Source organism: Poromitra crassiceps (assembly GCF_964638095.1).
Source record: "Poromitra crassiceps genome assembly, chromosome: 26".
In the NCBI taxonomy this organism is placed as follows: Eukaryota; Metazoa; Chordata; class Actinopteri; order Beryciformes; family Melamphaidae; genus Poromitra; species Poromitra crassiceps.
The window spans coordinates 11,333,050-11,405,138 of NC_139640.1; the positions used below are offsets into that span (position 1 = coordinate 11,333,050).

A 72,089-nucleotide genomic window follows, 5' to 3' on the forward strand; every position below is an offset into this window, starting at 1 on the left:
CCAGAGACACACCTACGGAGGGAGGAGTTTGAAGGAGAGGGGGGTGGGGTGCTATATGTTCAGAAATATATTGTTTAGATGTCTGATGTCTCACTGATGCCAAAAATAAATGGTTAAAGTGACTGTTCTGCCTGTTCTATCGAATCACGCACGCACGCACGCACGCACGCACACACACACACACACACACACACACACACACACACACACACACACACACACACACTTGCCCAAGGGCACCCATAATCACAGGCACGTGAGGTGGTTCTAAAAATCCATTTATCTCAAAACTCTCTGAAAATCTCTGAAACCATGCTGTATTCAACTGCTAATGCCTACATAACTACTAACTCTACAAACTAACTCTTTTAGACAGAGAAAGCACACATTCTATTAGTTCTTTTGAGATATTTTGTGTTCACAAAATCCTAGCAGAAAATAATCCTCGGCTCTTGAAAGATGAGCCAGAATCCTCAAAAAAAACCTTGGCAGAAGCTACCTACTGATTGGAAAAAAGTGTTGGCAGTGAATGTGTTAACTACCATTGACCATATATTGTGTAAGTGAATTGTACTTTTTGCTCTGATTTATTTAACTATTTTGAATAAACCAGCCCTTCATGAAGTGTTCATAGTTTTATAAGTTTAATTTGCTTAATTTCTAATGAGCAGTTGATTCATGTGGCACTGCTTTAGGCTACTATTTTAAATGTTTACTGTTTATATGACCGCAGCCTGACCAGTCAGTGGACAGTAGGTCACCTGTTCACATAGGAGTTGTAGGATCACATGACAGTAAAATTGACCAATCATATCATCCCTAACAGTAAATGGGTGGGCCAAATCAGCTACGCACGGAAGCACACCGGTCCGGTTTGCGATACTTTTTTTCCGGATGATGGCGAAGGCTGGAGGCACCCTCTCTGCCTGTGATTGGCCTAGCGTCAAACGTTCATCCAATCACATTTGCTTGGCTATCCTGCATCTCTTTCTACAGTCTGTGGTCAGACAGACAGCAGTTTCACTTGCTAGCATGCATGAAAGACGCCACTGTGTGTTTATGTTTTTGATATAGTCTGGTCTCTGGTTTAGAATGCTGCCGCTACTTTGGCAGTGCACGTATGTAGCCTACAGACACATAAAAAAGAAAAGATAAAAGATTAATGAGAATTGATCAATGGTTATTTAAAAACAGTGTCAATGCCCATTTACTCATTCTAACACAAGAGTGACATACATGTATTTGAATTGAAATATGTATATCAGTATGTGGTGTTTGCCCAGCCCTTCATTGGAAAATGCAGCTTTATGGAGTGGGATCACGTGGAGATGGTCTTCAGAAACGTTGATGAGATTGACAGTAAGTAAACATTGTTTCAGATACATGGTGTAGTTGTGGAAAAGTGTGTGTGTGAGTTTGGAAGAGGAGTGCACCACTAGGTGGAGACATGCATCCATAGCAGTGTTGATTTCGTAGATGAAAACTATGAGGAAAAATGTTAGTCAACTACCTATTTTCACTGGTGAAAACTAGACTAAAAATGTTAGGGAGGGACGAATTGGGAAGAGATCCAATGAGAAGAGAAGAAGAAGTTAAACATCTGTGTCTGTATTGCACACACTTAAAACAATTCCAGAATAACAGATTAATATATCTTTACAATAAGTTTGGAAATTCTAATGAATAGTTACAGTTTTCTTTGACTAAGATGAGATGAAAATACTTGATATTTAGTTGACGAAAACTTGACTAAATAAAATCAGGATGACGTTGACTAAATATGGTAAGAGCTTAAGTGGATTATAGCTCACTCAGATAAACATGTGAATGTTGTGTGATATGCAAAGGTTGTTGGTTCAATCCCAGCCTCAGGCAATTTCTTAAAAAGTACTCACATTATAAGCTGCAGCAGTGATCCTTCTTTATCATCACCAGTAGTTTGAACACTGATAGAAATAAGCTGATGAAGGAGACTAGTCAGTCCCTGACTCTAGCTCAACTCACTGGTACAAATCTCACCTGTCTCACTCTATGCTGTGTTATGTGTGTTATGTCAGTGTGAATACAGTGTTTAGAAATCAGAAGCTTAACTCCCAACAGCTCATAGCTCAGTCGGCTGAGTCACTGTCTCTGTCTGACAGGTAGACTGTTGGTTTGATTCCCGATGGAGGAGACATATTACAGCACTGCCCTTTCTTTAACATCACCAGCGTAGCGCCTCCTACAGGCAGATACACAGAGCCACAGAAATGGACACTGTGGACAGACTGCAAAGAGATCCAGACATGTCATATACTGAGTCTAGAGCAGTTTTTCAAAAAGTTATTTTTTCAAGGCGACACAACCAGAACAGTTAGATAAAACATATTTCCGATGTGTCATGACCCGGCTCGTGAGCCATGACAAAAAGGGAGACACACAGCATTTCAAGTATAAATAAGAGTTTTATTACTCCAAAAGTAACAAATGTGCAACAAAGAGTCAAAATATACTATGGAGTGTGTAAGTCAGTGATATCAGTGTGTCAGCTGTTGGATGAGTGGAATGTAGTGAGTGCAAAGTGTTGTAAAGTGCAAACTAGAAACTAAAGAACAAAACAAAACATGGTGCTGGCATGGAGAGGGAGAGAGACAGACTGAGGTCTGTCAGCCAGCTTTAAAGGCTCCTGAGGACTGATCAGGTGCACCCAGTTGCCCTGATTAACTCCACCACTACTGGACCTGCAGGTAATGGGCTACATGCACAACTCCACTACTTCCTGAAATTAGTACAGCTTCTTTATTTCCTGTCATCACTATTGGATGAACTGATTAATGTCAGGTGTGCTGCAGTCACAACAATGATCAGGCACACCTGATTAATCAGTTCATCCAATAGTGTAGGACAGGAAATAAAGAAGCTGTACTAATTTCAGGAAGTAAAGAAGTTGTGCATGTAGCCTATTGACAAGGGGAAACACACACACACACATAGAGCAGGCCCTGCTAGGCAGAGGGCCGTCACACCCCCCCCCCATAGAAGCGGGATCCCAACCCCGGAACCAGAATCCATAACTCAAATAAGAATTAAATCAAAAGTTATGGTAGATTAAACCAAAATGTTACATTCGAACAGTAAACTTAATTCAAACGTGCATTTTTTTTATTTTATACAACCAAAATTCAAATGTTGCTTCTTTTTTTTCTCTTTTTAACTAGCAACTTTAAATAAATCAGGACAAACAAAACAATCAACACTGTTTTTAAAGTTTGGTGTAAACTAGATATATTTTTTACTAACAATTTCTTTTTCTAAACAGTCATAATCGTAAATGCTTAACTTCAGTTAGTAGCATAATGATAAGTCAAATATTTGCTAAACCAACCTGACTACTGTCACCCACCAACACCTTCTACTCACCCTCCCCATCAGCAACCTGGTACCAGTAAGAAGCAATTTAAGATGGGAGGAGAAAAAAGAATGAAGTGGGATGAACAGAAAACAGGCATGGTTAAAACAAACACGCTATTTATTCATAAGGAGCTCTGGACAAAGCGTCCACAACATTGTCAGAACCCTTGATGTAACGGATCTCTAGCCAGTACGACTAACAAAAGCGACCATCTGATCAGTCTCTGATTTGGACACTGCAGAGAATTGAGAAAGGTTAAGGGGTTATGGTCGGTGTAGACCACGACAGGCACAACACCAGAACCCACATAGACATCAAAATGGATCTTACCTTAAGATTGCACCAAGTCTGAAATTACAAAAAAGCACCATTAATTCAGATAAATAAACCAAATCAAGGCCATGTATCTCCACAGTAGCCAACAGACTACAAAAATAACCAATCAAGGTTTCAAGCTCCGTAGAGACAAAATTGATCTGCCAAATTCAACGATCTACCAGTTTTAAACCGGACCGGACATAGCCCCCAATTTGTCATGACCCGGCTCGTGAGCCATGACAAAAAGGGAGACACACAGCATTTCAAGTATAAATAAGAGTTTTATTACTCCAAAAGTAACAAATGTGCAACAAAGAGTCAAAATATACTATGGAGTGTGTAAGTCAGTGATATCAGTGTGTCAGCTGTTGGATGAGTGGAATGTAGTGAGTGCAAAGTGTTGTAAAGTGCAAACTAGAAACTAAAGAACAAAACAAAACATGGTGCTGGCATGGAGAGGGAGAGAGACAGACTGAGGTCTGCCAGCCAGCTTTAAAGGCTCCTGAGGACTGATCAGGTGCACCCAGTTGCCCTGATTAACTCCACCACTACTGGACCTGCAGGTAATTGACAAGGGGAAACACACACACACACACATACAGCAGGCCCTGCAAGGCAGAGGGCCGTCACAGATGTCAGTAAAATTTCAGCTCTCTGTGGTTTTCTGTCTCATAACCCTCTGCTCATGTCTCTGCAGAGGTCAGGGGGGGCGAACAGCCCCCCCCTTAGATCCAGGCAGTGCCAGCTGAACGGGATTAGAACCCACAACCTCTGGCCCCAGTGTCACTGTGTGTATTATTCCTTCACACCACCAGCTAGCTGCCCTTCACACTCACAGCTCTTCTCCGGGCGCTCTTGTCTCTTCCCTCTGCCTGTCATTATTCAAAACTGACTGAGGCTCGAACCCACGACCGCAAAAGTGGCCAAGGTCTCAATATTGCCGGGCAGCAAGCCTACTCTCTGTGCCACCAAGTCAGACAGATTGACTGAGGTTTTCTCAGGGCTTTAAATGACTCTTTCCTCTGGCTGTCGACATTCAAAACTGACTGAGGATCGAACCCACAACCTCAAAAGTCACTGTGGCTCAAACCCACAAGCACCAAACTGCTAGACAGCAACCCAACTCTCTGAGCTAGCGGGCCATAGTGATTAAGACTAGACGATTAAAGTATAGTCTTTATGCATCTTAAAATATGTTTTGAAGAGCCCCTTTAAGTTGAATAGTATTTGAATTATATTAATATGACGTGAGTTTCTATTCGCCTTGCACAGAAAACCTTTTACTTTTATACTTGAGTACATTTCAGAGCCTGTACTTTTTTCCTTTTACTTGAGTAATTAAGTTGAATCAGTACTTCTGCTTTACCAGTCTTTTTTTACACAAATAACTGTACTTCTACTTAATCAGAGCAACAACGTGATTAAATTTGGAATGACAAGAAAAAATGACACGTCTGTGCAATAGGCTAAGTAGGCCTAAATAACTCAGATTTGCAATTGTAGTGTTCCATAAATGAAGTATCTCATGCTTGTTGATTTAATGATTGTTTTGCAGCTGCTGCTCACGTTTGAGATACTTCTGGCCTGGAAAGAAGGTGGGAGCAGCCGAGTACAGTCAGCCAATCAGAGGCAGAGAGGGGCGGGTCATGCCTTCGCCTAGCCTTCACCATCATGGGAAAAAAAATATCGCTTCCAGGTAGTGGTGGTGGAGCAGGAATCGACCCGGCCACCCGCTGGCTTTTTCACTCTTTCCTCTGGCTGTCTCTGTTCAAAACTGACTGAGGCTTGACCCGACAACCTCAAAACTGACCGAGGCTTGACCCCACAACCTCAAAACTGACCGAGGCTTGACCCCACAACCTCAAAACTGACCGAGGCTTGACCCCACAACCTCAAAACTGACCGAGGCTTGTGTAATGAATCTCTGTTTTTCGCTTTCTGACCAAACCGCAAAGAGAAAAATAGCTATATCTCAAAACAATATGATTAGTTAAAGTCAGAGTAAGGGATAAGGAATTTTGGGTGAAGTTTGGTTTATACTCAACTTTGCAAATATAAATCAAGCTAATAGTGGAGCATAGCCTCTGTCCAGTAGGATATTTAAAGCTCTGCTGTAGGCCTTGTAGTGATGAAGGCATGTGGGTGAACCATGAGTCCAGCTATACTTATCCCTGCATGGAGGGGAAGGGGGGGCTCCCTGCAGTGCCCTGCCGACATGCACGTACGCTTCTGACATTTGTGCCGATGCAGTGGGCAAAGTGATAATTACAGCGCTCTGCTCTTTATCTCCTTGACATAATTGCTGTATCTGCAAAAACTTAACTGAGCAGGGAAGAGGAAGAGGTGCTCGGTTTTGTCGAAACTCATCGGAGCGGTTTGTCGTCGTCTTCCTGCACTGTGGACCTGGAGCTATCCACTGATCTGTGTCATCCCTGCTGGTATGTTGTGATTCTTATGTTTCCTTCTATAGAGGTGACGTCTTTTTGTAGGCTTACCCAGAAGTCCCTGCACTTCTTGGTTCCTATGGAACAGTGAACTTTGTGTGCTCAGCAAGATAATCTTCACAAAATGAGGGCCAATTTATGAATTTTGAAGCGTTCACAAGTGCTCCTTGTGAAGATTATCTTGCTGAAGACAAAATTAGCTGTTTCATAAACTTTTGCTAACCACAGACCACCTTATTTCAAACATTTAACCAAAATCCCCATACAAAAATCCCATTGGCTTTTACTAAGTGTTAGTAAAAGCCAAGTGCTAACATCCAGGTCTTCCGGACTCATTCCTGCGGTACTAAGGTGTGTGTGTGTGCGTGCAGTGTGTGAGTGTGTGTGTGTATTGAAAGTCCTTATAGGCTGTATAGGGTGTTTATGTTTGTGTCTGCATTGCCTGGCCTCATGAAGTTCAACCAGATGCTGGATCATCCATCCTATTGTTGTTCAGAAGAATCACCTGCCACAATTCTGATTCCTATCGATGATGAATATTATGTATTTATAATATGAATATTATATGTATTTATAATATGAATATTATATGTATTTATAATATGAATATTTATGTATTTATAATGTAGCCACTGAATATTATATGTATAATATAGCCACTGAATAATCTCCCATCCTTTTATCAGCCATCAGTGGAGACACAGTGCTATAGGCTACAGCAAAGAGAGGCCAGTCTTTATTGTCATGTGCACTTTATATGAGTGAAGTTGCTGTATAGGATCTGTGCTGACGTGTTTCTCAGTCTACGTTGAAGGTTGAAAGTTAGACATAAAAGTGACCCCCCAAAAAGCACCATCTGGATTATGAGATATGTACACTATAGAGAGAATATGCACAATGTAAAAAGCAATAAAACCCATATGTTGCCTTTTGCTAATTTTGATCAAAAAAACTCTCTACTGCATACTGCCCTCTTTTTCTTCTTCCATTCTTGGCTCATATAGGCCTTTGTGTATTTTTAGTCGCTCGTACATCTGTTTCCTATACATTCATCTTATTTCATTATTTATTTTCTGCTGACAGTGTTTGCTGAAACGCACGCCTTAACGAAAATATCTTTTGGGCACTTTCTTTCCCTGCGGTTCAATCAACATCTGACTGTGAAGTGTTACTTTCCTCTCAAATACTTTGTAGCTGTGTTTTTGTTTTGTTTGTTTGTTGTTTTAGTGTGGTTTTTAGTGTGGGGATGATACCCGTTGCTGCTGCAGTTTCAGTATGAGTTCTGCTTCTATTGTGCAGTGCTAATTTACATGCTTTTGATGGTAAACTTGCTGATTCTCCACAGCCTTTAAAACAAGAGAAAAAAGGGTCTTTGCTGCTTTATAGGGATAAGATGTCTGCACCTATCTTTGGAATACTGAATTTTGCTATCGGAATTGTTTTATGAAGCCTCGGAGGATATTAAACCGCATTGAAAAGACTTGAAGTTGTTGAACTCTCACAATGAGTCCTCAAGTTTCCCTCGTTTATATAAAAGATAATGTCACTGAGGAAGTCAGTTAAATGATCTGATGATTTGAAAAAGCAGATGGATATTAAACACTAAACAGGAAAGGATTTACTCAGTTGAATCAACAAAACATTAGGAAAATAAATACAGCTTTATACCTTGGTACTGTGTTTTCGGTAGTTTGGCATCTTTAGCCTGGGACAACAGAGGATTTCCTTTTTGTTGGACACAGCAGAATAGTTGATTCTCTGTTATTTGTCTGCTGGACTGCAGACAAGAATAACTTTGCCCGTGGCTTGTATTTCAATTTCAGAAAGCCACCAAAGCTGCACAGATGGTTACGGCCTTAAGGGGGGGGGGGGGCTGGGGGGGAGCGTGATCAATAGACAACATCAAAAATCCTCTCGCTTGGCTCCCTCTTGTGGGATGATAAAGCATGGGAACCTCTGGCTGTTCCACTTGTTCCTTTCATTTGAGACACTCCAATCTGGAGCGACTTGCAGTTGAGTGTGCAGGTGGGGATTCAGCGTCTTGCTCAAGGGCGTTTTTGGGCAGAATAGATGGCTGTCTGTCGCGCTGATCGAAGCTGCAAACACAAGGTCATGCCGACACACTTTAAAATGTTGTGTGGTCCACTTCAGCTGCCACACACACTGTCGTGGATCTGTTGTGTGGCATTTCTCTAAAGGGGTCAGTGCACAGACTCAGACATGGAGCAGGTTCCATGACAGACAGACGACCTTCAAATGACCCTCTGGTGGTGGGAGAAAGAATTGTAGCAGTGCACTTGACTGAAATGGCCTGGAATGACCCCTCTTCAATTTAGCCACTTGGGAATGTTGCAGAGTTCGATTCAATTCTATCTGGATTTTTTTGTAACACTTTTATCAAAACAATGTTTACAAAGTGGTTTAAAAACAATAAAACCCAAAGAGATAGTGAAAGTAGGCTACCACAGTTAAAAATTGAATAAATGGTAAATGGACTGTATTTATATAGCGCTTTTATCCAAAGCGCTTTACAATGTGCCTACATTCACCCATTCACACACCGAAGGCGGCCAGCTGCCACGCAGGGTGCGAGCCATCGCGAGCAATTTGGGGTTCAGTATCTTGCCCATGGACACTCCGACATGCGGACTAGAGGAGCCGGGGATCGAACCACCGACCTTCTGATTAGTGGATGACCCGCTCTACCTCCTGAGCCACAGCCGCCCATATAAATGAATACAAATTTTGAATTATAGGTAATACAAAGAGATAAACAGAACAAAGAAAACAAAGATACAAGAAACGGATCCAATCATCCATCTTCAACCGCTTATCCGGGATGGGGTCGTGGAGGTAGCAGGGGACCGGGATCCTAAACTTCCCTTTCCCTGGCCACATTAGCCAGCTCTGATGGGGGATCCCGAGGCGTTCCCAGGCCAGCGTGGAGATGGGCTCCATTCTCCCCCTGGCCTTAGGCGCTAAACTGGCGTTACACGGGGAAAAAAACACGCTTTGCGCCTGCCTACCCGTGACTCGGGAAGATAGTGTGACCGGGGTGGTTTCTGCTACGTTGTTCTACTGGGGAGCACAACACACTGCTTGGAGGGTTTACACAAATAATTGATTAAAAACAATGAATAAAAAGGTTCAAAGTCCAGGCCTAGCCATTAAAATCCATCCAAGCATGAGGTGGAAGTCCTGGTCTTTAAAAGAGCCTCTGCTTGTGATGATCCACCCAGCTCCGTCAGTGAGGGGTCCATAGAGCCTGCATGTGCAAAGGATGAAGAGGAGGGGGCCGAGTACTGAACCTTGGGAGACACCATGAGTGACTGGGGCGGTGGAGGATTGGCAGTGGTTAATGGAGATGTATTGATGTCTGTCAGAGAGGTAGGAGGTGAGCCAGGAGAGGACGGCCCCGGAGATACCAAGGGAGTGAAGGCGTCAAAGGAGGATGGAGTGGTTGATGGTGTCAAAGGCGGCGGTGAGGTCGAGGAGGATGAGGATGGTGAGAGAGCCGGAGTCAGCAGAGAGGAGGATGTCATTGGTGATTTTCAGTAGTGCTGTTTCTGTGCTGTGTTTGGTGCGGAAGCCGGATTGGAAGGGTTCGTAGAGGTTATTGTTTTCAAGTTGGGACTTGAGTTGAGTGGCGACGGCTCGTTCAAGGACTTTGGACAGGAAGGGGAGGTTGGATATGGGCCGGAAGTTGTTGGGGATGTCGGGGTCGAGACCAGGTTTCTTTAGTATACCCATACCACGAACATCGGACGGACGGACAACCTGAATCCATAATGCCTCCGGCCTGGCTATCGCCGGTGGAGGCATAAAAACTAAAATGAGCAAGTATGGAGCAATTCATATAAAAGCCTGTCTATAAAGGGAAGGGATATAAAAGGTAAAACTGATCATGTTATTTCTAATTATAAAACGGCTCTCTCAAATCAAGCAATCTGATTGGTTCACAGCCATTGTATAAATCCAATAACCCACTCCAATAACCCATGGCCATGGGTTATTGGTTGCCATGGCAACTCTCTTACTAAAAGCCTTTGGTTACCTAAAAAAAAACAAATGATCAAGATCAAGATCAAGATTTTTATTGTCACTCCATGGTACAAGTATCACGTGTGAAATTCTTGTGCTGTGGACTCCGTTTACAACATAGTGCAAATAGTACAAATATAACAAATATAACAGGGCATATGGGTGCAAAAACACAAGAGACACAACAAGCATAAGGCAGTATAGTGATAAGACAAGTCAGAGACAGTGGCATATTCACTGCACATAGGTGCACATGTCGGGTGCATACTTTAGACGTGCTTAAACATTTTAAATTCTGCGTATTTGACATACAGGTGCAAATAACATATTCCTTATTAAACATACAATTAAACTCGGCATTTTAAATTCGGCGTATTTGACATACAGGTGCAAATAGCATATTCCTTATTAAACATACAATTAAACGTTAGACATACGTAATGGTAGCAGCTACAGTACGGTACAGTGCGGCTACTACACTATTTGTGTATGTTAAGGAGTCTCGTGGCCTGCGGGAAGAAACTGTTCCTCAAGCGATTTGTGCGTGCTTTCGGAACCCTGTATCTTCTCCCTGAGGGTAGCAGGGAGAACAGGCTGTTGTGGGGATGGTTTGTGTCTTTGATGATCTTCAGGGACCTCCTGAGGCACCGCTGTTTATACAGTTCATGCAGATCTGGCAACTCACATTCTGTTACGTGCTGTGCCGCGCGTCTCACTCTCCGTAGCGCCCTGCGGTCCATGGTGGTACAGTTCCCGTACCAGGTGGTGAAGCCGCCAGTCAGCAGGCTTTCAATGGTGCCTCTGTAGAAGTCCCTGAGGATTTCTTTCCTTAGCCCAAATTTCTTCAGGCGCTTGAGTCCGTGTATTCGCTGTTGGGCCTTTTTGACGACAGTGGCGGTGTGGCCGGCCCATGTCAGGTCCTGGTGGATATTGACTCCCAGGTACTTGAAGCTGTCCACCCTTTCCACCACTGTGCCGTTGATGGTGATTGGGGGGTGTGCGCCCCCCCCCCTCCTGTAGTCTACAATGATCTCCTTGGTCTTGGAGACGTTCAGAGAGAGGTGGTTGTCCTGGCACCATTGTTCCAGGGCCCCCACCTCCTCTCTGTAGGCCGTCTCGTCGCTCCCCGAGATCAGCCCCACGACTGCTGTGTCGTCTGCAAACTTCACGATGGTGTTAGAGGTTTGAGTCGCCACGCAGTCGTGGGTGTAGAGGTCATACCAGAAGGGGCTGGAGACGCACCCCTGGGGCGCTCCTATGCTGATGGTCAGTGGGGAGGAGGTGAGGTTGCCCACCCTCACCACCTGGCGGCGGTCTGTCAGGAAATCCAGGATCCAGTCGCACATTGCTGTGTTAAGTCCCAGGTCCTTGAGCTTGCATACCAGCCTGGAGGGTACTATGGTGTTGAATGCTGAGCTGTAGTCCACGAACAGCATTCTTACGTAGGTGTCCTTCCCCTCCAGGTGGGACAGGGCGGTGTGGAGCACGTGTGCTACTGCATCCGCTGTGCTCCTGTTGGGCCGGTATGCGAATTGTAGCGGGTCGTGGTCCGGGGGGAGTGTGGGGCGGATCTTTGATATGACCAGCTTTTCAAAGCACTTGCTGGCTATTGGTGTGAGGGCTATTGGGCGCCAGTCGTTGAGGCTGGTCGCTTTCTGCTGCTTGGGAATGGGGATGATTGTCGCTGCTTTGAAGCAGGAGGGAACTCGTCGGAGGGAGAGAGACTGGTTGAAAATGGCGGAGACAGCTGTCAGATCCTTGTGAATCGATCTTCGCTTATAACTTTACTAATACTTCGCAGAAAATTATGTTTTGTACAAGAATAAATGCGGGCTAATGTCTTCTTTGCAAAAAAAAGGCTGTTAACCCCGCATTTAACCCTGTAACGTTAGTTGGTGTCGGGCTTTGCAGAAAGCACTCAGCTTCTCAGCAAGCGCCAGGATTGGCCAATGTCAACTTCAGTCTCCAGAACGATCCAATCAAATCACCCGCAGTCTATCTTCTTGCTAGAGGTCCCGCCTTACAGTAGTGTTTCAACTGACTATCAGAATGCCATGCCAGTCGGACTTATAGTATTATTATTACATTACATTACATTACGTCATTTGGCAGACGCTTTTATCCAAAGCGACTTACAATAACACATTTTTTGTCAGCAATAGAGCAATCAACTATGGAGCACAGTCTATGACAACTACAACTTCTGAAGGAACAGTGGTACAAGTTTAGGTTAGTGGTACAAGGTTGGTTATTTTATTTATTTATTTTTTTAATAAGGAAAGAGAGAGAACGAAGTTAGATCAAGAAGGGCCCAGATGGAGCCTGCAAAGGTGAGTCTTTAGTCTTTTCCGAAAGATCGGCAGTGATTCAGCAGTCCTGACCGAAGGTGGAAGCTCGTTCCACCACTGAGGTGCCAGGGACGAGAAGAGTCGAGATCGGGATGAGCGACTTTTGAGCCCCCGTAGTGGAGGAGGGGCGAGGCGACCTGCACTGGTGGAGGAGCGAAGGGAGCGCTGAGAGGTTTGGAACCTGACCATGGATTGCAGGTACAGGGGAGCTGACTGGTGTACTGCCCTGTAGGCCAGTACCAGTGTCTTGAATTTGATGCGGGCCGAGATGGGAAGCCAGTGGAGCTCCTGGAAGAGGGGAGTGACGTGAGAGAATTTGGGTTGGTTGAATACCAGACGGGCTGCAGCGTTCTGAATGAGCTGAAGCGGTCGGATGTCGGTGGCAGGTAGGCCGGCCAGGAGCACATTGCAGTAGTCCAGGCGGGAGGAGACAAGAGACTGGACCAGGAGTTGAGTCGCTTCTCTTGTGAGAAAGGGACGGATTTTGCGGATGTTGTAGAGAGAGAACCTACAGGAGCGTGCTGTAGCAGCTATGTTGGCAGAGCAAGACAGCTGGTTGTCAAGGATCACCCCAAGGTTCTTAGCTGTTTGGGAGGGAAGTACAGTGGTGTTGTCAATGGAGATGGAGAGATCTGCGAGAGGGCAGTCTTTTCCTGGGAGGAAGAGTAGCTCTGTCTTACCAAGGTTGAGCTTGAGGTGGTGGGCAGACATCCAGTCGCCAATGTCTTTGAGGCATGCAGAGATGCGAGCCTCGATTTGAGTGTCGGAGGGGGGGAAGGAAAGGAAAAGCTGGGTGTCATCAGCATAGCAGTGATAAGAAAAGCCATGAGAAGAGATCACATAGGCAAGAGATCTGATATAGAGAAGGAAAAGTAAGGGGCCCAGGACTGAGCCCTGGGGGACACCGGTGGTAAGAGGACAGGATCTGGAGAGGGACCCTCTCCATGAGACCTGGTATGAGCGGTTCGAGAGGTAGGAAGCAAACCAGGAGAGTGCAGAACCTGAAATGCCGAGGTCAGACAGAGTGGAAAGAAGGATTTGGTGGTTGACTGTATCGAAGGCAGCAGACAGGTCAAGGAGGACAAGAACAGAAGAGAGGGATGAGGCCTTAGCAGTGTGAAGGGCCTCTGTGACAGCAAGAAGAGCTGTCTCAGTGGAGTGAGAGGCCTTGAAACCGGACTGCAGAGGGTCCAGGAGGTCATTTTGGGAGAGATAGAGAGAAAGTTGTTCGGACGCTGCTCGTTCGAGGGTTTTGGAAAGGAATGAGAGAAGAGAGACAGGTCTGTAGTTGTGAATAGCAGTAGGGTCAAGGGAGGGTTTCTTAAGCAGAGGCTTGACTCTTGCAGTCTTTAGAGCAGGCGGAACATTATTATATTTATTATACTTATACTTATAATATATAATATATTAATATTATTATACTTGGAAACCGTTTTATAAAAGCAATATAGCACTCGAGCAGCGTGTGTTGTGGCATACTGTATATCCCGCTGATCAGTTGTTATCCCACGAGGCCGCAGGCCGAGTGGGATAACAACTGATCAGCGGGATATATTTGCCACAACACACTAGCTCTCATGCTATATTGCTTAAATGTAAAATGGCTACACAAATGTGTAGAATCAGAATTGAAGTTACTTAGGACTATACTGGACATCTGGTGGTACCTATTACATCTACCTGTGTGGGTTTACTGCAGACCCTAGAGTAAAATCAACACTGGCTCCACATTTGAGTCAGAAGGCTGGTACTGTGATTCAGCACACACGCACGCACGCACGCACGCACACACACACACACACACACACACACACACACACACACACACACACACACACACACACACACACACACACACACACACACACACACACACACACACACACACACACATCAATACAAAAAAATACATATTTGCACACACCACGGTTGAATTATGTTTGCCTTTAATTTATGCCTCCAAAGGGATGCGTAAACAATTACAATTACTTGCAGCAGTCACAGTAAATCATGGTAAATTGGTATACTAAAACAACACGGTTAGATTTACATGCAAATTGGCCCAGGGAAGGTAGCCACCTCAGCGCTCGAGGTTCACGGTGTCTTGTAATTTGTGCCGTTACGCTGGCATACTATAAACAATATACTCCACTACAATACACAGTAGCCTACGCACATACAGTATAGTACGCATACAGCACTGCTAGTTGCAAAAATACACCAAACTTTTCATAAATCACCGCGTTCACCTGGAACCAGCGGGCAACGCCAGAACCTTTTCTAGTACCGGGTTCTCAAATGCACTCCATCTCCACTCATTACAGCACTAGACCACCGTGAAGTGCCTCCAATAGTGAGCAGCCGGCTTGTTCATCAGAGGTGACGTGCGAGTGGGAGCTGGGGATGGGGAGACTGATGGAGATGTGATCCAAACACACACTCTGCACCTCCACAACAAGCTGCAGGAACAGATTTAGCTGAGGAGAATCAACAGCAGCACTCTGTAGACACAGGCGCTATGCATAATTAGCACTCTATAGATGGAAATATGTTCAGACTGCGTCACCGCAAACAACTCTGATTGTGATTCTGAGACACACCAACGTAAATAGCTGTTGTGGTTCGACTTGCCAAGAGTCAACATGCGCAGAGAACTGTTCTGTACTATACACCAAAAGATGCTCGGGCTCACTTTTGGAGGATTGTATTCATTTTGAGAGTAGAGAGATGCATTCCTGGCTGTGTGAATTTAGGCATTTGATTTCCACTAGAAGGAAATGGAATAGCCTACACCAGGGGTTCCCAAACTTCCATGCCGCGGGCCCCCCAAATAGCATTAGCCTTTGGCCGTGGCCCCCTTATTGCAAGAAGAAAGAAAGCCATTGACAATACTATTGAAAATGTCAAAAATCATATCCATATAACCTCAGAATACGTTTATTAATGAATGTTTTGACTGGCAGGCAATTAGACAGATGGTCATGGCAAATACGATTTTTATGTGGAAGGAAAGGATTCAATTCTATAAATATAATTATAACATTTAATAAAAAAAGTAAAAATGTATTATACTGTAGTATTAACAAATATAACAGAATAATTTCCTTCCCCATAAAGTTGTTTTTTAAGCATTTCCATTAATTTGCTGAGGCCCCCCTAGTGCCTCCTGGTGGCCCCCCAGGGGGCACCGGCCCTCACTTTGAAAACCACTGGCCTAACACTACATACATTACATATAAACCACTGGCCTAACACTACATACATTACATATATTGGAATAAAAAATATATATATATATTCTGTCCACAGTAGGATCAAACCAGTTGATAGGCTATAGAAAAACACTTAATCATAATAAAAAATACTTTATTATCATTGATAAAATGGGTCCATGGAGCAGTTCTTATATTAAAGCACAAGCAATATACAGACTCCCTGAGAAGCAAAGATAAAAATACAAAATGTGGCAGTGGGCATGGACATGGAAATTCTGCATCAATATGAGTGGCATTTTACCAATACAATATTGATTTTTCTAAGATTCCCAACAATTTGGGGGGGGGGGGGGGGGGGGGGCACAAATTCCTAGAAGTACATGGTTGGTTGGATGGTGTCAAAATGTTGCTACCACTTATGGTCTTTCATAATTTAACAACACTGGGATGGCACTGCTAATCACCCAACCAATAATGTCAAGGTCCTGTACTAGTAAATAAGTAAATACATAACATCTTTCAAAATTGGAGTTGCATCACAAAGCCGACATGAAAAAAAAGTTTTTAGACGTTTAAAACATCGAGGAATCAGTTGTGTTCCAATAACTCCATTGGAAGTTCATTCATTTCATTTTCATTCAATTCATTCCATACCCGATTATTCCTATGTCACAGGGGGGCTTGGAGCCTTTCCCAGAATGCACTGGGCAGAAGACAGGGAAACACGTTGCCAGTCCATCACGGGCGACCACACAGGCAGACAAAACCAATCTCATTCACACCTGTGGGCAATTCAGTGTCCAATATACCTGACTTGCATGTCTTTGGACTGTGGGAGAACATCAAAGCACACTGAGGAAACCCAGGTGAACGACATGCAAACTCCACACAGACAGGGCCAAGGTAAACAACATGCAAACTCCACACAGACAGGGCCAAGGTAAACAACATGCAAACTCCACACAGACAGGGTCAAGGTAAACAACATGCAAACTCCACAGACAGGGTCAAGGTAAACACAAACTCCACACAGACAGGGTCAAGGTAAACAACATGCAAACTCCACACAGACAGGGTCAAGGTAAACACAAACTCCACACAGACAGGGTCAAGGTAAACACAAACTCCACACAGACAGGGCCAAGGTAAACAACATGCAAACTCCACACAGACAGGGTCATGGTAAACACAAACTCCACACAGACAGGGTCAAGGTAAACAACATGCAAACTCCACACAGACAGGGCCAAGGTAAACAACATGCAAACTCCACACAGACAGGGTCAAGGTAAACAACATGCAAACTCCACACAGACAGGGCCAAGGTAAACAACATGCAAACTCCACACAGACAGGGTCAAGGTAAACAACATGCAAACTCCACACAGACAGGGTCAAGGTAAGCAACATGCAAACTCCACAGACAGGGTCAAGGTAAACAACATGCAAACTCCACACAGACAGGGTCAAGGTAAACACAAACTCCACACAGACAGGGTCAAGGTAAACAACATGCAAACTCCACACAGACAGGGCCAAGGTAAACAACATGCAAACTCCACACAGACAGGGTCAAGGTAAACATGCAAACTCCACACAGACAGGGCCAAGGTAAACAACATGCAAACTCCACACAGACAGGGTCAAGGTAAACAACATGCAAACTCCACACAGACAGGGTCAAGGTAAGCAACATGCAAACTCCACAGACAGGGTCAAGGTAAACAACATGCAAACTCCACACAGACAGGGTCAAGGTAAACACAAACTCCACACAGACAGGGCCAAGGTAAACAACATGCAAACTCCACACAGACAGGGTCAAGGTAAACACAAACTCCACACAGACAGGGCCAAGGTAAACAACATGCAAACTCCACACAGACAGGCTGAGATCCAAAGCAGGATTCCTGCTCTAAGGTGACTGTGCTGCCCCTGCTTTGGAAGTTGAATTGATATATTTTGATAATAGTTTCCATATGAACTTTGGTCATATCAATGCCCACCACTACAGTACAAGTACAGAACAATAAACCAATAAATACATAATCTGTACAAAGTAATGATGACACTCTAAATAGACATAGTGCTACACTAAGTCCCTCACTAAATGGAAAGCCTAGCAGCTCAGCTCATTGTACGGACCTCATTCATGCATGGGCGTGATTATTTTCCAAGTCATTTAAGCCACATAAAAGTGCTTAATTAATAAGCACCCATCCATCGGAGGGATCCCCTTCATCGTTAGCTGAGCATCACTTCCGAGCGCCACTGAGGCGAATCCCCTTAATTGAGAAGTGTCAAGAGAGGAATCTGTAAACAGAAGGCGCTAAATAAATAGTTCCATGTAAATAAAGACCAACCGCAACTGCTTCGTTTCTTCTTCAATAATTCCCAGAGTTCCCGGGGGCAAAATCTATCCAACCTCTCCGACTTCATACAGGGCCCCTCATTTCCTCTCATAGTTCGCTCTATTGATAGGAGCAACAGAGACATTCCTCTCATAGTTCGCTCTATTGATAGGAGCAACAGAGACATTCCCACAGACAGCTTTAGTGTGTGCTGTCAAGGTGCTGTTGCATAGTTACAATGATGGAAGGGATGAGGGGACGTCCCGGTAGGCTTTGGTCTGCAGCTATGGATCACTGAACTTGTTTGCTCCGAGGAGACTCTCGGCAGAGTCGGATAAATGACCCCGGTGCTTCAAGTCAAAATACTACCCACATGTGTGTATGTGGGTCTGCACTGGCGTCTGGCTCTGGGAAACCGCGTTTGCATGTGTGGGGTTTTGGGGACATGAGGGCTAACCTTGTTGGCTGAAAAAATGTTTGTCTATTTGGCCATAAGCGGGTCATTGCTGGTGTTTTTGCTACTGCACATCCCACAGATTATTTGGCCATCAAAAAGTGTGCTGCGATGTCATTTTCAGTTTTTCAGCCATGGTGGCTCTCACTGCTAAAAAACAAATAACTTTCATGAACTGTCTGGATATAGGTTGTGTCACTGTTGCGTTACAGTATACCAATCAACGAGTATTAAAGCAGATGTTTATATATATGATTACTACCTTTTCAAGCACATTTAATTGTGGTGAGTCAGAAAATCATATTTCTTGGCAAATAATATCGGTCAGTGGAGCTTCACTGTATTGCTGCAATGTTTGATGCATTTCAGGATTCACGGTTTAAAAAATGTGTTTTTATGCTGTTGTACCCTGCCTAGTCAAACTTTTAATAAATGCAACTTGAAACTTCACTAGTTCCAGTATAATTTAGCTGACTTTAAATTTCATCTTAGAATAGGGCAAACCAATTAACATATTTCAACATTTGTCACTTGTTTCCAGGAAAGCTAGATGGCGTTCAAAAATGTGAAATCATGCCGGCGTCGCCTCGGGCGATGATAAAGACTATGATGATGATAAAGACTAAGATGATAAAGACGTTATGATGGAGAGTTTTTTGAGCGGGGGAACCTTGTGCAGTCACTCTTGCTTGGTGTCCTACTGGATCATGTCTGTGTCGGCTGTTTGTTTGTCAGTGGGTTTGAGACATCTGTCATCATCTCGGTCTCTCTCTGTGAGCCTGTTTCGGAGAGACAGAACAAGACTTCATTGCCGACACGTCATGTATAAGAAGCCCTCCTGACACAGTCTTCCACAGTGTCACACACATCCTCCAGACTAAATGCATTTTTTATGAAGAAGCCCGTCAATCAAAAAAAAAAAAAGCAAGCTCCACTAAAAGCTGCTGTCAAGCATCAGCACAGCACAGATAAAAACACAAACTGTCAGGTAGCATCGACACTATATAACACCCTGCACATTTCCCCAGCAGGCAAGTGCACAGGAAACATGACAGGATATGACAGGACATAAACGCACATCTGAGAGAGGAGCCATGTGGTTGGAAATCTGCAACATCAATAAACATATGGCGTCTGTTGGCTGCTATATCAAACACCATCACGCCGTGGCTCACTCACCTGGTGTGGCTGATGGGTAAAGTGGGCAGGGGGCCCGTGGCCGTGGGCATGATGGGCCTGTCTGTGTGCGTTGGCATGTGGCGTGTGGTGCATGGTGGCAGGGTGGTGGTGCTGCTGGAGCAATGTGGGGCGCTGCTGCTGGACTTGGTGGTGCCGCTGAGCCATAGGTATGTTCACGGGCGGTTGAGGGGGTCGAGGGCCTCTAGCTGGGGATCTGTGCTCCTTGGGGAGGCTCTGGAACTGGGCTAAGGGGATGACGGCAGGAGGAGTCGGCGGACGGCGGGCCCCGGAAACGGCAGCTCGAGCCTGGGGTCCCGGGTGAAGCAGGGCGGCCTGGGTCTGCTGATTGCGATTCTGGAAGGTCTGGGCCCTTTGTGTGTGATGTTGAAGCGAGGCCTGCGTGAGGTTAGTGGGATTAGGCTGGGCAGAAGAAGGGGATGGTACTGGAGCCGTGCCTCCTTGGCGAGGCTGACTGGCTCTCTGCATGCCAGGCTGTCTCTGTGTAGCCGGGCCTTGTGGTGCGGCTCTGTGTTGCTGGCTCGTGTGTGCCTGCGGGAGGTGATTAGGATCAGCCAGAGCTCTTGTATCGGGGCCCTGTGGTGCAGCGGGTCCCTGTTGTGTCACAGGTCCTCGTGGCACGGCGACAGAGGCCGGGTGGCTCATGAAAGGCAGTGCCTGGGGGTTATTGCTGTGTACGGCTACCTGCCTGGGGGCAGCCTGACCGCCGGGCAGAGCTCTCATGTCTTGCCCGGCGCTCTCTCTTTGTGCACGGGGGCTTCTGTGTGTGTGGTGCGTTGCCCCGGGCTGTGTTACACCACGGGCGTTTTGGCCTTGGAGGTCGGGTCCAGGAGAGGACAAAAGGGTCTGAGACTGTCTGGCGACTGACGGCGCATCGTGTCTGGGTGCGGCAGCGCTCCGCGAGGCGCTTTGGCTCGGAGCTCCTGGCCGAGTTGTGTTTGTTGTTGTTGTGTTTGTTGTCCTCGCGTGATGACGCGTGGGAGGCTGGCTAGTGTAGCCTGTGCTGTCGGGGGCGGAGTCAGGTGGCTGACTCCGCCCTCTTTGCGCCGTGCCATTGGGATACGCCGGTGTCCCTCTGAGGTGATCCCACGGCATCTGTGGACGGTGGGAGTTGGCAGCCTCGGAGGCGGCACGTGGCACTGGGTTTCGCTCAGCTGGGACGTGGGCGTGGCCAGATCTGGCAGTGGGCAGCGGGTCCTGCTGGTAGGTCTGTGTGTCGGCGTTCCGCTGGGCAGTGTTGTTGTGACCGTTGTGGTGGGTGTATCCAGTGGGGATGAGTCCGGTAGGCGTTCGACGACTCGCGTCTCCGCTACCGGGATACGACGGTCCCGTTTGCATTCCGGGATTTCCGTGCGATTGCTCAGATCGTATCAGATTCTGTTGGTTTTGTGAAGCACTATTATTACCGGCTATATTGCTAAGAGGCAACGCTGAGCTGTCGTGTTGAGGTGGTTGATTATTGGTCGGGTAGGAGTTGAGATTGACATGAACGGTAGGCATTTGTGCGTTGTTGTTTTGCTGGGTGGCTGGTGGAGCAGAGTTCAGGTTCACGTGCACCGTAGGCTGGGCACCACCAGGCTGGGCAGCACCAGCCTGTATGAGAATGCTAGGAGGAGTCTGCTGCTGGGAGTGCGGGAGCACGTTTCCATTCTGAGGAACGGTGTGCGTGAAGGCAGGGTTGTCGATGCCGTTGTGCGGGAATGAATTGGTGTTGTGATGAATGGCGTTGTTATGCGGAAGGCCATTAGTGTGGGTGTGGCCATTGTGTAGGTGTGTGCTGGAGTTGTGCAGGCCGCTCCGTGGCGGCGCGTGGGGGTTCCCGTGGCCTTCGGGCGGGAGCGTGTAGAAGCGGTCAGTGTGGCGTGTGGATGTGTGGAAGTCATGGAGGGGCGGATGGAGACCTGGGCCCAGTTCCCTTGCAGCGTGAGGCGGCGGATCTGGTGGCTTTAATGGGAGCAGAGGGAGAATAAGAGAGAGACAGAGACAGACGAGGGTTAAGTTGTGAAAAAAAGCCCTTTAGCACCATCACATGGACAAGATAAAAAAGACCAAGATCAAGAACGGATCATAATGTGAACATTACAGTTTCTTACTATAAGCCTGGGATTTGGATCGGTCTTCTGCAGTCCCATAGAATCCCTCTGTCTCTGGTCCGCTGTAATAAGAGACACCAACAAATATCACTTGAGCGCAAGCAAACACCCCCCGAGTTATCAAGTATATAGACTCTCCAAAACATTGACTGATCATCAAAAGCAGGGGCGCCCAAACTTTTTTAGGATGAGAACTACTTACAAAAAATAAAACTAGTCACGAGCTACTTCTTTTCCCCTTGCCCCCCCCAGTACATATTTAGCACATGTTAACAGTATTAAATATTATTTTTTTAACATTATTTAATAAGGTTATAATGTTAAATACTGTAGATACTGAGTTAGCTATACATGAGTTATTAGTTTATGCATAAAAATAACAATAACACATTTTGGATTTCTTTGGCACCCCTGATCCAAAGGGATCTTACAGTGAGTGCCATAACAAAATAAAAAAGACCGAACGTGTAGAAACAAAGACACATGATCGCATCAACAGACACTCACCCCTCCTCCTTCGCACGAGCAGCACGAGGATCACGATGAGCGTGATGATGATGAACAGCAGAACCAAACAGCCGATCACGATCCCCGCCACCTCGCCGCCACTGAAACATGTGTCTGAGACAGAAAGAACGGGAGCAGGAGAATGAATAGAGATAAGAGTCTGGACCAAAGCAGTAAAATAACAAAACAAAAAAAGGGAAATTGGAGGAGAAGACTAGATCGATTCTTATAAAAAGAAAGACAGTGAAGTAATAGCAGAGTAAGGGACAGAGAGACAAAGAGATCTAAATAAAGAGGGGAGAGACTGGCTGAAAGTCACTGAATGACTTTGACTCTGACCACATTTTGACCAGATCACTCTCCCGGGAAATGTTGTGTCGCTCTCCTGTCGTGAAGACGGATACAGGGAGAGAGTCCAAAAACCCTCGTCATTATCAGCCACAGAGAGGTCAGCGTCCATAACTCACCTACGACGGCCAAGTCTGTGCCTTGCTCTGACGTGCCTCCCGTGATGCTGTTCTTGGCCGTGCAGGAGTATCGCCCGCTCTGATTGGCCGAGGAAGTCTGGACGCTGAGCACGCCGCTGTCCGGTTGGCCGGAGGCGACTGCCTGTCCGTCGTGCTGCCATGAGAAGAGGGCGGGGGGCAGCGAGTCCGACAGACAGGTGAACTGCACCGTCTGTCCCGACACAGCATCCCCTCCCCCCACACACTCTGTCGGGGTGGACTTGGTCAGCACGGGGGTGTCAGGGCCATCTGGTTTGGTGACAAAGAGAGGGCAACAGTATCAGCAACACAGCCTGGCATTTCATATCTTTTAACGCATACGTAGATCAGTGATTCGCAAACTGTGGCCCGCAGCCCACTAGTGGGCCGTGGAGGTACTGCGGGTGGGCCGTGGAGGTACTGCGGGTGGGCCGCGAGAGGTCTGCCACCACTCCCGATTTTCGGGGGCAATCAAATGGCTGTAGCAGGGTCCCTTGACCTCTCAGCTCAATTTATCTGAATGAAACTTGGTGCAATGGCTACCCACTAGTCTCCCCTATTACAGATAAGGTAGCATTTTTCACAGCCTAGCATTAATAGCTTGTAGGGGTGTCACAATATATCGTCCCACGAAATTTCGCGATAGTAAAACGTCACGATATGTGTCGTTGAGATGAAATCTCATATCGCGAAAAAAAAAAATAGACTAAGAAACGTCTTTGTTTGTTGAAGTTCAATGTGTGGAAAGTAGTTCAGTTGAACAAGTCTCTGAAGAGACACATGAGAAGTTATACAGGAGAGAAACCATTCAATTGAGTTTCTGGCAAAACTGTTTACTTGACAGGAAAAACTGAAGATGCATAAAAAATAGATTAAGAAAAGTCTTGTTGTTTGAGTTTGAAGAAAAACTGAAGATGCATAATGAGAATTTATACTGCTGAGAAACCTTTTAGTTCAAAGTAAATCTAAGTGACGGTGTAACTCATTCTATTTCAAGATAAGCCTTATCTCCAATCTCATGTTTTTTCTAGTTGTTATTGTAATAACAATTTCCCACAACAGCATGTTTTGTATTTGTGCATTTCAAATAAAATACTACTTTTCCAGTCATATATTGTCATTATTCAAGTTTAAAAAAATATTGTTAAAATCGTATCGTATCGTATCGTTATCGTGAACCCAGTATCGTGATACGTATCGTATCGTGACACCCCTAATAGCTTGTGGATTGATTTCTTCTGTTGTTGCTCATCACATTTTGTCTCAACCAAAGTGTTATGCATGCAAATACTTCTGATGAGTGAGGGGGGTGAAAATGTTGGCAATCTGCTTTTGGGTAATTTGCCTTTTTTTTTGTATGTACAGTAGATGGATTATTAATTTCCCCTATGCCAAAATTCACATGCTCTGTTAACCCATTGATAACTGATGCAGCATTTGCGTGTATATCCCTCATTTGTGTGCGTATCCCTTTAAGACCACGAACCGTGTTAACACGGTTCGCGGTCTTAAAGGGATGCACACACACACACACATACACACACAAATGCTGCATCAGGTATCAATGGGTTAATGAAATAAGAAATATATAATATAAAAAACATAATATAGGGAAATACATCATCTTAGTCTCGTGTGTTGATCACAGTTGTGATTAAAGTGTTGGGTGGGCCTCTGCTGTAGATGATCTATTCTGCAACTGTCATCATTTTGTCAATGCAGTGCTTAATTTACCTGCTATTCTTTACCTTGATTTTTATATCAAGCTACACTAAAGGCAAGATTGTTATGTTAAAATACTGTACACCCGTTCTATCCCGAATCACAAAAAGAGGGGCTGCTTCACTTTAATTGAGACACTGCAGATTCACTCTATTTCCCCAAATGAAATTCTGGTGGTGGGTAGAGACACACTTGTCTTCTGCAGCCAAAGGAAGTAAAGTGTCAAATCAACTGTCTCACACTACAATGACTGCATACATCTGTGTGGCTGCAGAGGAATTCTCCTATTCATAGGATATGGTGCAATAGACTACTTGCACAACTCCACTACTTCCTGAAATGAGTAGGGCATCTTGGTTTCCTGTCCTACACTATTGGATGAACTGATTAATGTCAGGTGTGCCTGATCACTGTTGTTGTGACTGCAGCAGTCAGGCACACCTGACATTAATCAGTTCATCCAATAGTGTAGGACAGGAAACCACTATGCCCTACTCATTTCAGGAAGTAGTGGAGTTGTGCAAGTAGTCTATTATCTTGATCTTAAAGCCATTTTCATGTAAATGATTATGCTTAAATGCTTGAATTTCCCCCCTACAGTATACTGTATATGTATAAATTGTTAAGATACTGTATGGCTATGTATGAATTTCTTTACCTTTCCATCAAGGCAAAGGGTAGCTAGTTCAAAGAATAATATGAGCTAGTTTTGATTTGTTATTTGATAGTTCTGAAGTCTTTACTATTATTCTAAAATGAGGAAAATACCAAAAATAAAGAAAACTAGTGGACTCGACAGTAGCGTTTGTGCTTTCATAGTATGAGTTGCCCCAGTGGAAATGGAGCTCTCAACCTATTAGCAGCGCAGGGTTAAAGCCATGCTGCAGCCACTGAGCTGGGAACTCAAAATGCCTCCTCGCGCCTGTCAGCATTGTAAACAATAAGGCCAGTAATGTTACCATAGTGTCATCATCATTGTAATTACAGGCTGCCTGTGGGGGGGGGCGCTACAGCAGAATCTGTGCTAGCCTACTGCAATACAGCACACTGTACGCAATGCAATATGCAGTGCTGGTTAAGCAGTTAAGCTATTGCAGTTTGCAGTAGGGCTGGGTTAAAATCGATATATTATCGATATTGAATCGATATTCATGTGAAGGAACAAGTATCGATACATAAATCCCAGGATCGATATTTTACACACACACAAAAAAAGAATAAACATAGGCTATAATATTATAGGCTGTGTGTGGTAGTTAAAACATAGTTTCAAGTTGAAGTTTATTTATGTTTGTAGTTGAAACAAAAACATAAATACTGTAGGCTACATGTGCATTGTGCATGCACCATGAGCCAATACAGACCTCAAATCTGTTTGCACTATAATGTTTGTGAACTGGAAATGTTCATGAGCTGTATTTAATTTTATTTAATTTTATTTACAAAGCATTTATACTTTATGAAACACTGTTTACAACATGCTGCTGTTCAATGATTCTGTTGTATAGTGGAAATCTAAATTTGTTTGGCTTCTCACAGAAGACTGGAAAGAAAGATAAGATGTTGAATGACTATGTTGGTCATGTTTAAATCAAAAAGAATTACATGATGTAACTGCTTGCTTTATGGTCAATTCTTAATGTAAATATTAATATTTTTTAATAATGCACCAGGTTAGAGGGTTCCTTGTACAATTTACAGCATTAGTTCTTTGAGAATCTCTTCCATTATCAAAGCAAAACTGGTATTGTAACTAAAATATCGATATCGAATCGTATCGGAAATCGTATCGACTTGGGACCTTGTGTATCGGAATCGTATCGTATCGGGAAGTCAGTGGCGATACCCAGCCCTAGTTTGCAGATGAGCTAACACTACTTGTTGTGATGCGTTGCTGACTCACAGTAGACAGTGAGGCTCTGGGTGGCGGTGTCCGCGCTGACAGGGTTGCTGACGGTACAGGTGTATGCCCCGGCATCAGAGCGCCTGGCCGGGTTCACCACCAGGGAGCCGGCTGAGACGGTGATCCTGGAGTCGCCGGCGATGGCCACGCCTCCTTTACCCCACTGGACTGTGATGTCTGTCCCAGACGTCCACGTACAACTCAGAGACACGTTCCTCCCCTCCACGGCCACCGAGGGGACAAACAGACTCACCCCTGACACTGCATCTAGAAGCAGAAACAGACATATTTTTGATTGAGGTAAATTGGGTAATGCTGCAGTTGCTCGCATTCAAGTAGGGAAATATCAGAATCAGAATCAGCTTTATTGGCCAAGTATGCAAACACATACAAGGAATTGGGCTCCGGTTAGCTTTGCTCTCAAGTACACACAGAGTACACAAGTACACACAGAGTACACAAGTACACACATATAGAGAAAAATAAAAAAGGAGAAAGAACGTTACACATAGTCAAGGCAAGAATACTTTGTTGGACATAAGCAAACATTTACAGTGACTGCTATATACAATGTAGTAAAGTGGCTATTTTTAAATATGAATATATTAGGGAGTGTACAGTCAAAGTGTACGGTAAGTGTGCAACAACGCTACATAGGTTTGTAAACAAGGCTTATACAGATATTGCATTTTTAAATATGAATATATAAGGGGATGTACAATAAATGTGTACAGTAAAATGTGCAACAACGGCACATAGTTTAGTAAACACAGTACACGGTACAGTTGTATGCCGTTCAATGTGAACGAGAAACATAAATTAAGTGAGTGGCTGGTTTAAGTGGTTTAGGCGTTCAACAGAGTAATGGCCTGTGGGTAGAAACTGTTTGTGCGTCTATTGGTTTTGGCGTGCAGAGCTCTGAAGCGTCTGCCCGAGGGGAGGAGTTCAAACGGGTCGTGGCCCGGGTGATATACGCATAGAGAAATTCTAAGCATAGAAATAAGACAATAAAATAAAAAATATATAAAATAAAGTGTCAAATATGTGCATTATCTTACAATCTTTATAAGTGCAATTGAATAATAAAGTGAGAAATATGTAAGATACATAATACTACAATATATACTGCAGTGTGAATTGTTTCTGAAGATGTAGAAGGAGTCTCATGTGCTACAGCCGCTCCACAAAGGGAGGTCGGTCCTCTCAGAACAGGACAGTATCACAACAGCAGCTCAATGGGTAATAATAGTGTCCTCTAGTAAGAGAGTGGCGTCAGCGGAGGACCAAAATGCGAGACTCATTAGCCAATGAACAGCCAGGAATGGGTCTCGCGCTACTTTTGCATGCTAAAATAAAGCTGATAATGTACAATTTGATTCATTTCAAAGGATGAAAAACCCTTTCAAAGTACAACACTGTCTATTTTGATGCAACTCGACAGTGCTGCTTTTTTTACTGAAGAGTTCCACTTTCTACTTCCTGGAAAAAAAACTGGTCCATTGGAGTGAATGGAGATGTCGGAACTCTTCTATTATACGGCTCTGGGTAATAATAATAATAATAATAATTTTAATAAGGTGCAGTGACTCCACACAGCGTCTTCATCAGAGTCACTCTGATGAAGACGCTGTGTGCGTTGAAACGTTAGTCACTGCACCTTATTTTTAAAAAGAAATCCAGCAAATCGAGTGCTTCAGGATCCTCTTTGGGTTTACCCAGAGCAATCTAGTAAGAGAGTGGCGTCAGCGGAGGTCCAAAATGCGTGACTCAGTAGCCAATGAACAGCCAGGAAGGGGGCTCGTGCTACTTATGAATGCTAAAATAAAGCAGATAATGTACAATTTGATTCTTTAAACGTCTGACCCTTTCAATGTACATCACAAACTGTCAATTTTGCTGCAATTCGACAGTGCTGCTTAATCCAGAACCTTACTTCCGGGAACTCTTCAGAGTAAAAAACTGGTCCATTGGAGTGAACGGAGATGTCGCGAATCTTCTATATACACGACTCTGGGTTTTACCCATTGAACTGTTGATGTTTCTGAAGGTGCCATTCTGTAGACATGATCTTGCAGCAGAGTGAGAGGGCACACTACAGACGCTGACAGTGCATAGAGGGCGGGTTTGTGTTTTCTGCTGAGGCCAATTTGGGAGTAATCAAAGCAAGTGAGGACTGAGAGAGGGATAGGACTCAGATACAGGCACAGATGGCGAATAAAGGGGCAGACGGTACGAGACGAGTGGTAGCACTTGGCGGGCAGCCTAAGTTAAATCATTGGAGAGGGAGGAGGGGCTGAGAGGGAGGAGGGGCTGAGAGGGAGGAGGGGCTGCGTGAGGTAGGAGGGGCTGGGAGGGAGGAGGGGCTGAGAGGGAGGAGGGGCTGAGAGGGAGGAAGGGCTGAGAGGGAGGAGGGGGTGAGAGGGAGGAGGGGATGCGTGAGGGAGGAGGGGCTGAGAGGGAGGAGGGGCTGCGTGATGGAGGAGGGGCTGAGAGGGAGGAGGGGCTGAGAGGGAGGAGGGGCTGCGTGAGGGAGGAGGGGCTGAGAGGGAGGAGGGGCTGCGTGTGAACGGAGGAGGGGCTGCGTGAGGGAGGAGGGGCTGAGAGGGAGGAGGGGCTGTGAGGGAGGAGGGGCTGAGAGGGAGGAGGGGCTGAGAGGGAGGCGGGGCTGCGTGTGAACGGAGGAGGCTGTGACTGTGACTCAAAAGAACAGCGGCAACAACCAAAAAGCAAAGAGCTCTCATCACGTCTCACTGTGCAGCATGTTGTCCTCTTGTTAATAATGTTGCAGCATGTTGTCCTCTTGTTAATAATGTTGCAGCATGTTGTCCTCTTGTTAATAATGTTGCAGCATGTTGTCCTCTTGTTAATAATGTTGCAGCATGTTGTCCTCTTGTTAATAATGTTGCAGCATGTTGTCCTCTTGTTAATAATGCCTGTGAGTCAGATACACTACATTTACATTTCAGGCTTTTAGCCCACTCTTGTCGAGCGTTATGAGTGAGTCGTTAAGGGGTTAAGAGTCTTGCTCAAGGGCACTTCCTAAAAGACCCTCGGCTGTTGTGGGATTGGAACGTGCGACCTTTGGGGCAACAGGACGGCTGCTAACAGCTATAGGCTCACCCTGTTATCCTGTTAGGCACCGAGGCGAATGGGGATGAGCAAGGCTGGACAAAAATCCTCCCTGCAGCGTGGGCTGACGACGGGTACGTGAAGACACTCAACTATCCAGGTTTCAGATCTAAGAGCATGAAATGAGGTTGAATTAGCATAAAGCCCAGAGTCACCAGCTCCATCCCCTCCTCCTTTTTCATTCGTTTTACGTCGCCTACTATGGGTCACTAATTTCATTAGACCTCCCTGACTCATTCTCTTACTCCTCCCTCTTCACTCCCTTCTGTTCCCCTTTTAATATCACATTATCGCCTCCCCCCAAAACCTGCCTCCCCCACAGACTCCCCCACAGACACCACCACCCCGCCTTCCTCCAACACTTTCCCTCCCACACTTCCTCCTTCTCAACCCGACACACAGCAGACATGTGTAACCTGCGTTGTGGAGTCCCCCTTCCCCCCGCAGTTGGGGATCAAACCGGAAACCTCTGGCACGGGAGGCGGACGCTCTAGCATCTTAAAGGGATAGTGCGGATTATTAGACATAACATTGTATGAACTCCATACCAGTTGTAGAGTGTATGGGGAGCTGACTTGCTGATCCATGATTGCCGTGGGCGGAGCTCTAGCTTGATCTGAATGGAGAAAAACGAGTCCTGACGGACACTCTATCTAGAGTCACTTAGTTATCAAGTTTGACTCCTAAAGAAAGCATGCATGTGTTATGACATCTCATTTCAACAATAAATACATAACCTAATAGAGGCTACTCGGCAGCAGTAGCTCTCCAGCTCTGTTGATCTGCGTCTTCTTGCTCCGCCTCTCTCTCTCTCCTCTCTCTCTCTCTCTCTCTCTCCCCCCATTCCAGGTCGATCTGACAAAGTTCCTCATCTGTGTATTCATGTTCATAAAGCCATCCTCTCAAATCTGGCATAAACGGCATATCTTCATCGCTTTCATAGTCAGACATGTTTAGTATGTTTTAGTAGCCTGTTTACAGAGCGCGCGGTGTCTGAAACACCTGTACACTGTTAGTGACTGCCACGGATGCAGTGCGCGGAGCCAGAAAGTAGTGCCAATAAATAGCGTGCTAAATATACATGCTTTCTTTAGGAGTAAAACTTGATAACTAAGTGACTCTAGATAGAATGTCCGTTGGGACTCGTTTTTCTCCACTCATATCAAGCTAGAGCTCCGCCCACGGGACTCATGGATCAGCAAGTCAGCTCCCCAGACACTCTACAACTGGTATGGAGTTCATAAAACATTATGTCCAATAATCCGCACTATCCCTTTAAGGCGTTGGGGCACGACCGCTGGCTACCGTGACACATGTCACATGCTTCTTTTTCTCTTACCAAACACCCTCAGCTGTGCCGCTCGGGAGTTCACGCTGAGGGCCGTGCCGAGGGGGTTCACCTCCACCGTGTAGTTCCCTGCGTCTCGGAGCTGGCCGCTGCCGATTCGGAGCTGGGTGGCGGTGATGCTGATCCTGCCCTGGAACTGGGGCACCGGGTTCACCACTGCAATTCCCCCGGTCCACTGGCCCAGGGTGTCCCCTCCGAACTTCCATGTGATGGAGAAGACCTCAGAGACCGTCAGTACCGTGAAGACTATGTCGGTGCCGGTCTGAACCAGCACCGGGTCGGTCTGAAACTGGATCTGAACCGGGTTCTGTGCCAGCACATCAGCAGGGAGGACTGAAGAGGTTTAAAGGAATGAGGAGACAGGGGGGGAAAAGCTTGTTATCAAGGTGGTATTAAGCAGAGAGAGGTAACGATATACATAATATACACAGAGACCGCCCGGGCTCAGGGGGAAAAACCCATTACCAAGGTACACAAGTCTTCCCTCACTTGTCGATTTGAAACCACGTTCTTCGGATTGTAAGTGATCAAAATCTAAACATCTGTGTTTTTGTTAGCCTGCCTCGTCAAAATCATATTTGTCAGCTCTCTCTACTCAAGAATCAGTGGAGCGTAGGCAATTTTACTTTACGTTGGAGAAACGTATAAAGCAAGACATCAACATTTGTGTCCATTTAGAGTTCTGTCAATGAGTTTGAAAATGGAAGAAATGTCTCCAGTGCAGTGTTTGGGTAGTCACTCTATTCTTTTGTTTGTGCTTGGATTACAGATTCAGGGCAGGCGCACCCTGGGTACAGCCGAGCACCAGGCTGAATTCTCAATAGCCTTTACAGGCGTATAAAGCTAGCAGGCAGGACTGCTCTGGCCAGTGAATGATAGTGAATGGAATCAATATGGGCCTGATCAGTCTCGCTGGACCGCCTTGACAAGATTTGCACCGCAGAGCAGAGTGTAAAATGACAAGAGCCAACAGTGAGATGGATGGCATTCAGTTCCCGCTTGGATCTGCGACAGTAAAGATAACAGAGGTGTTTCAGTCAGTTAATTTTGTTCAGTCCCCGATTCAAAATATCAATAGTCCAAGTTTGTCTTTTTTTTTCCAACACAGGTGGAGAGATAAAGAAAGCCATGAGTCAGACGTGAAGGAACACGCCTGTGCGCTGTTGCAAATATTGTAATTACATGCTCAGCAGACATGAACAATCAATACAGTCGTACATACTGTATGATTGGAAAAGTCTGAATTGTATATTAACAGAAATTTGAGTTGCTGAGATGTCTTTTGAAGGATAAATGGTGGTGAGCATGGAAGCCGTGTCGACAGCGATGGTAAAACCAATGCATTTCATTGTTTGGCGTTGCATGAAGAATTTGTATAGTTTTTGCACCAAAACTCTAGCCTGGGTAAACCCAGCCTCCACGTGACCTCTATCTAGATAGAGGTCACGTGGAGGCTGGGTTTACCCAGGCTACCAAAACTCCACTGCACTCCCAAAAGATCACCTGTCAATCAAACAGTGTGTCCAGTAGTGCCGTCTTACTTGGATTTTCTGTTAGTTTGAGTTGTTGGTGAGGCTCTTTATCTCTTTATATTGTGATATAATATTAATAATAATAACATTAATAATAATCATCATCATCATCATCATCCAATACTAGATATGTAATGCAATTCTTCTATTTATTCCAAACCCAACCCAGGGTGTTTAGAACAGGGGGGAAAATAAAAAATAAAAATTGTGAACTGGTATAAGAAACACCATTGTGGTGCATCAATAGCGAGGTAAATTAGCCTATTTATTTATATGAAAATGTTGCAGATTGACGTTATTACTTGAATCTTTTAGCTGTTGTGCATGGACAACAACCTTTCACTAATACTGTACAAATTAATATAAACTTGTCCACCCTGCTGCTGCACAAAGTAGCTCTGTGCTACTTGATCCACAAAATAAAATAAAAATAAACCACCACCACCACCACCACCAACAACAACAACAACAACAACAACGTTGAAGGCCAATTCTGTAATAGGTAGCCTACTGTACAACATCAGAGTTCAGAAGAGGAGTTTACGAGGGGCACTTGAAGGCAGCACAACACATCCGTGCACAGACGGGAATGCAGCCACGCAGGTTTAAGAGCGGTTAAGAAGCGACTCTGCTCGTTTTAAAAACGTGTCTGGAATACCACAGAGTCCCTCCCCTGTCATGTTGTTTTTGTTCCCACAGTAGACTCTACAGACACCACAGGGTTGAACCATTTTGACGCTGTTCTTGACCTGAGAACTGGAGTGGAAAGTTTTACCTGCCAATGACAGGACGGTAAGAAGCAGCAACGGTTGGCTCATCTCTTCAGTCGGGGCGGTCTGTGGACTGTGGAGAAATCAAAGTCCTAATCAAATGACAATTAAGACTGAATGTGATAGATACGTCTTTTCAAAGCCTTTAATTGTCATACACATAACTGACAAGCTATAACTAACGGGTGTTTAGCTACTATCGTGCCAGCGTGGCTATTGACTTAAGTTTACCACCTGACAACAAACAGACTCATTCATCTCAAAGCAGTGATTATTAAAAGGCTTTTAGGCTCTGCCGCTTACCAAAGCGTGTCCCCTCTGCCCTCATGTTCATTTTGTAGGGGAATGAAGCAGCCTGCCTCTCTGTTTGTTTTCATCAAACTGCTCACACTTCCTCTTCCTGCTCTCACCTGTAAGACAGGTACACCTGCTCTCTTAAAGTGACACAGCAATTTATCTGTAACGAATGAAGAGCGTCGAGTTGTCATTCTACTCTATTCTATTTGGTAACTTTAGTGATAATAACAAGTTGTGCTGAAAAGAACAGTTGATTAATCAAAATGAACCGACTACTGTAGGCTATATTTTATATAATTAATCGGTTTCTCATTCATCAAGTAACAAGACACAGTCTAATAACGCCATGCCATTGTTAGACTCGGTGGCTCGGTTTCGATGATCTATTCTGCTGGTTCAGACTTTATTGGCTGGGCAGCAAGAGTCGTCCAAACCTCAGCAGGGAAGGATTTATGACATCATTGATTATATGACATATTATCAGTGGGTATGACATCATCTGTGAGTTATGGCATCACTGATCCACGTACTGATCATGTTGGTGCATCATCTCCAGAGTCTCTCCACCCTAGGAATGGAGCACACGGAGCGTGCAAGATTCCTAGTTATAATAATTTATATGAAATAGAGCGTCAAGCTCTTCATCAGACTCTTCACGTCACTTTGACTTGGTGCAATAAAACGCTGAAGCTGTTTTGATCCATTTTTGGAAAAACTGGCATGGCCATTTTCAAACAGGCCCCTTGACCAATCACCTCAAGATATCTGAATGAGAATGGTTCTATTCTATGGGTACCTATACGAGTCTCCCCTTTACAGACATGCCCACTTTATGCTAATCCCATCCTTTTTTCTTCTTTTTTTAGCATATAAGCGTTTTGTTTTCGCCTATTCTATTTGGATATTTGTGCATACTGGGGTCCCTAAACAGTCTTCTATTTCTATAATAGGGTTTATCCACCTTTTAAGGGTGCCATAAGTGTTTATGTGATACATTTATATACATCAAATATCTGTATTATACAGATAGAGCTTTTCAAGGAAAGAAAGAAAATGTAAATTCATGCTTTTCTGAGGATGTCATTGATTTTTGTTTATAATGGTGGTTGTTTTCCTTATGATTACCACAACTTACTGGCGCTTTTCCACCACAGGCCTGCCTACCTACCTACAGTAATACACAGCTCTCTAACGACCTGATGAAGTAACTGCTGTAGTGTTTATTGATTTAGCCAGAATTGCCTTTTCCCATATTCTATTCTTAGCTTCACTTGTTCAGCTGTGAAATTAATTACATGGATTTGTGTCAAATCCAAACAGACATTAAGGCTCTTGTATAATATATGGAACCAGAATGATTAGGCAAAAGCATTGGATGCTGCTGCTGGAGGAGGCAGAGGGTGAAGTGAGGACAGAGTAATCATATTTTTCAGCTGATATATTAGTGCCACCCACTGGCTAATTCCAGCTAACAGCACTGCTTTGCAGAGGACATGGCTGCTTTCTGGGTGGAAAATGTGCTTGTGTTAATTAAGTCCTTTAAGGTGTTTTTCCCAGCTGCATGCAAGTGATGCTGCAGATTTTGTTCAGTGATATTATAGTATAAAAAAAAAAAAAAAAAACGTAAGATTTTTGATGCATCTATTTTGTGCATCTCCAAACTATTTCTGTGAAAGCACTTTTTGAATAGATAAAATGGACATAATAATCAACAATGAAGTAGACTGAAAAGATTGTCCACACAGCAAATACTGTCACGGTCGGATAAGAACCGCGCCAGTACAAAGTCTATTTCATACTGTAAGTAAGGCAGAATCCGCACATTGTCAGTTGGTTTCCCTCTGAAAGAATACTATGTGTTTTATCTGCCTCTTGGTCTACAAACAGTGAGTGATGTGGAAAATCTTGAACGTGTTGCGTTGCTTGTGGGAGCATGTGCTTGGACACAGGGGCGGGTGGAGGGGTTGGTGATAAGGAGTGCTGATCTGACAATGGAAAGTCCACTTATTTAGAGCCGTGCGTTTTACTGTACAGGGAAGTGAGGGGGGGTGGGGTGGGGAGGAAATTGCACAGCTTGAAAACAACATGACGCCTAAAGTGCCTCTCTCACTGTGGAGAGAGGCAGACAGGTCGTCCAACATTAGCTCCACCACTCTTTACATTTCTTCCAATGCTGCAGCGACCGCCGCATTTTCAGCCTGACTGATCCACTTGCATTTTTAGTGCTCATGATGCAATGGCCACTGCTTTGAAGGCCTGTGTGATATCGCTTTGTTTTGGGCCATAAAGGTGTTGGCAGACTGCGCTGGTTGGGCTGCACCTTAACCCTGAGGGAACTGTGTGGTGTCTCTAACCTTTGGCAAAGGTAGGTGAATCCCACTCTGTACAGGCAGCATGCTGGCTTTTGTGGCTGTGTACATTTGTATAAATGGATCTGGATGACCTGGCCTATTAGCCACCTGAGGGATGCCTAATTTCAAGGTAAACTGCAACCGGGAATTTCAGGTTATAGATATTTTCATGCACGGTAAATTCAAGATTCCTTTATTTGTCTTTTTGATTTGAGTTCTATAATGTGTAGGTTTGTGCATATGTATCTAGTGTGTATATGTATATATATGCATACATACTGTATGTTTGTGTTGAATTGTTTACACACCATGCAAGATTGTTGTCTTTAGTGTCTTATAAGCCCATTAGAATACGTCTAAAGTAAGCAAAATAAGTAGAGTAAGTATACATTACGTGCCAATTATCTTTATTGCACACTGGACTTATATTAAGTCGGCTTGCCCTATACGTTACACGTGGCTCAGCCAGGCACAGTTAACCTATCGGCTGGCTCAGTCTCAGGGAGACTGAGCGTCTCCGAGGTGCTCTTTTAAGAGAGGCATTAAATAGACTTCAAATAGACTTTAAATAGATTTCAAAGTTCATTTAGGTAGTTCTATTGATTGTCCAGATTAAAGTGATTAAATTCGAGGGGAAGAGGGCATACTAGCGGAGGGCACAGTGTGTTTATGGTTCGTACTGCCTGGGGCGGAAGGAGCTATTGTGTTCCTGCACTGCTACAGTATTACACAAGAAACAGTGTTTTCATGTAGACATTGTTGCTTGGGGGAGGGGATTTTATAGTTTTGGTTCCTGTTTCTGATTCTAGTGCAGGCCGCAGTTTCAAAACAAAACATTTTAAACATCAAAGGGATATTTCAAATCTTTTTTAAGTCTAGCCCTATTTGCTGCCAACGATGATGTGGATTGGTAGAGTTCTTTCTCTCAGCACATGCTCTTCCTCAGTAGCTCTAAGGTTGGGTCAAAACAAATGCAACCTCAATGGGGGCCCTTTACTGTATGTACCAGCTGACTGAGGGGCAGTTTACACAAGGATGGTTTCCTATGGTGATGGAGAATTATTGTATCGTTAGTGCCTCCCTTTTAGACCGCGACGGCGAATTTGGGCTTAGGAAACGACACATTTTGAAACCACCTTCCAGAGTGAAATTCTTTGAGACGCTTCCCGCTGAGGGCTCCATGTAATCGGTTGAAGACGGCACATTTCAGAAACTCTGACGTGCCTGCACACGCGACACACGCGATTATGCCACAGCCGTGCGCGAGTTGGCAACCATTTTCAAAATAAAACGTCAGTATGAATGAAGTTTGGCAACATTCACAATTAAGCTACACTGCGGCCAACTTCAGTTACATGTTCATAATGTTACTGCTGCGAGGAGCCGATGGCTGTACCCGGTCGGCATTTAACGTTAGTTACAAAAGCACGTCGACAGTGTTTTCTCACTGCCAGTAGCCTACAGTAGGGTTTGACAGATCGCACACTCAGCGCTCCTGGTCCTCGCTGCTCGTTAAAGATTTCCAATAGGCGTTATTCTGATAAACTGGTCACATATATGTTACGTTCTCACCCGACAAATATTAAATCTTTAAAACAGTTTGGGTTTTTTTTTTAGCTTGAAAAAAAGGCGTACTCTACTTCCGTGTTTAAAACCGGAAAGACGATTACGAAATGACATCATGCAGAAGCGTCCTTGTATGGGCAAAGAATAAGGTGATCACACTGCCACCTAGCGACCTGGCATGTACATTACGGCGTTTTAAAAATTCAACAGCGCTCATGTAAACAGGGAGAAGGTGTGAAGGAAACGCTATTGTGTCGTTTCTTCCAGAAACTGTCCTCGTGTAAAGGGCCCCTGAAGCTCACTGAAATGTACTTTGTGTGCATTGTGTGGCACTGTGGATGACATTTCAGAGAGCTTCAGTCAGCCTGTAGGGCCAGACTTAAAAAATGTGAACTATCCCTTTAGGAGGTGTGTTTTGTGGAGAGGGAAATGTTTCATATTCCACATTTTCTTGTTTTATTGATGTTTGATGCAGCGAGGTGCGTAGTGGCACCCTGCTGCTGCACGAGTAGCTACAGAGCAAACACTATCACAGAGGTCAGAGGTCAGGGACGATGCTAATGCTAATGCTAATGCGTTCTCTCTCTCTACACCAGCAGGTGTTATGGATCTACAACGTTTCCTGTGCTGGAGAATTGCCCCTCTACTTCTCTTGAGTAAGGCTTCTGTTGAAACCACCATGTTGAGGATGTTGGTTCAAGCCACGGTGCATTCGTGTTGTTTTTAGACCAGTGGTTCTCCAAACTCTTTGACATGGAGAAACCCTGAACTGACACAGACTACAGACCCCCATTTGATGTGGTGTTTGTCTCAGGGTACCCCCCCCCCCCCCCATCTGATTTTAGCTTTGAGATGTTTTATTACAGAAAGTGTATGAAACTTATGGATGGTATTATGGTGAAAATAAATTATTCACTGGAAGCCCCTCCCTGCCTGGGGGGTCCCCACACCCCACTTTGAGAACCAGTGGTTTGGACCTTTGGCAGAAACTGGTCTCTGTTGTAGATTAAAGACATGTCAACTGCCTTTGCATTAGCAACCATGCCTGCATTATGTGGATGTGCACTGTTCTTTAGCTGTTTGCATGATTCATTCATAAAGTCAGAGAGGCTTTAATACCTGTTGTTGTTTTTTTACACAGATTCTAATCAGATATTAATGTGGTTTGATGGATGTCGCATTAGGCACGGCTGTCATGCACTATAAATCATTGGTTGACATGGCATGGCAGAAAACAGCCATACATATTCATAAAGTACGTGCTGAGGAAGAAGCTGACCTATTTTGTTGCCGTTACTCGTTTGATTTTTCATTCCCATTTCTGCCCAAAACCATGTACTTCTCAAAACCATGTACTTCTCAAGGCCAAAAGGTCAAAACGAATCAATATGAAGTACGACAGTATGAGTCCGCCTGGCCAAAAGTAAATACAGTGCACTCCTCTTATAGTGATCACCTTGGGACGGGTCAAATTGATCAGCGGATGATCATTATTTAAAAAAAAATCTTCTTTTTCTTGATTTCTCATGTAGATTACCATCTAAATGACATTCATTCAAGAACATTCAAGTCATAGAGTTAACCATTTATTGCATAAATGAGTATAATGCATACAATTATGTTTGGCGTTGAAGGCTCCGCTCTTATAATTATAATATTTAATTTAATATTTAATTAATTTAATTCTCCCTGAACTCGGCTCAGCAGCATGCTACGCCGAGCAGGGACTGGGAGAGCAAGCAAAATCCCCCAAGGGAATAAAATATTGCAGATACATTTAAACCATAGAGAGTAAAAGAGGGAGCCTAAAAGCAAGACATGGAAACATGTTCATTTTTTTGAGCCATGCAGACTCCAGAGCTACAATACATGATAGCATTTGATCTAAAAGGTGGAGGCTGGGGTGGAGGGGGCAAAGCGTTGCCAGCAGCCGCAAACGATCAGCAAGGTGGGGAACAGATCAGTGAGTGAGAGGCTGCCATATTTAAACGGACCGCCTTGATGTGAGAATGACTGTGATTGGAGAATTGGTTAAACGATGAACCAAACAGAGGCTGTCAGCTGGTACAGCTGGGGCGTAGCCTATGACATCATGTATTGAATGAACTAACGCAGGCTTCATTTTGTATAGATGTATTACATGAATACAGTACATATAAAGTAAAGGAATGTTATTGACTTTATTGACTCCACAGACAGATGCTGCAATCTCTCCATACTGTCTGTATACACACTCATTGGCTCATTTTTGGCAGTTAGTAAGTAAAATAATAAATAATAATAATAATAATAATAATAAATAATAAAATTACTGTAGTTTTAATTCCCCCCTATTGTTCTCAGGTGGGACGAGGCCCAAAATGATCACTCTAAACGGGGTATTGATCACTATAGGCAAATTATTTAAACGTGTATAGGAATGATTCGGGACCAAGCTTTTTGATCAATATAAGGGGTTGATCACAAACCGTGATCAGATATAAGCGGATCCCACTGTACATGTAGACAACATCTATAGGAAGAAGCATCCGACAGCGACAAGCTTTCAGTACCAAACGTCTACTCTCCACCTCTGTTCCCAGTGCCATGTGGGTTCCAGTGTATGTCTGTGCGCGTCCTGAACGAGGAGCCGGTCCATGTCATTCCCAGCGCTAGTCTGGTTCTGAAGGCCCACATTGAGCATGGGCCCCTGGAACAGGTCTCCATGATCACCTGGGAACGGGAGTCCGAAACTGGACCGACTCCAGGGAAAGTGACACTGGCCACGTGTGGCGCTGGCAAGTGTGCCGCTACTACCGGGACAAACGGCCGCGTGACCCTGGTGCAGCAGGACGGCGCCACGCTGAAGATGGATGGGTACAGCCGAGCGGACAGCGGCGTGTACGCTGTGACGGTCACAGATCAAGCGGGAGTGAACACCACGGCACACTGCATTGTCAGAGAATACGGTAGGATATGATAATGCACTTTGAAATTCATCTGTCAAAAATACAGACGATTAAAAGCACTCGCCTACCACAGCGGAGACCCGCGGGTTCAATTCCCGGTAGTGGTACTTTCATCTTGGTCAGACGTCCCTACAGACACAATTGGCCATGTCTGCGGGTGGGAAAGACAGTGGTGTATGAGTCCTGGTCGCTGCACTATAGTGCCTCCTCTGGTCGGTCGGGGTGCCTGTTTGGAGGGAGGGGAACTGGGGGGAATAGTGTGATACACACGTTGGTGATATACACGTTGGTGTATATATATAAACATTTTCTTGCAAGATTTTAGAACATCATACAATGCTGGTTTATGCAGAAATTGGGACTCATTGGGGATATTTTGTAAGCTGAGATATTTAAATTCTAACATTTAAAACAACAATCAATTGACTACAGCTTGACCTTTATTGAATGTGCTTTCCTTTCATGCCAGCAGGCAGCATTTCTTTCTGATGCTGGATATCTCATTTTTAAAATTTTCTAAAGATTTGCCTTGGCTTTGTTTCTAGGTATTCCATTATTTCCTTATGTTTCCCTTCCAGATGATTACCAGTTCAGTCTTGCCTTCACTCCTGTGATGGAAATCTATTGATTCTCAATCAGGAAGACTCGAAAGACTTGACTTTCAAAGAGAAATGATTATTTTATTACAAGCTTGTAACGGGCATAATTGTGACAGTCTTCAAGAGAAAGAATTTTTTATTTATTTATTTATTTATTTTTATTCCCTATTAGTGCTAATTTAATTTATTTATCCTGGTTGCTGCTCCACCCTCTGCCGATCTGGGGAGAGCCGAAACTGGCTCCATGCTTCCTCCGAGACATGGGCAGTTAGCCAGCCGCTTCTTTTCACCTGACAGGGGAAGCTTCACCGGTAGGACATAGCACGTGGGAGGTTCACGCTATTCCAACCAGTTCCCCTCCCTATGAACAGGCGCCCCTAATGACCAGAGGAGGCACCACATTAGCAACCAGGATATTGCATGTTTTGATGAAGGGTTCCTATATGAAGGAAACCCCCAGGGGGCACGGGGAGAACATGCAAGTTCCACACAGAAAGGCCCTTTTGACGGCCCCACCCGGGCGGTGGGCACTCGAGGACATGCGGACGGGCACACATTCCTTCAGCGCTCACAGCGTCCCAGGTGAGAATCGAACCCAGGACCTTCTAGCTGTGAGGCGACAGCTCTACCACTGAGCCACCATACCACCCTATAGTACACATGTTAATCACAAAGAAAACCACCCCAGAACCACAGTTCACCTGCAGGTGGCTGCAGATGTTCCAGACCTAACAACAGTTAGAGGCAGGGCTGACTCATCTTGGTTATAGGCATAAATGTCAGCTCTGCACTTTCCAAGGTAAAGACGTCAATGGCCTTCACACCTTCATCACACTGTCGAAGTTGTCTCCGTTTACAGATGTCACTCAGAAACTGGGACTCTTACATATATGATTATATTAAAATGCCAATATATAAAATGCTATCGCCATATAACGTGATATATGGAAAATGCCATCACAAACCCTATTTTTCTTTAAAAGCGTCACTGCTCTCATTCTAATCTGTCTACAATACCTGCATCAATTTGTCAGTTGCACTGTTCCCTCCATCATATGTTTCTCCAACATGATGCCTCACTCACCAGTCTCATTACTGTCTCACAGACTGTTAAGTTAAGTTAAGTTATCCTTTATTTAGCCCCATGGGGATTCGAATTCAAATTCATCCTCTGCATTTGACCCATCCTCTACTAGGAACCTTCCTAGAACTAAGAGCAGTGGGCAGCCACTGTGCAGCGCCCGGGGACCAACTCCAGTTCTTTTAGCCAGTGCCTTGGTCAGGGGCACTGACAGGAGTATTAACCCTAACATACATGTTATTGATGGTGGGAGGAAACCGGAGCCCCCAGAGAAAACCCACACAAACACGGGGGGAGAACATGCAAACTCCACACACAAAGGACCTGGGATGGACCGGGGTTCGAACCCGGGACCTTCTTGCTGTGAGGCAACAGCGCTAACCACTGATCCACTGTGCCATCCATAGACTGAGCATCTCCTCACAGTATTAACCCATTGATACCTGATGCAGATGTGTGTGTATCCCTTTAAGACCGCGAACCACGTGACGCGGTCTTAAAAGGATACACACATAAATGAGGGATATACACGCAAATGCTGCATCAGGTATCAATGGGTTAAACCATTCCCCCAGTACAGCATTACTCCCCCCCCCCCATTTTCACCCCAATTGGACTTGGCCAATTCCCCCTATTGTCCCTGTCATTGCTCCACCCCCTCACGCTTCCTCCGATACATGTGCAGTCGCCAGCCGCTTCTTTTCACCTGACAACGAGGCGTTACACCGGCAGGACGTAGCGCGTGGGTAGCCTGGGTAAACCCAGCCTCCACGTGACCTCTATGTAGCACATGTAGCACATAGAGGTCACGTGGAGGCTGGGTTTACCCAGGCTAGCGCGTGGGAGGATCACGTCATTCCCCCAGGTCCCCTGCCCCCCCGAACAGGCACCCCGATCGACCAGAGAAGGCGCTATAGTGCAGGGACCAGGACTCATACCCCACTGGCCACCCGCAGACACAGCCAATTGTCTGTGGGAACGTCTGACTAAGCCGGAAGTATCTCTGCCGGGAATTGAACACCGGTCTCCACAGTGGTAAGCGAGAGCTTTTAGCTCTCTAACAGAAAGATGCTGAGAACTTGTCCTGATGTCATCTCACCTCACTGCTGTATGTTCTCTCAGATGATGAAGTCTTCTAACAGCCTGCATCCGCTCGACCTCCATGATCCCACTTTTCATTTCCAAATGACGTGTGTCTTTTCCAGAGGCTGTGCACCACGTCTCTGTCAGCATCAACGTGTCTCACTCCTCCCTGGTGTGCGGCGAGGCCTGGGGCACGGACCCCCACTTCAGCTGGCTCCACGAGAGAGTGGCCGTCACCAAGGCTGTGGGGAGCGTCTCCAGTGACGGGACCACCCTGTACGTCTCCAGCTCGCCCATCTGCGGCCACTTCACCTGCAGGGTCAGCAACGAACTAGGCTACAGCACTGCTGCCTTCACCGCAGGTACGAGCTGCTTCAGGATCTATGTGTGTGTGAGTGAGAGAGAGAAATAGTGTGTGTGTGTGAGTGAGTGAGAGTGTGTGTATGTGTGTGTGTGTGTGTGTGTGTGTGTGTGTGTGTGTGTGTGTGTGTGTAACCGAGTTGAATCAGCGCGGATTCCTCGTGAGTCCCGAGTGGTAGCGAGTGGATTGGTTAAACTCACTCCCCAGGTATAAAGGCATGTTAACCAGCTCCGCCAAGGGAGCTAGCTCTCTTGGTGTTGCGGTTAACATGCTGGACTCCCCAGCCGAGGGTCGGCAGTTCGAATCCACCCCTGGACAAGCCCTTAACATGGGTTGCTGCAAGTACCACCTACACAACGCCGTTACATGTGTGTGAGTGTGAGTGTGTATGTGTATGTGTATGTGTGTGTATGCAGCCAGTTTGTTGCAGGCAGGTCATCTTTAATCACACTCTCCTTTGATGCTGGATTGAAAGGAAAGGTCTTATTTGAGTCACTCTGGTCAGTGTAGGGCTTTGTTGTGTATGAGCAAGAATCCAATCTGGGAACCCATCGGCTAAACAAAACAAAAACTAAATTCTCTCTAACCTCTGGGGGCAGCGGCAGCGGAAGAGAATCCCTTTCCGCTCGATGCAAGCTCTGCCATTGGCTCCAACCGACCGGCTCTGCCCATTTATGGATTTCCTTTTCCGTTCCCTGCTGCGTGTCGCACTCAAATCCTTCCGTCGCTGTGAAACAACAATAACATAAATAAAGCATAAATTAATACTAATCTAATTTTAGGAAAATTGTCACAGCACACCATCATAAAATGAGTAAAAAAAAAAGCAGTTGGAGTCAAATGGCTTAAGACACAACACTGTTATCTAGCGGTCAAGGGTCTAAGCACAACACACAATTAGCCACTGTTATGACTCTTTGCACATAAACTAGTCATTAAAAATATACTTTTTTTGTTTGTTTTTGAGAATTGATACAGTATCTCAAAACATAATATTGCGATACCCGAGTGTATCAATATTTTCTTATACCCCTCTGGTGCAGATGGAAAGTAACTAAATGCATTATTACTCAAATACTGTAGGCCTGATTAAGTTTCGAGCTACTGGCACCTGTCTGGTACTTTCACTAACATTTCAGAATGACATATAGATCTTTACTCCACTACATTTATCTGATGGCTGGAGTTAGTTGCTTAACACTCTGAAGGGACATATCTTCAAAATTAGTACTTTTACTTAAGTAAAGGAATTAAGCACCACCACCCCCCCGCTGCTCTGTGTGTTATTATATGTACTAGAAAATGTCTAGCACCATTGAGCAATTCTGCCTTACTATAGTAGTGAGCAGTGTTGGGCAAGTTACTTTCAAAATGTAACATACTACATATTACTAGTTACTTTCATTTGAAAGTAATAAGTTACTTTACAATATTACTTTCTGTGTAGAGTAACTCATTACTTATTACACTACTTTTGCATTACTTTCACCAAAACAACAGCAGCAGCAGAATGACATTGCCGCCCCAGAACCATCCCGAAAAATAATTTCAAACACCTTTAAGTCAGTGTAAACAATCCAAAATTCTAAATGTCATTTTCCTTTTTTATTGTCATCTATAGTGGTTATTTGCATAAAAACACAGTTTGATTAGGAAATGATTGTATCTTTTTTAAATATGTGCTTTGATTTAATCAAATGTAACTCAATTTGTAACTTGAGTTACTTGACAAAGTAACTGGTATAATATTACTGAAATCCTATAAGTAATAAGTTATATTACTGAGTTACTGCTAAAAGTAATATATTACATGTAATATGTTACTTTTGTAATGAGTTACCCCCAACACTGGTAGTGAGATGAGAAGAGATATTCAGGTGGGTAGGGCCAGTGTATAGTTTTATTGGTTGTGTTTCAGTGGTAACAGACTTTTCCACTGTGCTGCTGCTGGTACCACTGACCAGGCTCAACAAATAGCATCTGCCAAGACATGATGTAATGCAAAGACAGCCAGGAGACTTTCAGATAGCTCCTCCTGGTGCAGTGCCAATGAAGGAAGTTGACTGTGCAGACTTGCTGTGTTGAGAGCCTCTGGGGGGCGGACCTGCTGAGTGACCCGTGTGTCTTGTCTTCCTGTCGGTGTCTCTGACAGCACCGTGTGAGACAGAGGGCAAAGGGACGACGGTCGCTGTAGCGTGCCTGGTCCTCCTCCTCCTGCTGAGCGGAGCAGCGCTGGCTCTTCTCCTGTGGAGGTACAGTAATGTACACTGACACACCGGCACCACAAACAGCCCCGCACAGCAGATACACATCTCATTTCAGCTCCGACGATAGAGCCGTACACTGAGAGAATACACTGAGAGAATACGATCAAATAAGATACTGGAGAAAAGGAAGACAGAATAAAATGATTGCAGAATGGAAATAGCAAAAACGTCACACACTCGCACTCCATGAGGCATGACAGGCTAACCTTTGTCTGCCCAAAAAACAATTGTGGGTGCCTGGTTTGTCAGCGCTGTTTGATCAAGGTTTGGCATTTGGGTTTCTTTGCAGGAGACACAGATACAGCAACAGAGGAGAGAGGCTGCACGAACATCTGGACGACATCTAAAACATCTCAACCTGCTCTCCTCTGACTCAGAGGAGAGCAGGAAATGGGCTGGACTCTAAGGGAGGAACTTCCTGCCCTGTAAAGCCCAGTAAAGCCACATGACCTTGGCTGGGACAATGTGGAGAGTGAATGTTATTTCCTGAGAAAAATGGTTTAGGTTTGTTTAACGAATGTGCTTTGTATTGAACTGTATTGAACTGGTTTGCCTTTGTAATAAAAACCCTGCACAGAATGTGAAACAAGCTCACTGACTCAGCATTTTAACAAAGAAAAAGAGAATATTATGAGAGTGCTTTATAGTTTTCAGAAGCATGTTGTTGCCTACGCATTATAAGCTGTAGTAGCTTTGTCCAGTCTTGAGTCCGTCGTTCTGATATCTTAGATAAGTCTCAGTCTCTTGTGGACTTGGACTTGTTGTCTGCAGGCCTACTTCATGGGCCACCCACTTTCCCCTACACTACAGCAAGTTATTAGAAATCAAAATATAAAATACACCTGCAAGATTGTTTGTTATGAATATAAGAAATTGCAGTAGTGTGTGTGTGTGTGTGTGTGTGTATGTGTGTGTGAGAGAGAGTGTGTTCATTTCTGTGTCCAATGGGATTTTTTTTTACATTGGGGAAATGTTATCAGCAGCTACACTACAGCTAGCTACATTAGCGCCTTAAGGCTGAATTATGCTCACCCTGCCGTGAAGGGCGCGTGGGTGGAGCGAGGGGCGGGCGCGTCATATGATGTAAATTTGTTGGGCGTGGTTAAGCGCTAGCTCCAGCGGCCGCTCGCGTTCTGCCTGATTTTTTTTCTAACAGCGCCAGCTTCTCTCCAAACATGGCCGTACTTGAACCATTGAGCCCTGAACACTGAGCTGTGTTTTCGCCACATTTCTTGACCCATGTGGTAGGCTATAAACTTAGATTTGCAACTGTTCGTTTTTAGTCATTTCACCAAGTAAATGTGTTGTGTTGAGAGCATTATTGAGAGAGATTAAAAGCAGCACAGAGTAGTAGGCTATCAGGGCTGTAGTAAAAACGGCTTTCAGTAAAAACAAGTTTGGTGAGTCCTTCATGTGCTGATGTGCGGTCGTTTGAGAGTGAAAGCGCACTCAGTACTGCACAGCGTTTCATTGCGACTTTTCACTGGCTGTTCTCACCATTGTACAATACATGCTGATCACTTTCTGAGTATAATGGCATCTGCCCCAGCGCGAGGTCTGCACGGAGACTACGGAGACTCGCGGGGCCCCACCCCCACGGAGCTTTGCTCGAGCATAAGAGCACCTTAAGGCTCCTACACCCACGGGAAATGAGAGCCCTGACCCCGGCCGCTCCACTGAGCCACACAGGCTCAGTGGAGCCAGTCTGACCAAACAACCAGAGGTCAGACTGAGCACAGGCCCATGTAGAGGTCACCTAACAACCAGAGGTCAGACTGAGGACAGGCCCATGTAGAGGTCACCTAACAACCAGAGGTCAGACTGAGCACAGGTCCATGTAGAGGTCACCTAACAACCAGAGGTCAGACTGAGCACAGGCCCATGTAGAGGACACCTAACAACCAGAGGTCAGACTGAGCACAGGCCCATGTAGAGGTCACCTAACAACCAGAGGTCAGACTGAGGACAGGTCCATGTAGAGGTCACCTAACAACCAGAGGTCAGACTGAGCACAGGCCCATGTAGAGGTCACCTAACAACCAGAGGTCAGACTGAGCACAGGCCCATGTAGAGGTCACCTAACAACCAGAGGTCAGACAGAGCACAGGTCCATGTAGAGGGCACCTAACAACCAGAGGTCAGACTGAGCACAGGCCCATGTAGAGGTCACCTAACAACCAGAGGTCAGACTGAGCACAGGCCCATGTAGAGGTCACCTAACAACCAGAGGTCAGACTGAGGACAGGCCCATGTAGAGGTCACCTAACAACCAGAGGTCAGACTGAGCACAGGTCCATGTAGAGGTCACCTAACAACCAGAGGTCAGACTGAGGACAGGCCCATGTAGAGGTCACCTAACAACCAGAGGTCAGACTGAGGACAGGCCCATGTAGAGGTCACCTAACAACCAGAGGTCAGACTGAGGACAGGTCCATGTAGAGGTCACCAAACAACCAGAGGTCAGACAGAGGACAGGTCCATGTAGAGGTCACCTAACAACCAGAGGTCAGACAGAGGACAGGCCCATGTAGAGGGCACCTAACAACCAGAGGTCAGACTGAGGACAGGTCCATGTAGAGGTCACCTAACAACCAGAGGTCAGACAGAGGCCTGAGATTCTGCACGCTGGAATCTTTCAGGAAGTGTGCAGGTCACCCGCACGGGTGACCTGCACACTTCCTGAAAATGTCAGCCCGATCGCATGTAAAATGGCATCGCTGTGGCCGAACACAATTCTGCTCACTCACTCACTCACTCACTCACAGAAACTTCTCATTATTATTATAGGATAGGATAAGTGGATAAGTGATATCATCAGTGATTTATGACTCATAGTCATTGTGACATCATCAGTGATGTCATAAATCCTTCCCTGCAAAGGCTATAAATTAGGACTGGTGCAACTCAACATCACCAATTCTATGCTCCATGTGTAACTGGTCAGTCAGGCCTTGCTCACAGAGTTGGCATGCAGCCTCTCCTCTCTCCCCCCAGAGGGTTTTCACAGTTCACTTCCTTGGCTGATTCCAACTCTGCTCAGGTGTGCCCCCCACTCAAGTGTCTTCAACCGTCTATAGTTTGGGTGTAACTGTAGCAACAAATAAATAGTGGCCCTCTGGGAGCCAGACTATATCAGAACCCAACTCGAGGCCAAAAGTATAAAACCATGCGTACACGAAAAGTGTGCTGCACCACTTCCCACACAGGTTTCCCAACGGATAAAACTCACGGGCCGTGAGAATATGAAAATGGGATGAAAAGTGAGGGGTTATTGATAGATAGGTGTGGAATACAAATCGCACACTCAGTCCTCCGTCAAATCCTGAGGCTCCTGCTTTGATCCACCAGATTACATGGCCCCTATATGAAATAGAAATAAGGGGGAATATGAAAAAACGCAGCAACTGGAAGGCGGGATCAGAGCAGTGCTTACTGAGAGGGGACAGAACATTTCTCACTCACTTCCCCCCAACACAGATTTCCTCAGCCGATCCGGGGATTTGAACCGCCATCATCCGTGTCACAAGCCCACCCGTCCCCGCTCGCTCCCGCTGTTTAGTGAAGCTGCCTGGAGTCGCTGCTCTCTCGCCTCCCATCAGACTAAAGAGGAGGCGGAGGTGCCAGAGAGACACATCCATCATCCAGGGCTGAAACCTGGATCATCAGACCACGCTGGAGGATCAGACCACGCTGGAGGATCAGACCACGCTGGAGGCAGGAACAGGCAGACATCCTCCAAGGTGCATGAATCAAAAAGAGCCAAAGCAAAAGGGAAATACATCAGCTACTCTTGGGGAACAACTGACGATGCCTGAATATATATATGGCTCTTGCAGCTGAAATAGTGCAGTATGGTATGTATTCCCGTAGGATTTTTGTGCCAAAATTGATTTTTTTGCTGTTTTGGCTTCTTTAGGGACCAAACTAACAGAAAATGAAGGGTGCCAAATTTTCTGACCCCCACCCCCTTTCTGAGCGCCCCCTATAGAAAATAGATGGCTCAATATGTGAAAAAATATAACTTAATCCCAAGAAAATAGATAACATAGTTTTTTATATTGATTATGGTACATCTAGGCATGCTTAAGAACATACTAAAAATATAGGAAAATGTAATTCCTGGAAATGCATCACTTTCAAGATGGCGTCCAATTAGGCTGCCAGGAGCTTAAAATGGCTATATCTCAGATTCTATTCAAGCTAGAAAGCTGATTTTGGTAACTAATCCTAGGTTTTATGGCTCAAGGAATTCAACTGATTAAGTGAAATTGTAATCCTTTACTTATTTATTGTCAAATCCAAGATGGCGTCCATCCTACGGTGATGTCTCATTGTACTGAATTAGGTAAAAACAACACATTTGCCATTTTTATTGAAAGAGAAAATACCTGTCATATTTAATGTGATAAATGGTGTTTAAAATGGAAGACATTTATTAAACATGTTTCTTTTATGTAAATAACCACACAGTAGTCGAGTAATCCAGTAAAACAGGTTTATCGTTCAGTTAAGCATACTGTATACTGCTAAATTCCACAAAAACATAACAGAACAAAGACAGGTGATATAAAGGAATTTAGGAAATAATACTTGATGATCTATTCATCGTCAGTGTCCTCTTCTGGAATGTCCTCACTTGTGTTTGTGCTGTCTCCACCATAACATTTGCAGAGAGGAGTGCAAGGGAGGTGATTCTTTGAGCAGCTGCACTGTCCCTTGCAACCTACTTTGCAGCCACATTTGATGAGCTCAAGTACTGCCTGTGGTGCAGGGAGGGCAAGACACCTGACTGGAACATATCCACCACTCTCTGAACACCAGCCATTCTGTTCAATTGGTGGAAGCTCAGGGCAATTTGTCTTGTAAGATTTATCACGCATTGTGACATAATTGGCCCGTAGGATGTGGGGTAGCAATGCAGCACGAGTTGGAGGTAGCATCTCACCCTCCAGGTTCTTTGATCGGAATAGTTCCCATCTGAGTGATGGCAGGGTTGTTGGACCTTTTGAGCTGTAAACGCGGCACACAAAATTATCTAATGCCTTCACCAGTGATGGGAGCTCACCATTGATAAGCTCGGGGGGAATGCAACCCTTGCCAAGGTCCTTGAAGCAGTCAATGGCAGGATCATCATCATCAAGCTTCAGGTATGCGTTGATCCACGTCTTTTTGGAGATTCCAACAAATTTTCCTCCCCAGTCAGCACCAGAAAAATTGTAATCCCTGACATTTGTGACGTCCAATAACTTGAACACGCTCAAAAACATTTATTTTCTGTTTGTTTGCACCTATGCCTGTTGAAAATGTCAGAAGTTGGAGTTGCAATGCATTCACATGATACTAAATCAAGTAGCAGTAAGAGGACATCAGTGTCGGGTGACCAAACACATATGTCTCGTGAGGCACCATTGGCAGCAGAGGCAAGGACTTGATGAGGTATTAGGGTATCAGCCTCTTCATGTGTGTGTGCCTCCACAAAATCACATCCCTTGATGAAGGTGTCATAGATAACAACCAGTAGGAAAGAACTGTCCTTTGAGAAGTACTCCAGCAGTCCCTGGGCCAACTCACATGTCAGCTTCCTCTTGGTCGATGATGCAGAGAGGAGATCCTTGATCGACATAGTGAGCTTCATCTCTGGATGGATTTCGTATTCTACAGAAGTAGTTGCTCTCTTCTGTCTAGTTTTGTTCTTTAATGACTCATCCATATATCGATCGAAGACAACTCGACCCTCAGAATAGCCTGCCATCATTGTTTTGATGCGTTTGTTGAATGCATCCTGAAGGTCCGACAGCTTCCGCATGGTTGGTGTCTTTTTCATGCTCTGAAGCACAGCCATGGCATCAACTATCAGAACTTTGATAGCGACACCTAGAGGATCTTTCATTGGATCAGGCTGTGGGACAGCTTCAGGGAGCTCTGCCTTGACATCTTCAATTGCATGCATGAGACTAGCTTTGTCTGTAGGGATGTACAAGGGTCCATCCACAGCACACAGAGAGCGGGGAACCATTGACATTTCATAGTCTCCAATTGTCTCCTGAAGTTTGGGAACTAGACTTGGTCGACTCCCTTGAATGATGAGAAATCTTCCAAGCAGTTCACGTTCTTCACGCAACTTGATGACCTTGTCTCCAACATGCACTTTTTTTTCCCATCCAGTTTGAAAAGGTCTTCAACTTGAATTTCTTCATTTTTGTCCCACACTGAGAGTGTTGACGTAGTGATCAAACGTATGGTTAGGGTCAGGGTTAAGGTTAGGGTTTTGGGTTAGGGTTTTAGGGGTTAGTGGTCGGAACAAAGAGAGGTTGGGACAAAGAGAGGTTGGAAAAATGGTACGGCACCAAAAACCATTACCTTCAGCTCCAAGCTATTTTTTTTAATTTTTGCCTGAAATGACATGCCCAAAGTTATTCAGTAATGGCTCCGGAAGTACAGGGCCCAGATGCACAATTCTGGAGTCTATGTATAGGTAACACCTTGAAAAATGTACTTCAAGTGGAAGTTTAGTGATAACATCTACCAGGACAGAAGTACTGCAGATAAACTGCAGCAGAAATTAATTTTTTTAGGTTCGCCTAAACAAAACTTACAATTGGAGTGTGAATAACATCAATAATACCATTTAGCAGTGGGCCACAAATATTTGGATCTGTTCTACATATTCTCAACTGCATCTCCTCCAAATTTGGTGTCATACAACTAAAGTTCTACAGCCATTTTAGTAAGAGTAGTCCCAGGCGGACTTCTATTTTACTGTTCAGGGAGGTCCCAAAATAGATGGCCCCCCAGAACTGGGGGTGGGGGTCTGAATATTTGGCACCCTTCATTTTCTGTTTGTTTCGGCCCTATAGAAGCCAAAACAGCAAATAAATCAATTTTGGCACAAAAATCCTACGGGAGCGGTTTTTTTGACATAGCATACCACACTAAAAGGTGTTGTTCTTATTTATTAGTAAAGTCAATTATTTTCATTCCATACCAGAGAACTGAAGCGAACCTCCAGGTCAAAACTCAAACTTCAAACACAACTTGGTTTATTACTCTGTAACTCTGTAATTAACTCCTCCCATTTGATTCGGGAGAGAGAGAGACGATGAATAATAATTAAAAAAAGAAATTGCATGATTGAAATGACAGAAGATTCTAGAGTTTACGGAAAGGTGGTGGGAGGACGGCAGAGATGAACAGGCAGACGAGCAAAGGAACACTTTTAAGTTCCCGGGCGCCATTATGTCAAACACTGCCGCTTTGTCACACACCTTGTGCGTGGGATGTTAACACACATGGTACCCGTTGTTGTGCATCATGTTTGGATGCACACAGACGCACCTGTTTAGGCGCAGGGCAACAAGGGGGGTTGGGGTGATGCACGGGGGGTGAGGGGGGTTGGGGTTAGGCACTGGTAGCCACTTGGTTGGGGTTAGGGTTGGGATATGGTGTGGCTGGTTGGCTAGCTAGCGCAGCCCCCTCCAAAACTAGACAGCTGCAGACACCAACTCCACACTCTGCCTGGCTTCCAAGAGATCAAGGTCACGTGCTTAGCGTCACGGTGTCCAGGGTGATGCACGAGGTTCCCCATAAGCTCCCCCGATGAGATCAGGCTCGACAGCAGCAATGATGATTGGTTCTCAAAACGTGGTGGAGAGATCTGATTGGTTGAATGTAAATTAGCAGGAGCAGGAAATGTCATCTTGACAGCATGGGAAGTGGACAGCATGGGAAAATCCAAATCCACTATCTCTCTGAAACGCGCGTGTGTGTGGATCAAAACACCTAGCCTTCCTGTTCCTGCATGATTGAACTTTCGCTGTGATTCATTGCTTAAAATGTATAAACCATTGCTTGATAACAATATGATATTAGTCAACTTGCCTGGAAGGGGGTTATATTAACCCATTGATACCTGATGCAGCATTTGCATGTATATCCCTCATTTGTGTGTGTATCCCTTTAAGACCGCAAACCGCGTGACCCTAAAAGTTTTCCGCTTTGAATATACTGTATGGCCACCTGAAAATATTTCCGATTTGAAAAAATGGAAAATATGACTTTCTAGAGACTGGTGGGGGAGTCATGCACAGGAGTGGAGTCTATAGTATCTATTAGAATGGTCTATTATAATTCAGCCCAAAGAATTGAAAAGATTGTCTTCTGATCACTGAATATGATCTTATCACCATCTCTGCTCTCCATGGCACTCACCCCCAACCCCCCACCACCACACAATAGCTGATTCATAATATGAATTATTATGATTATGTCCTGCATGTTTGGTCTATTGTGCATAGAATGCAGAGTTGTGAAGAAAGGCATTAATCTGTAAGCACGCTCATGAGAAACGTCAATGGCCAGTCTTCCCTCTATTGACTCCACTTCAGTCCCTCTCTCTCTCTCTCTCTCTGTGCATTCCTGTGATGTTGTTATCTCAGCTGGACTTCCCTGACAGAACTATACGTATTCAGGTTGATAGAGAGAGGGACCATAGGGACCAGTGGAGAGCGAACAAAGGAAAGTGGCTGGTCCGGTCTGATTAGGGAAACGGGACAGAAAACATGACTCTAGCCATTTTCTAGCCACCGGCTAAAAAAACATGATTGAGAGTTGATTATTTACTAATGTAACTTTCAAACAAATCATCCACAATCTTCAAGATGTGTGCTCCTGTTTCTGATCTAACTTGCCATCTTTTTTTATTGTACATGACACATAGGCCTACTGTGTTTACGGTGTAATTTCTTGGCCCTTAGAAAAGAGGGGCACAGTGGGGTAGCACTGTCGCCTGGGTTCCATTCCCACCTGGGACGCTGAGGGTGTGTTCCCCCCCCCCCATGTCTTCAGTGCCTACTGCCCAGGTGGGCCATCTCGTCAAAAGGGCCTTTCTGTGTGTGGAGTTTGCATGTTCTCCGAGTCCCCGTGCTCCCCTGGGGTTCCTCCATAACCCCCCACTAAATACATGCAGAAGATTGTAATCTTACCAGTGGTGGTGGGAAGACGTTTGTCCCCGGGCGCTCCACTGCAGCTGCCTACCGCTCCTGGCCTGAACCATGGAGGAGGATGAGCCAGGATGGGTCAAACGCGGAGGGCATTTCACAGCGCCTCCAAAGCATGGGTGTATGGCCGCCGTGCACGTGTATGTACGATGGTGTTTGTGACAAATAAAGACAGGGTTAAATTAAATAATAATCTTAAAAAAATATTATTTTGAATCTCATTATGGGCCTTCCTCATGAAATAAAGGCTAAATAAAATAAACCACACTATGAGCTTCTTAGCTCTTCAGTCATTATGGTGTTTGTCTAAACAGCTCATAATCAAATAGTTATCTCAACATCATTCACTCATTATGATTAAAGTGTCTTCAAAATAGACCAAAAGATTTGATTCTCTGTATGTGTTTGGCCCTCCTGGCCTAGAGAGCAGACAGAGCACACATAACAAGCAGGCAGTCCATCAGAAAGGATGCTTGCACATACAAAGACTGTGGAAATATCAAATCAATATGAGTTGCTGACTGTGTCCAGCGTATGCCAAGCCCTGGTGCTGATGCCGTAATAGCTCACTCCAGCAGGCCGCGTGTAGCCGGTGCTGATTCACGGCACAATCCGGCTCATTTTTTCTCTGTGGGATGAGATATATTGCTGTGTGTGTCGTCCGTATGAGACATGGATTCAGGAGATATTGCTGTGTGTTGTCCGTATGAGACATGGATTCAGGAGATATTGCTGTGTGTTGTCCGTATGAGACATGGATTCAGGAGATATATTGCTGTGTGTTGTCCGTATGAGACATGGATTCAGGAGATATATTGCTGTGTGTTGTCCGTATGAGACATGGATTCAGGAGATATTGGTGTGTTGTCCGTATGAGACATGGATTCAGGAGATATATTGGTGTGTGTTGTCCGTATGAGACATGGATTCAGGAGATATATTGCTGTGTGTCGTCCGTATGAGACATGGATTCAGGAGATATTGGTGTGTTGTCCGTATGAGACATGGATTCAGGAGATATATTGGTGTGTCGTCCGTATGAGACATGGATTCAGGAGATATATTGGTGTGTCGTCCGTATGAGACATGGATTCAGGAGATATTGCTGTGTCGTCCGTATGAGACATGGATTCAGGAGATATATTGCTGTGTCGTCCGTATGAGACATGGATTCAGGAGATATATTGCTGTGTCGTCCGTATGAGACATGGATTCAGGAGATATATTGCTGTGTCGTCCGTATGAGACATGGATTCAGGAGATATATTGCTGTGTCGTCCGTATGAGACATGGATTCAGGAGATATATTGCTGTGTCGTCCGTATGAGACATGGATTCAGGAGATATATTGCTGTGTCGTCCGTATGAGACATGGATTCAGGAGATATATTGCTGTGTCGTCCGTATGAGACATGGATTCAGGAGATATATTGCTGTGTCGTCCGTATGAGACATGGATTCAGGAGATATATTGCTGTGTTGTCCGTATGAGACATGGATTCAGGAGATATATTGCTGTGTCGTCCGTATGAGACATGGATTCAGGAGATATATTGGTGTGTCGTCCGTATGAGACATGGATTCAGGAGATATATTGCTGTGTCGTCCGTATGAGACATGGATTCAGGAGATATATTGCTGTGTCGTCCGTATGAGACATGGATTCAGGAGATATATTGCTGTGTCGTCCGTATGAGACATGGATTCAGGAGATATATTGCTGTGTCGTCCGTATGAGACATGGATTCAGGAGATATATTGCTGTGTTGTCCGTATGAGACATGGATTCAGGAGATATTGCTGTGTGTTGTCCGTATGAGACATGGATTCAGGAGATATATTGCTGTGTCGTCCGTATGAGACATGGATTCAGGAGATATTGCTGTGTGTTGTCCGTATGAGACATGGATTCAGGAGATATTGCTGTGTGTTGTCCGTATGAGACATGGATTCAGGAGATATATTGCTGTGTGTTGTCCGTATGAGACATGGATTCAGGAGATATTGCTGTGTCGTCCGTATGAGACATGGATTCAGGAGATATATTGCTGTGTGTTGTCCGTATGAGACATGGATTCAGGATATATTGCTGTGTCGTCCGTATGAGACATGGATTCAGGAGATATTGCTGTGTGTTGTCCGTATGAGACATGGATTCAGGAGATATATTGCTGTGTGTTGTCCGTATGAGACATGGATTCAGGAGATATTGCTGTGTCGTCCGTATGAGACATGGATTCAGGAGATATTGCTGTGTTGTCCGTATGAGACATGGATTCAGGAGATATTGCTGTGTCGTCCGTATGAGACATGGATTCAGGAGATATTGCTGTGTTGTCCGTATGAGACATGGATTCAGGAGATATATTGCTGTGTGTTGTCCGTATGAGACATGGATTCAGGAGATATTGCTGTGTCGTCCATATGAGACATGGATTCAGGAGATATTGCTGTGTTGTCCGTATGAGACATGGATTCAGGAGATATTGCTGTGTTGTCCGTATGAGACATGGATTCAGGATATATTGCTGTGTCGTCCGTATGAGACATGGATTCAGGAGATATTGCTGTGTTGTCCGTATGAGACATGGATTCAGGAGATATATTGCTGTGTGTCGTCCGTATGAGACATGGATTCAGGAGATATTGCTGTGTCGTCCGTATGAGACATGGATTCAGGAGATATTGCTGTGTCGTCCGTATGAGACATGGATTCAGGAGATATATTGGTGTGTTGTCCATATGAGACATGGATTCAGGAGATATTGCTGTGTCGTCCGTATGAGACATGGATTCAGGAGATATATTGGTGTGTTGTCCGTATGAGACATGGATTCAGGAGATATATTGCTGTGTGTTGTCCGTATGAGACATGGATTCAGGAGATATATTGGTGTGTTGTCCGTATGAGACATGGATTCAGGAGATATATTGCTGTGTGTCGTCCGTATGAGACATGGATTCAGGAGATATATTGCTGTGTCGTCCGTATGAGACATGGATTCAGGAGATATATTGCTGTGTCGTCCGTATGAGACATGGATTTATGAGATATTGCTGTGTCGTCCGTATGAGACATGGATTCAGGAGATATATTGCTGTGTCGTCCGTATGAGACATGGATTCAGGAGATATATTGCTGTGTCGTCCGTATGAGACATGGATTTATGAGATATTGCTGTGTCGTCCGTATGAGACATGCGGTTGTTTTCCCATATTTCATTCACCCTCCTGACACAAGCGGGTGGTGGAAGTTAGGGGTCAAATAAAAACATCACACTCAAGACACAGCGCTGAAACATAGACGTCAACATCCTGCCGTCAAAGCCTCATGGCGCTGTTCGCCACACGTGCACACTTCCTTGTTTGGCTATGGGCTCCAAGTAACCCCCCCACGACTTCCTCCAGTTTTAAAAACACCTCCCAAAATACAGGCACACCCGGCACATCCCATTGTACATGCTATACCTGCTGGGGCCCACTGGAGGTCAGAGGGCTTCTTCTCCTCCTCAACTGCAGGCCAGACCAGACTGTTGTTGGTGAACTACTCCCACTGCTGGTGAGAGCTGGAACTGCAGGGGGGATGTCTGACACTCCGTTCAGTAATAATGGTTATAAATGACAAAACAAGGAAGACAAACAAAGTATTCAGTAAATTCCGTTTCCTTTTGTCAGTTGATATTTACAAGAAGCATATTGGGCTAAACAGTGTTTTATACACTCACAATCACCTCAATCTGAACACATAATGCAGTCGATCATCATTTGTTATGTGGCTGTCTGTTAAGTAATACTTGGTTTGAGTTTTCAGATACAGCCACAGCATATCATGCTGCATGTAGTCTGTCTAGGGATAGAATATTGAGTTGTACTAAGAAAGGGAATGTTTTGTTTTAACCCATTGATACCTGATGCAGCATTTGCGTGTCTATCCCTCATTTATGTGCGTATCCCTTTAAGACCGCGAACCAGGTTAACGCGGTTCGCGGTCTTAAAGGGATACACACACAAATGCTGCATCAGGTATCAATGGATTAACTAACTTGGGGACTGTAGGAAATCACAGGTGACTGTTCTGTCAAGGTCAAACATGCAATATGTGCACAATCCAGGGTGTCATTCTTCAGGTAAGAGAGTAAATCCACGGTGTCGTTCTTCAGGTAAGAGAGTAAATCCAGGGTGTCATTCTTCAGGTAAGAGAGGAACTGTTGGTGAAGGTCTTTCAATCATCTGAAAAGTCCCATCATTCAACTCAAATGACTGTCTGGATTAAAGTGGTCCTCCACCTGTCAATCAAACGGTGTGGGCCAGCCAGTGTGGCCATATAAATTAACTCCTACTAAAGGAAGCAGATGATTAATTGAAAAAGTGACAGCATTCACAAAAATTTCTCAGCTAAAATATTGGTGAAACTTTCCAGTGACACAGCCATTCCAAATGGACTGCTTTGATTGAAACAGTAATTTACAATCTGCAACATTTGTCAACCAATAACAGTTGTGTTACCTGAGCCTCCAATAACAGTTAGTTACCTGAGCCTCCAATAACACAGTTAGTTACCTGAGCCTCCAATAAGTTAGTTACCTGAGCCTCCAATAACACAGTTAGTTACCTGACATGGGCTCCTTCTTTAGCTCCCAGCAGTCACAGCGTCTCAGAGCAGCTGGCCCTCCCACAGTGTGAGATACTGTACAGACCCAGCAAACAAGCTGTGACTGGACTGTGTTTGGAACATGTCCAGAAGAAGCTAAAATACTCGCCGCTTTCCGGAGGATTTATTGGTTGCAGAAAGAATTTAGATCTTGTCGTTTCAATCTCTGGACTAACTCTAGACTCGGAGTCTCGGACTGAGGTAATGGGGACTTGACTTGGACTATTCTTTGGTGACTCGGACTCGAACACTTGGGACTCGAGACTCGACATGGACTCGAGAGATCTAGTGACTTGACTACAACCACGAGTGATCAATGTCAGGCGTGGAGAAACACGTGGCACCCGGGCCGCCCACAGAGGCCAGCCTGCCTTCTCCACTGCTCTCCCTTATTTAAACTGAGGATGGAGATGAACAGTGTCATTTGTCAGGGGGACCAGCAGGGGGCAGCGCAGCCTCGCTGTGCCACTGATGATGCTGTGTGTTTCTGTTAAGGACGTGCACATAATCAGTGTTGTGTCCCACCCTGCAGAGCATCTGCTCTCCCGCCCGCTATCCGTCTTTGCATGTTTTTAATGATGGGGAGTGTCGCTGCTCAGCACTGATCTTCCATACCGCCATGCTGCAGCAGAACTCCCCCCCCCCAACTCCCTGCAAAGGCTAAACATGACAGTGCAGAAAGACACAGCTAGACATGACAGTGCAGAAAGACACAGCTAGGCATGACAGTGCAGAAAGACACAGCTAGACATGACAGTGCAGAAAGACACAGCTAGACATGACAGTGCAGAAAGACACAGCTAGACATGACAGTGCAGAAAGACACAGCTCAACTAAAAGTAAGATAAGTCAATGAGTTTGCCTAACTCAGCAGTAGCTAATGTAAACCAAATGTATATGAGGAAGAGCAATTACATAACACTATGATTATATATATGAAGAGTTCATTTGCAAAAACAGGTATCTCCGTTTGGATTTTTTATAATTTTATTTTATATATTGATGTATTGATACTGTAATTTATTTATTTTTGGGAAATGTTTATTATCAATCATAACTAAGACATATTCATCTGATCATTTTCACATAAATCACCTCAATATTGTTTTCTATGTGCACTCCAGGGAGTTTCAAACAGATGTTTGTTCATTTTAAGAATGGCATTTACCCGTTTTTGCAAATGAACGCTTCATATACTGTATATGATTACATAACACTATGATTTGTGTTGGCAATCTTAAATTACCATGAATTTGTGTTTCTAATAAAAATGTGTGGTTCTCAACATGGGGTGTGGGGGACCACGAGGGATCTCGGAAGGGTGTTCCACAGGGTCCCCAACAAATTGATGAATTGTTAGACCTCACCATTATTTCATTTACAGGAGATTTACACAATTAGAGAATGCAGAAACTATTTCACGGTTATCTCTCTACCTACTACAGATAGCAGGCATGGAGTTCTGTTATCTCTCTACCTACTACAGATAGTAGGCATGGAGTTCTGTTATCTCTCTACCTACTACAGATAGCAGGCATGGAGTTCTGTTATCTCTCTACCTGCTACAGATGAGATAGGCATGGAGCTCCAGAGAACATCATCTAAAACATTCTCAGATTTGGGTCTAAGAGACAAAATCTCATCAAATGGGGGGTTCATGGCCCTAATGTGGGCTGAATTAGGGGAGACAAGTTCAGAGAAGTGGCCTTGCGACCCTGGACTGGAGGTTGAATCTGGACTGGAGGTTGAATCTGGACTGGAGGTTGAATCTGGACTGGAGGTTGAATCTGGACTGGAGGTTGAATCTGGACTGGAGGTTGAATCCCAGCATGGTAACCAGTCTGTTCAACACAGCGTGAAGGGAGCGGCACCAAGTGTCAGGGTTCTGTGAAATGTGGGCTGCAGCTACTTTTGATGGTCTCAACTGCTTGGTAGCACCGCAGGGCTGCAGTGTCTCACAAAATGTTCTTGGTCATGCTAAGAAATTAATTCTGCTCTTCAGGCGTTAGTGCTTATATATTTGACCTATTGCTAATAAAAGTTATGTGCCTATCAAATGGATTTGAAGAGTTTTAATTATTTAAACATTATCTTTTCCCAGGCTTGAGGACAATTTCCATTAGGCCTACTTTGTTTCATTCCAGGCAGGTTTAATTAAGTTATAATAATAATAATAAATATAGCCGCAAGCGGTGATGCGGGGTCCAAGCTTCCGGTGACTTGTTGGGGGGTTATATGTCAGATAATATAGACTGAATTGCACATTTAGTCAGAGTTGATATGTGCACAATTTTACCAAGTTTGTAGTAAGTAATATGTAGTAAGTAATAGTAGCAGCGGTGGTGAGCCAAATGGTGGCTGTCAAAGAGGCTCATTAAGCAATGGACTTTTTCTAGGCAAACTGTCATAATTTCAAATCCTAGGTCCCTGATAAGCTTAGATTTGTTAGTCATGAGTGGACAGCTTACTGAGGTGTTGCTTTTGTGGTGTTCCGAGTCCATTAGATGAAGATAGTGTGCTGCTTCTACACTTCTGATCATGGTTATAGATGAGCTCAGTGAGGAAAGGATAACTGTTCCTGAATGGTGATCCAAGTAATAGATTGTCACAATGAAAAGCCAATGCTTTTGTAGTAGTAGTGGTGGTGGTAGTCTAAACCTGGTCTGCATAAGCACAAGGCCAGAATTTGAACCATTTGTCATTAAATTCAAATCCTAACTGTTACTAGCTCCTCCACATGGTACATGTATAGTGTCCCTGTATAGGTATAACAAGATGACTATTCAGGTTGTGTAAATTACCCTTTAAGTCAAACTGTTAGTGGCTTAATAGGTTAACAAATTAACGCACCGTTTCCTCTAACATCGGCTCCGTGCCGTCCTCCTCTGGGTCCGCACTCCACACTGCCCGTCCACCTTCCGTGTGTCCGGCTGCCTTGGTCACACCAGCCCAGCAGGTTGTGGTGCTGCTGGGTGTCTGTGCTCTCGCTCTCCACGACCCACACCTCACCAGTCCTCCTCTGGTCTGCCAGCCTCTCATCTCTCCCACAAGGAGCCATTCATCAGTCCCACACCTGCCTGATTGCGTGATGCGCTCCAGGTGTGTTGGGGGAGTGTCCCGTTTGCCTGCCAGGTAAGCAGAAAAACAAGAAAACACTCCAAATAGAAAACATATAAACAAAACATGCAATGTCACACTGGCTTCCTGGTTACACTTCCTGGAGCACGGTGGCGCAGTCGGTAGCGCTGTCGCCTCACAGCTAGAAGGTCCTGAGTTCGATTCTCGCCTGGAGTTGTGACCCCCCCATATCTTCAGTGCCTACTGCCCAGGTGGGTTATCTCGTCGAAAGGGCCTTTCTGTGTGGAGTTTGCATGTTCTCCCCGTGCTCCCCAGGGGGTTCCTCCGTACATAACCCCCCCACTAAAAACATGCAGAAGATCGTCATCCGACCAGTGACGACAACATCCGAAGTTGGTCCCCGGGCGCTGGAAAGAAAAAGCGACCACTGCTCCTGGCCTGCCCCCTGGAGGAAAGGACAAGCCAGGATGGGTCAAATGCAGAGGACAAATTTCACTGGCCACCGTCAGCATGAGTGTTTGTGGCCGCATGCATGTGTTGGTGTGTGACTGTGTGACAATAAAAGACGGGCTTGTCCGTCACTAACTGTGTTTTTTTTTACTTTGTGATATTTATTAAAGGTTCAAAATCCCTTGATGTTGCAGAGGATACAGGCAGATGGATACAGATGAACTCAGCAGGCAAAATAGAATACAAGGCAAAAAAGGAGCTACTTGGAGTTTGAAAATAATATATTATTTAATGAGAAGTAACTGTATCTGCGTACTGCAAAGAGTTACAAACCAGAATACATCTTCGCAACGCGTTTTTGTGTGTGCATGTAATGGTTGCCTGGGTCCACAGCTTGGAATCCGCCACTTCTCTGAGTTGTGTTTGGCTAATTCAGTCTGATATCAGGCTAATGGTTAATTCAGTCTGATATCAGGCTAATGTGAAGGTTAATTCAGTCTGATATCAGGCTAATGTAATGGCTAATTCAGTCTGATATCAGGCTAATGTAATGGTCAACTGGTCAAGGATTTGGGTGCATTTCTAAATACTAAGCTACTAATCACTAGACATCGCAGATCCTGCAAGTATGTATGAACATTTATGTTTCCATCTATGACAATATCACATCAAGACAAGCAGGGTAAAGCAAAGCTTTTTATTGCAAGTATTAGTGAAACGTACACTTCAAACTGAAGCAAACACTAAAAGACCTAAAAGAGTTACAAAATAAAGAGACATTTAAAAAGGGAAAGGAAGAGAACTGTTGGTACAACAGAGTGTTTGCAACATACAGAGTGATTGAGACATGGATCTTATGGTGGGGAAAGGTCACTGGTCAATGTACATACATCCATTTTGCTGGTGCCTCACTCAATGCTATCAGAGCCCGAGATCTTTAGTTTGAATTAAGACTGACATCAATTTTTTTTTATTTTTATTTAACCTTTATTTACCCAGGCAAGCAAGTAAGAACAATTTCTTATATACAAAAGCAGCCTGACAAAAAGCAAGGGCCTTTTGGGGGAAGGGGGTGGGAGGCTGAAATAAAAACAAGGTTATATAAATACAAGTAAAAACTTACAGTAGTAATAGGAGCATACTATATACAAACACAGGCTACAATAACAATAACAATATGAGAGAGAGAGAGAGAGAGAGAGAGGGAGGGGGAGAGGGAGAGAGAGGAAGAGAGAGAAAGAGGAGGGGGGAGGGGGTGAAGGGGCAGGGAAGGGAGAAGAGGAGGGACTGGGGGTATGTGTGTGGTTGGGAGGAGGTCAACAGGTACAACAGTCGATTACAATCTGTTGCAGGTTTTGCTTAAAAGCAGTGAGCGATGAGAGGACCGTGAGTTTGAGGGTGTTTTGTAGAGTGTTCCAGTCGTAAGCTGACGCAAAGCGGAAGGCACTGCGGCCAAAAACGGTGCAGACTTTCGGAACGGAGAGTCGGATGAAGTTACTGGATCTGAGGTTGTAGTCGGAACTGGAGAAGTGTAGAAGGGAGGAGAGGTAGAGAGGAGTTTTGCCTAGAATGGATTTGTAGATGAGCTGGAGCCAGTGAAGAAGCCGTCTGGTGTGAAGGGATGTCCAGTCGACCAGGTTGTAAAGGTCACAGTGATGAGTGGTGAATGGTGCGCCAGTGGCAAAACGGATGGCAGAATGATGAAGCGTGTCCAGTTTTTTGAGGGCGCTCTGGGATGCCATTCTGTAGATGGTGTCGCCGTAATCAAAGATGGGCAGGATGGTCATCTTGACAAGCGTGTGTTTGGCAGAACGGGTGAAAGAAGCTTTATTGCGGTACAAGAAGCTCAGGCGAGCTTTGACTTTAGACTGTAGGTGTTTTATGTGAGTAATGAAAGAGAGGGATCAAAACTGATGCTACATTGAAAAACTCACGACAACCTGGACAATCGGCATACATACAACATGGTCACGCTTCGCATCCTTGGCCACTGTCAAATGTCAGTCTTCAAAAGCACTGTGTGGAGACAAGGCAGCCTAATCTCTTTAATAATAATAATAATAATCTCTTTATTAATCTCTTTAGCAATATTTGGTTCATAGTCATTACCGGAATGCCCCCTGCAGACAGTGGAGGCGCTCTTCAGCAGGTTAGATGCAGCGGTGTCTCTTCAGACCAGATGACTGAGTGAACATTTTCTTACAGCGGTCACACCAGTAGCCTGTTCCAGTGTGAAGGCGTTGATGTGTTTTTAGGGTACTTAACTGACTGAAGCGGCTCCCACATTGGTCACAGTTGTAGGGCTTCTCTCCAGTGTGAAGGCGTTGATGTGTTTTTAGGGTAGCTAAGTGACTGAAGCTGCTCCCACATTGCTCACAGTTGTAGGGCTTCTCTCCAGTGTGAATGTGTTGATGTCTTTTTAGGTTAGCTAACTGACTGAAGGTGCTTCCACATTGGTCACAGTTGTAGGACTTCTCTCCAGTGTGAATGCGTTGATGTCTTTTTAGGTTAGTTAACCGACTGAAGCTGCTCCCACATTGGTCACAGTTGTAGGGCTTCTCTCCAGTGTGAATGCATTGATGTCTTGTTAGGGTACCTAACTGACTGGAAGATTGACCACTCTCTCCTGAGTGAAGTATCTGATGTTGCTTTAAGAGGTGCAGCTTTGTGAATGCTTTGTCACACTGCTGACAGCGGTGACGTTTGGGTCCGTTGGTGCCTCTCTGTTTCTGTAGAGAAAGATATAAAGAAAGAATCAGGACAGAGGCTAAGTAAAGTGTGTGTGTGTGTGTGTGTGTGTGTGTGTGCATGTGTGTGTGTGTTCTCAGCATCAGTGACTGATATTTTCCTCACCTTTGCTGAAGAATTCATTTGGACAACGTTCCTCTCCTCCTCTGCCAGATGTCTCTTCCCACCAAGCAGCTCTGTAGGTACAGCAGGGTTACATTGTGCTCATCAATCAACATATAAGCAATAGTACGAATCAGCGTGACGTCACTTGCCACCCAGAAATGCTGAACCCCGCGGCAGTTAATAGTTTGAGTGCTCCACACAAACGTTAACACGTTCACTGCCAATGACGTATTAATCCGTCAAAAAAAATCCAACGGTTGACTGCCAATGACGTATTAATACGTCAAAAAAATTATTATTATTTTTTTGACCGTGGGATGTGCATCTAACCCTTTTACATCTCTTATATCAATATTGAAGCCACCGAACATGTACAACCCATTCCACCGACCCACTAAGTGGCGACAGTGCTCTCCCAGACTAGAGGAAGGCAAGCAAAAAGCAGTGTGAAAAAGCCATTCTCGTGAAAATGGATTGGCGAAAACGCTTTCGTTTTCGCGCTGATTGCTGGCGGTGCGGGATTGCAAATTTGCATAATAGATTACGGGTGGAACACACTTTGAAACACGCAGCATAAATAAGACCAGAATCGCAAAAGCTTCATCAAAGCTCTCAACACAAACCACAAGAAACGAGCGAGCCGATCCAGACTTGCACAGCGGCCGCCAGCAGACAGGCAGCAGCAGCAGAAGCAGTGAGCCTGGTGACGCGAGGTTACAGCAGCAGCAGCAACGAGCTTGTGACATGCCCGCTGCAGCCAAGAAGAACACACACGGAGGGAGGAGTTTGAAGTAGAGGGGTGTTTCCTGCTGTTATGGAGGAAATTACTGTTCAAAACTATTGTTTAGATGTCTGACGTCTTACTGATGCCAAAAATGAATGGTTAAAGTGACTGTTCTATCGAATTTCACAAAAAGCTGTTTATCTCAGAATAATTTTTCTGACGCTGAAACCATGCTGTATTCAACTGCTAATGCTTACATAACTACTAACTCTACAAACTAACTCTTTTAGACAGAGAAAGCACACATTCTATTAGTTCTTTTGAGATATTGTGTGTTCACAAAATCTTAGCAGAAAAGAATCCTCGGGTCTTGAAAGATGAGCCAGAATCCTCAAAAAAACCCTCTGGCAGAACCTACCTACAGTAAAAAAAAAACGGCTGGCAGTGAATGTGTTAATATCTCAAAAACTATACATCACATCGCTTATATTTTGACATTCTGAGTGAGAGCAGAAGTAGCTCAAGAGTTTGACGTATAATATATGCATGTCGTGAACTGTCGCAGTTTTTAAAACATAAACAGAGATAACTGTTCCCAAGAAAGATATCCTACACTACCCAAACAATAAGCCACATATAACTAAGGAGGTAACAAGATGTATTAACAAAACTGGCTTTTGAAAATAGGGAAAGGATGGGAGCAGCTGCAGCACAGAAAGAGCTGAATCTGTTGCTGAGGAAAGCTAGAGGGAATGTGTCTCGTCAAGGATCCTTTACGACCAAAACTTTTACCACAGACTGAGCAATTAAATTGTTTATCTCCTGTGTGGATTATCATGTGTTTCTTCAAGTCTGCTTTATGACTAAAACATTTACCACAGACTGAGCAAATACATTGGTTGTCACCCGTGTGGACTATCATGTGTGTCTTCAAGTATGCTTCATTAGCAAATATTTTACCACAGACTGAGCAATTAAATTGTTTACCTCCTGTGTGGACTATCATGTGTCTCTTCAAGTGTGCTTCATTAGCAAATATTTTACCACAAACTGAGCAGCTGAAGTGTTTCTTCCTTGAAACGTCACTGTTTTTCTGTGAGCCTAAACCTGGCTGAAGTTCACTAGTTTCCACCCATTCATCATCATCTTCAGTCTCAGAAGAGTCTGATGTATTGTCATCACTAGTTGGTTGTGAATTACTATCTAGATGTAAGTATATAAAGTTCTTGGCTGGTTCTGATACTCCACAGTCCTCTTCATCAGCTTCTGTTTTCATCTGTTCAGTTGAGCAGGTGGCTACAGGCTCTACCTCTCTGTTCTCTTCAGTTTGGCTTTGATGAAGCTGTGAGGACTGAGGTTTCTCTTCCTCCTCTTCACTCTTCACAGGGACAACAGAGAATGGGAACATGGTGATATCAGCCTCCTCCAGCCGTTGAAGCTGCTCTCCCTCCCTCCTGATCCAGAGTTCCTCCTGTTCCTCTTTAATGTCTGGGGGCTCTGGTCCCTCCTGAAGCTGCTCTCCCTCCTGACTAATCCAGAGTTCATCCTGTTCCTCTTTAATGTCTGGGGGCTCTGGTCCCTCCTGAAGCTGCTCTCCCTCCCTCCTGATCCAGAGTTCCTCCTGTTCCTCTTTAATGTCTGGGGGCTCTGGTCCCTCCTGAAGCTGCTCTCCCTCCTGACTAATCCAGAGTTCATCCTGTTCCTCTTTAATGTCTGGGGGCTCTGGTCCCTCCTGAAGCTGCTCTCCCTCCCTCCTAATCCAGAGTTCCTCCTGTTCCTCTTTTAGGTGTGGGGGCTCTGATCCCTCCTGAAGCTGCTCTCCCTCCTGACTGGTCCGGGGTTCCTCTTTAATGTGTGGGGGCTCTGGGTCCTCCTGGTCGAGACTGGGGCTCCACTCCTGCTGCTCAGCGGGAACTAACAGCTGCTGGAGGTCTGGAGGCAAGGCTTCTCTGTGTAACCGCACAGCGTCCAGCAGTTTATCTTCATCACCCGCAGTTAGGTGCTGCTTCACCACAGCTCTCAGCTTCTGGACTTTAGACATTTTAATTTTCACACCGTGACAGGAACTTTTCCTCCTGAACTTTACTGACAAACTTCCTTCAACGCTCCAATAGCTTCACAGCTAACGTTAGCTTCACAGCTAAACCTGAGTCCAGTGAGTCTTCTTCCTCTGATCAACGGAGCCCTGGTTCCACTTCATATATTCCTGATAATATCGTCCGCACATACGAGTCTTCTGTTTGTAAATTAAACTTCTTAAAGTATTATAAACGGGAAATAGGCTACTATGCTACTGCTAGTGCTAACGTTACTCTGTGTTGTTACAAGAACGTTTGCATGATGGCCGCTTCAACGTCACCCAATACCCAGAATGCCTTGCGGTAAGAAATGCGAGCGGGGTCGGGGGGAGGGAGGTGATGGGGGAGGGGCGTAGTGAGAACACAACAAAACTGCTGCCTACTATGCACAGTGTGTGTGTGTGTGTGTGTGTGTGCGTGTGTGTGTGTGTATATGTCTGTCTCTGTGTGTGCGTGCGTGTCGGCAAAAAGTTGCTGTCTGGATTCATGAAGTGCTTCAGTTCTCATAGAAGCCCCAGACAGCGTGAGGTGGTGGCTTTAGCTCCCTTGCCTTGCCTTTAGCTGCCTACAATTCCACAAAACCACCACTAGATGTCGGCATTGTCCCTCTTAAATTCTCGAGCCACAGCAGACTGCAAAAACGTAATTATTTTTCACATCACCCTCCTTGGCTTGTCTGCACATTCGTGCAATTCATCACTCACTTTTTCACCATTTTCAACCAAACATGAAAAATCTCATATGGTGTGACAATTGTGTCCCCAGCACTTTTCCACAAAGTTTAAACTTGAGTAAAACTAAGAAAAATAAATGGAATTCTCCTCAACAAAGTAGCTACAGAATGATAACAGTCTATTTGTGAGTCTGCTCTTTTCAGAGTCCAGGCATAGTGGCCTATTTTGAGTCATTTCTGATCAGATTTCTGATTGTCCCAGAAATAAAAATCATATGGTGTGACTGATATTTAAATGGTCAATTGTTTGGATACCCGTTGGGATGAGAGGTCCTTTTTCAACTAGGCAGTAGCCTACAGAAAATATCTCAGGAGTAGCCTACATGGAAGGAGTAGCCTACATGTCTGTCTTTTCTCATGTTTCTTCAATAAATACAATCTTTTTGGCACTGCCACTTCAGTTGAGTTGGTCCCCGGGCGCTGGAAAGAAAAAGCGACCACTGCTCCTGGCCTGCCCCCCGGAGGAAAGGACAAGCCAGGATGGGTCAAATGCAGAGGACAAATTTCACTGGCCACCGTCAGCATGAGTGTTTGTGGCCGCATGCATGTGTTGGTGTGTGACTGACTGTGTGACAATAAAAGACGGGCTTGTCCGTCACTAACTGTGTTTTTTTTTTTACTTTGTGATATTTATTAAAGGTTCAAAATCCCTTGATGTTGCAGAGGATACAGGCAGATGGGATACAGATGAAATCAGCAGGCAAAATAGAATACAAGGCAAAAAAAGGAGCTACTTGGAGTTTTTGTGTGTGCATGTAATGGTTGCCTGGGTCCACAGCTTGGAATCCGCCACTTCTCTGAGTTGTGTTTGGCTAATTCAGTCTGATATCAGGCTAATGGTTAATTCAGTCTGATATCAGGCTAATGGTTAATTCAGTCTGATATCAGGCTAATGGTTAATTCAGTCTGATATCAGGCTAATGGTTAATTCAGTCTGATATCAGGCTAATGGTTAATTCAGTCTGATATCAGGCTAATGGTTAATTCAGTCTGATATCAGGCTAATGGTTAATTCAGTCTGATATCAGGCTAATGGTTAATTCAGTCTGATATCAGGCTAATGGTTAATTCAGTCTGATATCAGGCTAATGGTTAATACAGTCTGATATCAGGCTAATGGTTAATTCAGTCTGATATCAGGCTAATGGTTAATACAGTCTGATATCAGGCTAATGGTTAATTCAGTCTGATATCAGGCTAATGGTTAATTCAGTCTGATATCAGGCTAATGGTTAATTCAGTCTGATATCAGGCTAATGGTTAATTCAGTCTGATATCAGGCTAATGGTTAATACAGTCTGATATCAGGCTAATGGTTAATTCAGTCTGATATCAGGCTAATGGTTAATACAGTCTGATATCAGGCTAATGGTTAATTCAGTCTGATATCAGGCTAATGGTTAATTCAGTCTGATATCAGGCTAATGGTTAATACAGTCTGATATCAGGCTAATGTAATGGTTAATTCAGTCTAATGTAATGGTCAACTGGTCAAGGATTTGGGTGCATTTCTAAATACTAAGCTACTAATCACTAGACACCGCAGACCCTGCAAGTATGTATGAACATTTATTTTTCCATCTGTGACAATATCACATCAAGACAACCAGGGTAAAGCAAAGCTTTTTATTGCAAGTATTAGTGAAACGTACACTTCAAACTGAAGCAAACACTAAAAGACCTAAAAGAGTTACAAAATAAAGAGAGACATTGAAAAAGGGAAAGGAAGAGAACTGTTGGTACAACAGAGTGTTTGCAACATACAGAGTGATTGAGACATGGATCTTATGGTGGGGAAAGGTCACTGGTCAATGTACATACATCCATTTTGCTGGTGCCTCACTCAATGCTATCAGAGCCCGAGATCTTTAGTTTGAATTAAGACTGACATCAAAACTGATGCTACATTGAAAAACTCACGACAACCTGGACAATCGGCATACATACAACATGATCACGTTTCGCATCGTTGGCCACTGTCAAATGTCAGTCTTCAAAGCAGTGTGTAGACAAGGCAGCCTAATCTCTTTAATAATAATAATAATCTCTTTATTAATCTCTTTAGCAATATTTGGTTCATAGTCATTACCGGAATGCCCCCTGCAGACAGTGGAGGCGCTCTTCAGCAGGTTAGATGCAGCGGTGTCTCTTCAGACCAGATGACTGAGTGAACATTTTCTTACAGCGGTCACACCAGTAGCCTGTTCCAGTGTGAAGGCGTTGATGTGTTTTTAGGGTACTTAACTGACTGAAGCTGCTCCCACATTGGTCACAGTTGTAGGGCTTCTCTCCAGTGTGAATGCGTTGATGTGTTTTTAGGGTACTTAACTCACTGAAGCTGCTCCCACATTGGTCACAGTTGTAGGGCTTCTCTCCAGTGTGAATGCGTTGATGTGTTTTTAGGGTACCTAACTCACTGAAGCTGCTCCCACATTGGTCACAGTCGTAGGGCTTCTCTCCAGTGTGAATGTGTTGATGTCTTTTTAGGGTACCTAACTCACTGAAGCTGCTCCCACATTGGTCACAGTCGTAGGGCTTCTCTCCAGTGTGAATGCGTTGATGTGTTTTTAGGTTACCTAACTGACTGAAGCTGCTCCCACATTGGTCACAGTTGTAGGGCTTCTCTCCAGTGTGAATGCGTTGATGTCTTTTTAGGTGACCTAACTGAGTGAAGCTGCTTCCACATTGGTCACAGTTGTAGGGCTTCTCTCCAGTGTGAATGCGT

The 72,089-nt window shown here is 44.8% G+C and overlaps 2 protein-coding genes and 1 long non-coding RNA gene across 4 annotated transcripts in view; 1 reads left to right on the forward strand and 2 right to left on the reverse strand.

The window, feature by feature from the left end:
- Positions 1 to 15,891: 15,891 nt before the first annotated feature.
- LOC310798816 (uncharacterized protein) lies at positions 15,892 to 33,604 on the reverse strand. The gene is made up of 9 exons (XM_083661367.1): positions 33,552 to 33,604; positions 33,254 to 33,321; positions 30,938 to 31,279; positions 26,470 to 26,736; positions 22,827 to 23,114; positions 22,360 to 22,473; positions 21,853 to 21,914; positions 19,742 to 21,703; positions 15,892 to 19,341 (listed from the first exon to the last, which is right to left on the reverse strand). The coding sequence occupies exons 2-9, from the start codon at positions 33,294 to 33,296 to the stop codon at positions 19,318 to 19,320; spliced, it is 3,102 nt and encodes a 1,033-aa protein (XP_083517493.1). The 5' UTR covers positions 33,297 to 33,321; positions 33,552 to 33,604; the 3' UTR covers positions 15,892 to 19,317.
- A 2,065-nt stretch (positions 33,605 to 35,669) lies between these two features.
- Positions 35,670 to 46,365, forward strand: LOC310798818 (uncharacterized protein). Of its 2 annotated transcripts, none has more exons than XM_083661369.1 (6): positions 35,670 to 35,910; positions 38,059 to 38,118; positions 40,045 to 40,410; positions 43,296 to 43,535; positions 45,687 to 45,786; positions 46,091 to 46,365. In XM_083661369.1, the coding sequence occupies exons 2-6, from the start codon at positions 38,067 to 38,069 to the stop codon at positions 46,146 to 46,148; spliced, it is 816 nt and encodes a 271-aa protein (XP_083517495.1). In that variant the 5' UTR covers positions 35,670 to 35,910; positions 38,059 to 38,066; the 3' UTR covers positions 46,149 to 46,365. The 2 variants fall into 2 exon arrangements, with proteins under 2 accessions (XP_083517495.1, XP_083517494.1); XM_083661368.1 differs by having other exon boundaries at positions 38,062 to 38,118.
- A 25,711-nt stretch (positions 46,366 to 72,076) lies between these two features.
- Positions 72,077 to 72,089, reverse strand: part of LOC310798837 — a 1,610-nt gene continuing 1,597 nt past the window's right edge. The window contains exon 3 of the long non-coding RNA XR_014553791.1: positions 72,077 to 72,089. This exon is cut by the window's right edge and continues 152 nt beyond it. This is a non-coding gene — a long non-coding RNA (uncharacterized lncRNA).

Coding starts and splice junctions, on each gene's coding strand:
- LOC310798816 (XM_083661367.1), bottom strand. CDS start 33,296: ATGAGCCAACCGTTGCTGCTTCTTACCGTCCTGTCATTGGCAG. Junction 23,115..26,469: donor CCAGAGCCTCACTGTCTACT/GTGAGTCAGCAA, acceptor TCACCAAACCAG/ATGGCCCTGACACCCCCGTG. Junction 21,915..22,359: donor GCTCGTGCGAAGGAGGAGGG/GTGAGTGTCTGT, acceptor CTCTTATTACAG/CGGACCAGAGACAGAGGGAT.
- LOC310798818 (XM_083661369.1), top strand. CDS start 38,067: ATGGATCTACAACGTTTCCTGTGCTGGAGAATTGCCCCTCTACTTCTC. Junction 38,119..40,044: donor TGCCCCTCTACTTCTCTTGA/GTAAGGCTTCTG, acceptor CTCTGTTCCCAG/TGCCATGTGGGTTCCAGTGT. Junction 40,411..43,295: donor CTGCATTGTCAGAGAATACG/GTAGGATATGAT, acceptor TGTCTTTTCCAG/AGGCTGTGCACCACGTCTCT.